This window comes from Phyllobates terribilis, unplaced genomic scaffold, assembly GCF_046119375.1.
Source record: "Phyllobates terribilis strain yellow unplaced genomic scaffold, ASM4611937v1 Scaffold_5__5_contigs__length_657084704, whole genome shotgun sequence".
In the NCBI taxonomy this organism is placed as follows: Eukaryota; Metazoa; Chordata; class Amphibia; order Anura; family Dendrobatidae; genus Phyllobates; species Phyllobates terribilis.
Genome location: NW_027362765.1, coordinates 128,664,423 through 128,736,511, shown reverse-complemented (window position 1 = coordinate 128,736,511; position 72,089 = coordinate 128,664,423). Strand labels below are relative to the sequence as shown.

At 45.3% G+C, this 72,089-nt stretch overlaps 1 protein-coding gene across 2 annotated transcripts; it reads right to left on the bottom strand.

Moving 5' to 3' along the window:
- Positions 1-55,671: 55,671 nt before the first annotated feature.
- CABLES2 (Cdk5 and Abl enzyme substrate 2) lies at positions 55,672-69,950 on the bottom strand. 2 transcript variants are annotated; one of them, XM_073682981.1, is made up of 10 exons: positions 69,480-69,950; positions 66,187-66,258; positions 65,196-65,288; positions 65,017-65,094; positions 64,549-64,657; positions 63,379-63,538; positions 61,512-61,612; positions 61,200-61,306; positions 60,872-61,076; positions 55,672-59,689 (listed from the first exon to the last, which is right to left on the bottom strand). In XM_073682981.1, exons 1-10 carry the CDS (start codon positions 69,887-69,889, stop codon positions 59,549-59,551), a joined length of 1,476 nt encoding a protein of 491 aa, XP_073539082.1. In that variant the 5' UTR covers positions 69,890-69,950; the 3' UTR covers positions 55,672-59,548. The 2 variants fall into 2 exon arrangements, with proteins under 2 accessions (XP_073539082.1, XP_073539086.1); XM_073682985.1 differs by lacking the exon at positions 66,187-66,258.
- Between the last annotated feature and the right edge of the window lie 2,139 nt (positions 69,951-72,089).

Below are 72,089 nucleotides of genomic sequence, written 5' to 3'. Positions count from 1 at the left end.
AAACAGCGCCATAGCTGACTACAGGCTGTATGCGGTATTGGTATACTTACCAACTTTTGAAGAACAAAAAGATGGGCACCTCAATCCTGGTATGCATGTCCCCCTGAGACCCAATCCTGGTATGTATGGCCCCCTCACACCCAATCCTGATATACATGGTCCCCCCCCCATCACTGCACACATGAAAAAAATAAACACTTCTACTCACCTTCCTTCCTCCCCTCCCTCTGCTCCAGCGCTGCGTCCTGTCTGCCAGCAGTTCATGTCAGCATCTGAGCAGCGCATGATATCACTGTCATGCGCCTTTAGATGCCGAGGTGAGCTGCAGGGATATTCACTCCTCTCCACGCTGGGACTATGGACAGGAGTGAATAGTCATTCTCTTTAACAGCGCACTCAGCAGCGGCCGCGCTCCTGCTGCAGCTCCGCGATCCTCTGAGCCCTCTACTAAAGAGAATGAATATCCACTCTCTCTAATAGCGGGCACACAGTATCGTGGAGCCGCAGCAGGAAGCTGGCGGCTGCGATTGACAGTGTGCGCTATTAAGGAGAATGAATATTCACTCCACTCCCATGGGCGTGGAGAGAAGTGAATATTAATTTTCCTTAATAGCACACACTGTCAATCACAGCCGCCGGCTACTACCTGTGCCAGCTGCTCCACAGCCGCAATCCGCCCCACCACCCTCCACAGCCGGGAGAACAGCTGAGCCATGACAGGATGCGGGACTGAGCCCTCAAAGAGGGACAGTCCCGCGGAAACCAGGACGGTTAGGAGCTATGAGGTCAGTGGTACCTGGTGGCTGGACAGGAGGTCGCGATCTCTAACAATCCAGCGTCCCCGGTGGCTTTTGATCACCCGGGGCAGCGTGACGTCATCTGTGCGTCCTGCTCATCTCTAGTTGGGACCTGTGGATTATTTTTTGTTCCTCATTCACAGTCAAAGCTGCCAGAACTTTCTCATCTTTATGTAGCGTCACTATATGACATCTGGCTTTTTTGTGTCTGTAAGGCCGCGTTCACATGTTGCAGAAATACTGTGTTTTTTGTTTTCTGCAGGATCCGCACCAAACTCCACAATAAGAATCAAAGATTTTCTGTGCTGTTAAAAAGCGTTTAAAACTCTGCTTCATATCTGCCCCCAAATCACATCAAATCAGACCAAAAGTTTGGACACACCTTCTCATTTAAAGATTTTTCTGTATTTTCATGACTACGAAAATTGTACATTCACACTGAAGGCATCAAAACTATGAATTAACACATGTGGAATTATATACTTAACAAAAAAGTGTGAGACAACTGAAAATATGTCTTATATTCTAGGTTCTTCAAAGTAGCCACCTTTTGCTTTGATGACTGCTTTGCACACTCTTGGCATTCTCTTGATGAGCTTCAAGAGGTAGTCACCGGAAATGGTTTTCACTTCACAGGTGTGCCCTGTCAGGTTTAATAAGTGGGATTTCTTGCCTTATAAATGGGGTTGGGATCTTCAGTTGTGTTGTGCAGAAGTCTGGTGGATACACAGCTGATAGTCCTACTGAATAGACTGTTAGAATTTGTATTATGGCAAGAAATAAGCAGCTGAGTAAAGAAAAATGAGTGGCCATCATTACTTTAAGAAATGAAGGTCAGTCAGTGCGAAAAATTGGGCAAACTTTGAAAGTGTCCCCAAGTGCAGTTGCAAAAACCATCAAGCGCTACAAAGAATCTGGCTCACATGAGGACCGCCCCAGGAAAGGAAGACCAAGAGTCACCTCTGCTTCTGAGAATAAGCTTATCCGAGTCACCAGTCTCAGAAATCGCAGGTTAACAGCAGCTCAGATTAGAGACCAGGTCAATGCCACACAGAGTTCTAGCAGCAGACACATCTGTGCTTTGGTCTGATGAGTCCAAATTTGAGATCTTTGGTTCCAACCACCGTGTCTTTGTGCGATGCAGAAAAGGTGAACGGATGGACTCTACATGCCTGGTTCCCACCGAGAAGCATGGAGGAGGAGGTGTGATGGTGTGGGGGTGCTTTGCTGGTGACACTGTTGGGGATTTATTCAAAATTGAAGGCATACTGAACCAGAATGGCTACCATAGCATCTTGCAGTGGCATGCTATTCCAACCGGTTTGCGTTCAGTTGGACCATCATTTATTTTTCAACAGGACAATGACCCCAAACACACCTCCAGGCTATGTAAGGGCTATTTGATCAAGAAGGAGAGTGTTGGGGTGCTATGCCAGATGACCTGGCCTCCACAGTCACCAGACTTGAACCCAATCGAGATGGTTTGGGGTGAGCTGGACCGCAGAGTGAAGGCAAAAGGGCCAACAAGTGCTAAGCATCTCTGGGAACTCCTTCAAGATTGTTGGAAGACCATTTCCTGTGACTACCTCTTGAAGCTCATCAAGAGAATGCCAAGAGTGTGCAAAGCAGTCATCAAAGCAAAAGGTGGCTACTTTGAAGAGCCTAGAATATAAGACATATTTTCAGTTGTTTCACACTTTTTTGTTAAGTATATAATTCCACATGTGTTAATTCATAGTTTTGATGCCTTCAGTGTGAATGTACAATTTCCATAGTCATGAAAATACATAAAAATCTTTAAATGAGAAGGTGTGTCCAAACTTTTGGTCTGTACTGTTTATCTATCTATATATATATATATATATATATATATATAGTACAGACCAAAACTGAGACGTAATGAGAGAACAGGGTACATGAGGAGTCCAAAGTGTATGTGATAGAGGGGTGCAAACTCTGTGGGCTATGGGGGTGCAGGGAGTGAGAGATAGAGGGGTGCAAGGTGTATGTGATAAGGTGAGAGAAAGGTGCAAGGGAGTGCTGGGTTTGTGAGATAGAGAGCTGCAAGGGGGTGCAGGGTGTGTGAGATAGAGGGTTGCAAGGGGGAGCAGGGTGTGTGAGATAGAGGTGTGCTAGGGGTGGTAGGGTGTGTGAGATAGAGGTGTGCTAGGGGTGGTAGGGTGTGTGAGATAGAGGTGTGCAAGGGGGAGCAGGGTGTGTGAGATAGAGGGGTGAAGGGGGTGAAGGGTGCGTGATATAGGGGGTGCAGGGTGCGTGAGAGAGGGGTGCAAGGGGGTGCAGGGTGTGTAAGAAAAGGGGGTGATGGTTGCGTGAGATAGAGGCGTGCAAGGGGGTGCAGGGTGCGTGGGATAGGAGGGTGCAGGGGGCATGAGAGAGGTGCATGATGTGTGGGAGGGGTGCTGCGAGATAGAGTGGTGCAGGGTGTGTGAGATAGAGGGGTGCAGGCTGTGTGTGATAGAGCACCACAAAGGAGGTGAAGACGAGGGAGAAGGTAAGTGCTCCAAAGTGTAGCTGAAGATGCGAGGAACTTTTACGGTGGACTGTGGCTGGGGGAATAGAGGAATTCACTCAGTATACAAAGTGAGGGCACAGTATGAGAGACAGTATACAAAAGTAAGGACAGTTTAAGGACACAGTATGGGGGGAGCAGTATACAAGGGATACCGTGAGGGCACATTTTGGAGGCTGTATGGTGTAAAAAGGGGACCTGAAGATGTGGACAGTGTGGAGGCCATAGTTCATATCACAGGTATATTGTGTAGTTTGGAGAGCGTATAAGCCGTACTTGTTAAGGGGAGATGGTTTGACAGATAGTATTCTTAAGGAAAGCCAGTGTAGTGGCCATAGTTAATGTGGGAGGAATGGTGGGTATAGTATATAAGAGGGACAGTGTAGAGGCCATGTATCATAAGGGGGACAGTGTGGGGGTCAGTTTTTGGGCAGGGAGCACAGTGGGGCAATTATTTATTCAGGTGCACATCATAAGGCTTATTTAGTGCACATCATGTGTGGATATTTTTTATTTCGGCGTAATTATGAGACTGTTATTTTTAAGGGCAATGTGTTGGAATGTGCTGCAGAAGACCAGAGAAGAGGGGAGTCTGCAGAGACAATCTGTAGATGTGCAAAGTCACCCTGGGGTCTGGACCAAATGAAGAAGAAAGGGATGAGAACATTTCCAATCAGGACTATCCACTGCCTATTGGATCAGGTACGTATTATTATGCGCACTGCGATCGTGACCACACACAAGTGGTGCAGGGCAACTACCGCCAGGTGTCAGCTGATTCTCAAAGCTGACACCAGGTGCCATGTGCCAGGAGTGGTCAAACACCGCTCCCGGCACAGTAACCCCCGCAATGCTGCTATAGAAAGTTGATCGCAGCGTTCCGGGAGCAAGGTGAGGTAAGCGTGGCTTACTTACCTCCTCTCCGGGGTCCCGCGTTGTCTGTGCCGGGTTCCGGTAGTTGTCATGGTGTCCCGATGTCGTCATGATGACATCCAGGTCACCAGGCAGCAGGAAGTCACTTTAATCATGCACAGTGCGCGATCAAAGTAACTTCTGAGTGTGCAGCGCTGACATGCAGCATAACATAGAGATGGTGCTGCATCTCTATGCTATGCAAGTGATCAGCCTGCAAAAAATGAAAGTCCCATAGTGGGACAAAGTGTAAAAGTAAAAAAAAAAGTATCAGAAAGTGAAAAAAAAAAAAAAAAAATTGTAAAAATATAAAAAAAATGAAAAAAATAATAAAAAAATAAATAAAAATATACTGTCCCCATAAATAAATATTATTCTGAAAAAAAAAAAACAAAACCCAATAAAAGTACACATATTTGGTATTGCCGTATCCGGAACGACCTGACCTATCAAACTGTCCCACTAGTTAACCCCTTTAATGAACACGGTAAAAAAATAAATAAAAAATGAAGCAAAAAACGATGCTTTATCATCATACCACCAAACAAAAAATGGAATAAAACTCAGTTAAAAAGACGAATATAAATAAAAATGGTACAGCTAAAAACATCATCTTGTCCCGCAAAAAACAAGCTGACATACAGCTCCCTCAGCCAAAAAATAAAAAAGTTATAGCTCTCAGAATAAAGCGATACAAAAATATTACCGTATTTTTCTGACTGTAAGACACAGCTTTTTCCTCCAAAATTTTGGAGGAAAGTGGGGGGTGCGTCTTATAGTCCGATGTACATAAATATTGTGGCTGTGGGTGGTGGGGGAAGCGGCAGCGGCTGAGTAGCGGGGCACAGGAGGCAGCAGCCTACACTGTGCCCGCTACTAAAGAAAATTAATATTCACTGCTCCCCACGCCCATGGGGAGCAGTGAATATTCATTTTCCTTAATAGCCAGCACACTGCCTGCAGCGCGGCTCCTGGTATGTATGGTACCCTTCATCCATGTATGTATGGCTCCCCTCATCCCTCATCCCGGTATTTATGGCACCCGTCATCTCTGTATGTATGGCCCCCCTCATCATGGTATGCTTTGCACCCCCTGATCCCCATCACGCTGCACAGAAAAAAAATAAACACTCATACTTACCTCCTCTCTCCTTCAGCGCTGTGTCTTGCTCTGTGTTGGAATAGTCACTGCTCTCCACGCCGGGACTGCGTGCGTGGGGAGCAGTGACCATTCATTCTCCCTAATAGCGCGTACACTGGGCAGGGAGCACAGTGGGGCAATTATGATTGTTTATTTTTTTTCTGTGCAGTGTGACGGGGATCAGGGGGTGCCAAGAATACCAGGATGAGGGATGAGGGGGCCATATATATTGGGATGAGGGGGCCATATATATTGGGATGAGTGGGGCCATGCATACAAGGATGAGGGGGGCTCTGTGGGGGCTTAGATCTGAACCCCCACAAAACAGCATTCAGTGATATGCACTGATGAGACCTTTGACTATAAAGATGCAGACGGAGTCACCATGTGTTCTGTCGTGCAGCATTGTCGGCTGTATACACCTACTTGAGGCAGGTGGCAAGATGATCAAGGAGGCGTCTGATTGACTCAAATTTATTTTGCAGCAGAACAACGAGCCCAAACATCCAGCCAATACCATTAAAGGGGTCGTCCAGACTTGGAACAAGAGTCTGGATTCTCTGTATGTAACTGCTGCAATGTGATGGCTTGTGGTGAGCACACTATAACGATTCCCTGATGCAAGATAGCGGTCATGTGACCTCATGCCTGCGATTTGAATACTTGCAGTCACATGCCGACTATGTATTCGGCTTCTCTCAATAAAACTGAATCGATTGCATTTGTTGCTTAGTGATAAACTTGTGACCTTCCTACCTTAGTCTAATATGTATGGGGACCTTAACATCTAAAGGGAATGGGCACTTGTAGGGATCATTCACACATCCGTGTTCAAACACGTACGTGTAAAATGGTTCCGGTGTCATCAGTGTACGGTCCGTGTGTCATCAGTGTATGGTCCATGTGTCATTAGTGTACGGTCCGTGTGTCATTAGTGTACGGTCCGTGTGTCATTAGTGTACGGTCCGTGTGTCATCAGTGTACGGTCTGTGTGTCATCAGTGTACGGTCCGTGTGTCATCAGTGTGAGGTCCGTGTGTCATCAGTGTACGGTCCGTGTGTCATTAGTGCACGGTCCGTGTGTCATTAGTGTACGGTCCGTGTGTCATTAGTGTACGGTCCATGTGTCATCAGTGTACGGTCCATGTGTCATCAGTGTACGGTCCGTGTGTCATTAGTGTACGGTCCGTGTGTCATTAGTGTACGGTCCGTGTGTCATCAGTGTATGGTCCGTGTGTCATCAGTGTACGGTCCGTGTGTCATTAGTGTACGGTCCGTGTGTCATTAGTGTACGGTCCGTGTGTCATCAGTGTACGGTCCGTGTGTCATTAGTGTACGGTCCGTGTGTCATTAGTGTACGGTCCGTGTGTCATTAGTGTACGGTCCATGTGTCATCAGTGTACGGTCCGTGTGTCATTAGTGTACGGTCCGTGTGTCATTAGTGTACGGTCCGTGTGTCATCAGTGTACGGTCCGTGTGTCATCAGTGTACGGTCTGTGTGTCATTAGTGTACGGTCCGTGTGTCATCAGTGTAAGGTCCGTGTGTCATCAGTGTACGGTCTGTGTGTCATCAGTGTACGGTCCGTGTATCATCAGTGTATGGTCCGTGTGTCATCAGTGTACGGTCCGTGTGTCATCAGTGTACGGTCCGTGTGTCATCAGTGTATGGTCCGTGTGTCATCAGTGTACGGTCCGTGTGTCATTAGTGTACGGTCCGTGTGTCATTAGTGTACGGTCCGTGTGTCATTAGTGTACGGTCCGTGTGTCATCAGTGTATGGTCCGTGTGTCATTATTGTACGGTCTGTGTGTCATCAGTGTAAGGTCCGTGTGTCATCAGTGTACGGTCCATGTGTCATCAGTGTACGGTCCATGTGTCATCAGTGTACTCTCCATGTGTCATCAGTGTACGGTCCGTGTGTCATTAGTGTACGGTCCGTGTGTCATTAGTGTACGGTCCGTGTGTCATTAGTGTACGGTCTGTGTGTCATCAGTGTAAGGTCCGTGTGTCATCAGTGTAAGGTCCGTGTGTCATCAGTGTACGGTCCATGTGTCATCAGTGTACTCTCCATGTGTCATCAGTGTACGGTCCATGTGTCATCAGTGTACTCTCCATGTGTCATCAGTGTACGGTCTGTGTGTCATCAGTGTACGGTCTGTGTGTCATCAGTGTACGGTCCGTGTGTCATCAGTGTACGGTCTGTGTGTCATCAGTGTACGGTCCGTGTGTCATCAGTGTACGGTCTGTGTGTCATCAGTGTACGGTCCGTGTGTCATCAGTGTATGGTCCGCGTGTCCATTTTCACCATCAGTCGTCAGTGGCTTTCACAGATGACTGAATAAATTACAGGGGCCACACGGTGGCTCAGTGGTTAGCACTGCAACCTAGCAGCGATGGGGTCCTGGGTTCAAATTCCACCAAGGACAATATCTGCAAGGAGTTTGTATGTTCTCCCCGTGTTTGGTGGGTTTTCTCTGGTTTCCTCCCACACTCCAAAGACATACTGATAGGGAATGTAGATTGTGAGCCCCAATGGGAACAGTGCCGATATTGTCTGTAAAGCCCTGTGGAATTAATGGTGCTATATAAGTAAGTAAAATAAATAAATAAATAAATTACAAAGCTTCTCCTATACTTTACAATATTAATCACAGACAGCAAACGGATATGTAAACTGTCTCATAGACTATAATGCATATCTGTTGTAGCCATGAAAAATACAGATAGAATCTGTACATATGACACTGACTGCTGCAATGAGGCCTTTGTCTGACTTGCCATTAGGGGGCGTGACCACTTAAAGAGCCTAGGGCAGCATGAATGCCAAATGCAGCCCTGGCTACATTTATCAATACTTTTCTCACTACTCTATGCAATGTTCAAGATGTCGTCAGATTAGTGTGGGTACAATTTAGTTACACAAGTTTTTATTAATCAATTAATTGCATTACTCAAATAGAAGCTAAGAGAAATAAATATAATCTTTTACATTATAAATATTTTTTAATGTGTGTACTATCCATTCATTGACATTCACCACTTGGCATCCAGAATTCTGCCAGATATTCCTCACAAACTAAACATAAACTTCCAGTTTTTTATCATTACCACTAGAAATGGGGCAGAATCCCCCAATAGATACAGCAAATCTTTGTAAGAGTTTCTCAAATATCAAAAGTGACATGAAAAGGAAAAGCCAATTCGAGTTTATAGAAACCAAAAATCAAGAACACAAGAAGGAGATGTTGAATGGAGTATGACAAGTATTCAATATATCCCATATATAAAAGTGATAATACATACAGAATATATTTAGCCTATAGAGCAGGGGTCTCAAACACGCGGGCCACATGCGTCCCTTCAGCTTGCTTCATGCGGCCTGCAGGCACCATAGACCCCGATCGCGGCCGGGACCAGGAGCTGCCGGCAGCTGCGCTTCAGTTCAGTGTATTGCCGCGCAGAGACCGACTCTCTGCACAGCAATACCAGTGGCTGCCGCCGGCCTATCAGAGGCCAGCAGCTGACCTCTGCATCCCAGCGCAGCAGCGTATGACGTCACTGACACGCGCAGAGGTCAGCTGCTAGCCTCTGATAGGCCGGCGGCTGGCACTGGTATTGCTGTGCAGAGAGAAGGTCTCTGCGCGGCAATACACTGAACAGAAGCGCAGCTGCCGTCAGCTCCTGGACCGGGCCGCGATCGGGGGCCACAGGTGCAGAAAGGACGCCGAGGGAACGGAGGACAGGTGAGAAGAATCTTTTTTTTTTCTCTTGTATGTGTAGAATGGCACAAAAGACAGTCCTCCAAGACGGGGACCAGGCTGGGGACAGTCCTCCAAGACGGGGACCAGGCTGGGGACAGTCCTAAAAGATGGGGACCAGGCTGGGGACAGTCCTAAAAGATGGGGACCAGGCTGGGGACAGTACTAAAACATGGGGACCAGGCTGGGGACAGTCCTAAAAGATGGGGACCAGGCTGGGGACAGTCCTAAAACATGGGGACCAGGCTGGGGACAGTCCTAAAACATGGGGACCAGGCTGGGGACATTACTACAAGAGGGGGACCAGAATGGGGACATTACTACAAGAGGGGGACCAGGATGGGGCATTACTACAAGATGAGGACATATCTACAATATGGGGACCGGTATGTGACATTACGACAATATGGGGCCCAGGATGGGAGATATTACAACAAGATGGGGACCAGTATGGAATATTACGACAAGATGGGGACAAAGATGGGGGACATTACAAGATGCAGACCAGGGTGGGGCACATTACTACAAGATTTTGGCAGAAAAACTTCAAAATAAAGCATGAAAAAATATTTTACCACTAAAAATGCTGCTTTATATCTAAACTAAAGTAAACAAAAAAAGTGCATGTTTTATTATCGCCACATCCATAACGACCCAAGCTATAAAAAATAAAACAGCAAAAATGTTCAAAAGGTGTATAGAAAAAAAAAATGGTATCACTAAAAATGTCACTTTGTCCTGCAAAGAATGCGGCCCCCCAAATAATTTTTTTTTCCGTGTGCGGCCCTTTTACCCAGCCTAGTTTGAGACCCCTGCTCTAGAGCATATATTAGCCATTTGAGTGAGTGTCAGAATATTTCCTATATCAGTCTATGTAAATATAGTATAAATTTTATAATACTCCATTCAGGACAATAGTAAAAGGTTATACACCATCATGACATCTCTCATAAGAAAACGGTGTAGAAAAAAAACACATGATCTCTAACGCTATAATAAAAATAATTGTTATTGAAAATAATGAAAAAATACACGAATAATCAGCCAATGGTTGCCATCAGCGGCCAGCTAAGGTAAAGTATCATTAATAAAGCCCAGTTTTAGGGAATGTAAATTAATCGAGAAGAAGGTTTCCATATATAATAAATAATATGGGGATCTTGGCATCATACTCCAGCATGGATAATATAATCTATTATGCACTTACTATGTATTTATATATGTCATATGTTTTAGTGCGTCTTTCATAAATGCCCCGTTTGTCTTCATATAAGTTACTATTGATTACTGATTGCATGAGGTAATGTGTCACTCTACCTTACTATTTTTATGATTACCCATCTTGAATTTTAATATATGATTAATTTTATTATAGCTTTAGAGATCACGTGTTTTTTTCTACACCGTTTTCGTATATGAGAGATATATTTAGCCTATATAGAATATGGATGATTGCTATTGGTCAGTTATTAGTCACATGACCAGTGCCACCTGTGTGGCCAGGCAATTTGATTGGTCGTTGGCAATTGAAAGTGACAGTTGGAGTTGACTTGCGACGGTGGAGGAGATGTCTGCCAACCCTAAACTGAATGCGAATATGGAGATGAATGAAGATAGTGGACGACGGAGTAAGAGAAAGAGGAGGACAGATGTCATCTTGATCTCATCAGATGAAGAAAAGAAGACATCTAAGAAGAGGAGCCAAGGGAAGAAGAAGAGAAAGATAACATCCAGATCAGCAGGGAAGATGTCTTCCAATCTCAAGATGGATCAAATGGATGAAGAAAAGAGAAAATGTGCCATGAAGAAAAGACACATCCTGAAGTCTTCAGGTGAAAAAGAGCCATTGCCTAAGAGAGCTAAAGGTGTCCAGAAGACCGAAGACCTGCAGGATGACCACAGTGCCTCAGGTACAGTATGTATTCATATACATATATGGATTACACAAATGGATTACGATTTTTTCCTAAGCCATGTGGTTTTCTTCCCCTTTTTATAACTGTGTCACAAGATTTACATTCTTTAGTCAACATAGCCATGTTTCTTTGCTGATTAGGTTGAGCTTTAATTTTGATAATATCATTTTGGGGTATATATGCAGCCTGACTCATCATGTCGTTTTTGCCATTATTCGATCATGAAATTGAATGAAATGTCGTGAACATTTTGCACAACTCATAGGGTCTAATGGGGGGACTAAGATGGGAGACATGGGGCCATTGATAGGGGCCCAGATTAGCATTCTCACCAATCCTCACCATTTTAGGAGTAAAACTTTGCATATCAGTTACTGCAGCTGATGAGACACAGTCAGTACCTGCACAATCAATAGGGTGAATACATCTGTCACAACAGAAACTTTGCATGTTGATCAGTATGGACTAATGATATTTTATAAAACCTGTGTAAAAAATACTGTACATCATTTGTTCAATCCTGTAAAATAATGTTTCATATAAAATCAATTAAAATGTCACCTTGAAGAAGATCTGTCACCAGTTCAACAGTCTCCAGTTTTTGCTCTTATTTTATTCTCATTAATCCCCTGAGTATTCAAGTTTTAGTTTGTTATGTTTAAATCTGCCATTCCAGAGAAATGGGACTTTTTATTTAGTGCTAATTGTCATGTGTTTTTTTTTTTATTACAAAGGGGCGTGGCTCACAGGATTCTCTGTGGGCGTGTCTTTAGGCTGCTTTGCATTATTCCCCCTGTGGACCACCCTTTTGATAAAGAACATAAACATTAGAACGGAATAAAAAAGCTAATTTCTCTGGAACCGTACGGCAGAATTAAAAAAAAAAATAATCCCAGAATACTCAGGGAAGCAGTAGGAATAAGATAAGAGCAAAAAATTGTCACTTTTGACCTGGTGCTCGGTTCCCTTTAAAGGGTTTTTCCCACAATGGCAATATTTTTTTACAAAGCACAGTATCTGCATAACGATTGTTAATATATAGTACTAGCCCAAAATAAAGTTTCTTTCTTGTACCTTTGTGTCTTTTATTGTGTCTTTCTGACCCTCAGTGTATCCAGTTTCACAGAGCTGAATGTGTGATCCTATTCATATCTGCTAAAACGACATTTCCAGCAGCACCCTGCCTCTCCTCAGTGCTGCAGGCCTCTACCTCAGCTCTTATGGGTATTTCCTGATAGAGACAGCTAGATCTCAACATGGACAATTTTTATTTACATAGATAAGATAACCATTGATAGATTTCAATGTAGTGACTGTAACCCACTATTTCACTGATATTCATTAATATTAACATGTTGGTGCGCGGGTATCTTCAGAACATGATAGCAGAGCTGAGCATAGAACAGCTGAACTGTGCTACAACACGGCTGTCAGGGCAATGAGAATATTGTGTCTGGGGGATGTCTTATTAGTCTGGGTTCAGGTGCATCTGTTTTTATGAATTACACAGGTTCATTAGGTGCAAAAGCTGCTCATGACAGTGGGATCTCCAGCATAACATAGCTGAACTGTGTTACAACCCGGCAGTATAATTTTTCTTAGACAGATTCATTTGGTGCATTTGAGCATGCTCGACCGACAGCTTTAGAGCTACTGAAGGACAGATCCAATGACAACTGAGGGAGCCTGAGGTCATCATTAGAGGGTAATAGCTGCAAATCATTGCAAATTTAAATACAGATAAAATCTGTAAGGAAACAGCACATAGGGTGATACTTTAATAAAAAGATGCAATAGATCTAGGTAATATGCTCTCCTGAGCGAGTTGTGTAGGCACAACTCCTGTAAAAGCTCAATAATGGTTATTGCTGCCCCGTGGCTGGAGGATAAACTCCACCAGGATGCTTGACAAGAAGAGACAATTTCGGTTTTAGGCTGCGCTACCGAAATAAGAATCCCTGGTCCAATGATATGAATAAGCAGTTTTTATTCCACAACGTGTTTCGACGCTGGACTGGCGACTTTATCAAGTATAAAAAACACATTTTTTTTACACTTGATAAAGACACCGCTTATTCATATCATTGGATCAAGGATCTTTACAATGGTAGTGCAGCCTAAGGCTATGTGCCCACGATGCAGAAATGCTCCGGATTTTTTCCTGAGCGTTTCTGCATCTCCCTGGCAGAAAAAACGCATGCGGATTGTACATGCGGATTTTACATGCGGATTGTACATGCGTTTTTCCTGCCAGGGACAAGCGGATGTGAAGCGTTCTTCACTTGCATTTCCGCATGCGGGTTGACAAGCGCTTTCCAAGCGATTTTAGCATCACTTGGAAAAGTGCTTGACAACTTGGTCACACTATATAAATCCATGCAACCGGAATGGATTTATATAGTATGACCGAAAGAATGGTAAAAAATAAATATTATACTTACCTTCTGATGGCCCCCGGAGTCCTTGTCTTGGCTTGCCGGCAGCTCGCGGTAGACTAAAGGACCTGCCGAAGTCAGCGGTCGTGTGACCCGACACATGACAAAATGACGTCAACGCAGGTCCTTTAGTCTACCGCAAGCTGCCGGCAAGCCAAGACAAGGACTCGGGGGGCCATCAGAAGGTAAGTATAATATTTATTTTTCATTTTATTTTTTTTCACAGGTTCTATGGTACCCGGGTCCGGAGGAGAGTCTACTCTTCTCCAAACCCGGGTACCATCCGCACATTGAAACGCATGGAATGCGCATCTGCATATGCGTTCCAATGCAAGTCAATGGCAGCGAAAACGCCGCGTTTACGCAAAATAATTGGTAGTGCTGCAGATTTTTCTGCAATGATAATCCACAGCGGAAATTTCCACAGCATGTGCACATCACATGCGGATTATCATTGGGGAACATGGCAGACCTTCTACCAAGAGTTTTTTAAGCGTTTCTGCAGTGGAATTGCCGCTCCGGTAATGCTTAAAAAACGCATAGTGGGCACACAGCCTAAAACTGTGAAATGTCTCTTCTTGTTAAATGTAAACATAGGTTGTATTGGCACACATGATTAATTCTGTATTTACAAAAAACTGACACCGCTTTATGATTTTGGAAATAACCCTGGTGCCTACAGTGAAACATGGTGGAGGCAGTGACCTTATGTGGGGCTGCGTGAGTGCTGCTGATGTCGAGGAGCTACTTTTCATTGATGTTATCATGAATTCAGAGATGTAGTGCTCCATATTGAAAGAGAGGATACTGACATCACTCCGTGCCCTTGGTAAACATGCATTTTTCCAACATGACGATGATCCAAAATACACATATAAGGACACTGTTGCATGAAGAGAAACTGGGTGAAAGCGATTCAGTGGCCAAATATCTCTCCTTATCTGAACCCAACTGAAACCCCTATGGGGAATTCTGGAGAGACAAGATGAGCATCACTCACCACCCAACATCCAGGCTCTAAAAGAGGTTGTTCTTGAAGAATAGAATAAGATAGTTGTTGCAAGTTCCAACTTGTTCATTCCATGCGTAGAAGACTTGGTCCTTAAAAATCATGGAGGTCATACAAAATAGTAGATGTAGTAATTCTGAAAAAAATTTGAGTAAATTTGAGCAAAACTGACAATTTTGTAATGAACCTTTTTTCATGTTATGGCTTAAAGGGGTTGTCCACTACTTTATATCCCCCCGGAGCCCCTAAGACTTCTTGTAAATACCTTCTGTTGCTGATAATGCCTGTAAGCGGCGCTATCACTGGCCGCTCACAGGCATCACGTGACCCCTGGCTGCAGCCAGCTCTGACATCCGCTGATGTCACGACAAGTGCTGGCAGCAGCTGGGGGTCTCTCTCTTCCGCGTTCCACGGTGGATGCCAGGTTGTGGGTGGGGTTACCCCGCACGTCACACCCGGCATCCACTCCTTGCTCTGCCTCTCCCCATTCATTGGAAAAGCGCGCGGTGGATGCTGGGTGTGACGCGTGGGGTAACCCCGCCCACAACCGAGCAGCCACCGCGGGGACCTGAGCGCTGAGTCACGCCTCACTTGTCGTGATGTCAGCGCAGTGTCACGTGATGCCTGTGAGCGCCCACCGATACTGCCTGTGAGCGGCGCTATCAGCAACAGAAGGTATTTACAATAAGTCTTAGGGGCCCCGGGGGGATACATTGGGGTGAGGGAATAAAGTAGTGGACAACTTCTTTAAACAAATGTTCTATGAAACTCAGTAGTGTCAAAATTTTGGAAACTGTTATGTTCAGTGAGATATTGATTACAATCATACCTTTCAAAGGAGATGTACTAATTTATGCTGAGCACTGTAACTGGGAGCAAAGCACTCGTGTACAGATATGTTTAATTTAGTCATAAGAAGAGTAAGGACTCATACTCACTTGCGAGTAAAACGGACGAGTGCAATCTGATAAAACACCAGATTGTACTCGGACCAATGTTAATCAATGAGTGACATCTCATCTGCGATTTTTTTCTCTGCTGAAATCGGGCTGAGAAAAAAATCGCAGCATGCTGAGTATTGCCGCATATCTCGGACGAAACTCACTAATGCAACTCAATGGTTGCATGAAAAAATCACACGGCACTCGGACCATGCGAGTGCCGTCCGATTTTCACACACCCGTCTCTTTAAAAAAGCCGGCAATACATCAGGCGCATACAGTTACAATACATTGGTACCCGACAATTTAGAACAGAAAGAATAGATCTACACACATAGAATAAATAGATAGAAAGATGTTAGTCACATATATAATTAGTACAGTGATTGTGCTGGTTACTGTACTTGTCATTTATTGTTAAATTAAAGAATTTATTAAAAAAAAAAATTGGCGTTGGGTCCCCCGTAATTTTACACTCTAGCAGAGGTTAAGCAGACAGCTGGGGAAGATGTTTGAAGCCTGGGAAGGGGGTAATACCCATGTAGCTTTGCAGGCTACTAATATCAGCCCCCAGCTGAATACTTAGCCTTTACTGGATATTAAAATGGGGGACCCCCAAAACATGACGTGGTGTCTCCCTATTTTAACAGCTAGCAAAGGCTAGGCAGACAGCTGGGGATTGATATTAATAGCCTAGGAAGGGGCCATGAATATTGGCCCCCTCTGAGGCTAGAAACAGGAGCCCTCAGCTGCCCAAGAAATAGCGCATCCATAGGATGCACCAATTCTGGCACTTAGCCTCGCTCTGCCCATTGCCCTGTGGTGGTGGCAAGTGGGGTTATAGGGCTGGGGTTGATGTCAACTTATAATGCCAGCTGACATCAAGCCCAGGTTAGTAATGGAAAGGCGTTTATAAAACGCCCCCATTACTAACCCCATAATGGAAGTGATATGTGAAAAAAAGACACCCACACAGTGAATAAAATATTTTATTTGAAGTAAACACAGACACCCTTTATTTCTTCTAAATTAAACTCTACTTACCATCACACCCATTCCATCTAAATCCCATGTCTCCTGTAATAAAAGTAAAATAATTAACCAACCTCATCCTTACCTTTCCGACATGAAGAACAGAATCCAAGTGTCCCGCGACGGCTCCAGCATTGCTACATCTAGATGGCAGGCTGGATAATAGCAGGACGCGACCATCCAGCCTGCCATCCTGCAGAAACACTGATGCATGCTTGCGCTCCTCAGTGTATCGCTGTGATGGCGTCAAGATGAGCTGAGTTCATGTCAAATGAACTCAGTTCATCTCATTGATGTCACCACGAGCGTGGGAAAGTTCTCATGCTCGCCGTGCCGGAAAATGACGTCAGCGCATGCGTGGTGAGAACTTTCCCACGCTCGCGCTGACGTCAATGAGGTGAACTGAGTTCATTTGACATGAACTCAGCTCATCTTTATGCCGTCACAGCGAGACACTAAAGTGCGCAAGCATGCGTGCGCTCCTCAGTGTCTCTGCAGGATGGCAGGCTGGATGGTCGCGTCAAGCTACTATGCAGGCTGCCATCTAGATGTAGCAGTGCTGGAGCCGTCGCGGGGCACTTGGATTCTGTTCTTCATGTCGGAAAGGTAAGGATAAGGTTGGTTAATTATTTTACTTTTATTACAGCAGACATGGGATTCAGATGGAATGGGCGTGATGGTACGTAGGTGTTTAATTTAGAAGATTAAAGGGTGTCTGTGTTTACTTCAAATAAAATATTTTATTCACGGTGTGGGTGTCTTTTTTTCACATATCACTTCCACTATGGGGTTAGTAATGGGGGTGTCTTATAGACGCCTCTCCATTATTAACCTGGGCATGATGTCAGCTGGCATTATAAGCTGACATCAACCCCAGCCCTATAACTCAACTTACTACCACCACATCACGTTTTTTTTTTACACATATGGGTATGAACCCTTAGGGTCAGGGCTAGGGAGTAAAAAACTAGTGATTTCTATGGATTTGATATTGCATCGATTCTGTGATATGAATGTAATTTTACGTGAATTCAGGAGGATAAGGTAAAATACAACCATTTCACAAAAAATACCATAGTACAGAGTGCAAACTTCCAAAAAGAGATTCTGAAAATCCTCAATCCTGCAGATCAGCTTTGTTAGCATCTATCTAGTCAGTGTGAACAGCGTTCAGTAAATGTTAAGCATCTTCTCATTTTTCCCGATAGGACACATTGCTCGGCCAACCTGCTCTAGGAACACAATCTCAGCCAACATCAGAGAGAGATTGGTTTTCCATCACATGCTCGGGCAGGGAGGTTTTGGGAAGGTAGTGCTGACAGAGGATGCTTCTAACCATCAGAAGTATGCTGTTAAGATCGTCAGCAAGAGATCCCTGCTCGCCTCTGGCAATGAGGAATATGTGATGGTGGAGCGCCGAGTTTTACAGCTGGCAACTGAGAGCCCCTTCCTTGTCCACGCAGACTTCGCATTCCAGACCAAGGTACAGCGATGGCTGCTTTCTGAAATGTCCCTATATTAAGAAGTATAGCTGAGGAGCTACTGGGAAATTTGCCCCAGGTACTGGCAGATTAAAAATGTGCCTACAAGCCAATTTGTAGTTGTCTGGCTATTTTGATACAGGGCTAGGGCAGGGGAGCGAATCCTCAGGTGAAGGAAAGCCTAGCTATGACCATACATAACACAAACTCAACCCCTGTGTATACAGTAACTGCCTTATATACAGCAAGACCTCATGTACAGTGTGGTACAATGGCTCCAGTTTATATGGATCCATAATAAGGAATCCATAGAAGTTTATGGGTCCTTTAATGCAGTGTACCTCCATACTCCTCATAATTTATACATCGGCGTGGAAAGCTTCTAGGGAAGAATAGATACATATATACAGGTGCATCTCACTAAATTAGAATATCCTCAAAAAGTTAATTTATTTCCGTTCTTCAATACAAAAAGTGAAACTCACATATTATATAGAGCCATTACAAACAGAGTGATCTATTTCAAGTGTTTATTTCTGTTAATGTTGATGATTATGTCTTAGGCTGGGTGCCCACGTAGCGTTTTTCAAGCGTTTATGCTGCGGAGTTTTCACAGCGTAAACGCTTGTGAAACGCTAGGTAATCCACACCCCATGGTCCCCAAGGGGATTCCGCATGTTCTATGCACATGCTGCGGATTTTTCCGCAGCGTTTATGCTGCGTACAAAAATCCGCAGCATGTCATTTAATTTTGCGGAAGCGCAGCGGAATGGCCGCCATTGACTTGCATTGAGACGCATAGAATGCGCGTCTGTACATTTGACAAGCGGATTCTATATGCGTTTCAATGTGCGGATGGTACCCAAGTCTGGAGGAGAGGAGACTCTCATCCAGACCTGGGTACCATAGAACCTGTAAAAAAAAGAATAAAATAATAAATAAAGTTTATACTCACCTTTCCGAAGGCTTCTCTGCATGCCGGCATCGCTGAAGGACCTTCGGTGACGTCACAGTCATGTGACCGCAGGCCCTTCACCGATCTGTCTCGCGATATGCCGGCAGCCGGGAACCAGACAGGAACGAGCGCTGCAGCCACGCCGGGGCATCGGGGGTGAGTATAGCTTTATTTTATTTTATTTTTACGGTTCACACTGTATAAATCCATGCTGTTTGCTGTTTGCATGGATTTATACAGTGTGACCTAGTTGTCAAGCACTTTCCAAGTGATGCTATCGCCTGGAAAGCGCTTGTCAATCTGCATGCGGAAACGCACGTGAATCCGCATGTGGATCCGCATGTATTCTGCAGGAAAAACGCATGCACAATCTGCATGTGTTTTTTCTGCCAGGGAGATGCAGAAATGCTGCAGAAATTTTCTGCTTCATTTCTGCATCGTGGGCACATAGCCTTTCAGCCAATGAAAACACAAAAGTCATTATCTCAGTAAATTAAAATAATTAACAAAAAATACCTGCAAAGGCTTCCTAAGCATTTAAAAAGGTCCCTTAGTCTGTTTCAGTAGGCTCCACAATCATGGGGAAGACTGCTGACTTGACAGATGTCCAGAAGGCAGTCATTGACACACTCCACAAGGTCCCAGATTTCCAATTTTCATTTGGAAATCAAGGTCCCAGAGTCTGGAGGAAGAGTGGACTGGCACACAATCCAAGCTGCTTGAGGTCTAGTGTGAAGTTTCCACAATCAGTGATGGTTTGGGGAGCCATGTCATCTGCTGGTGTAGCTCTACTGTGTTTTATCAAGACCAAATTCAGCGCAGCCGTCTACCAGGAAATTTTAGAGCACTTCATGCTTCCCTCTGCCGACAAGCTTTTTGGAGATGTAAATGTCATTCTCCAGCAGGACTTGGCACCTGTCCACACTGCCAAAAGTACCAATACCTGGTTTAAAAACAACAGTATCACTGTGCTTGATTGGCCAGCAAACTCGCCTGACCGTAACCCCATAGAGAATCTATAGGGTATTGTCAAGAGGAAGATGAGAGACACCAGACCCAACAATGCAGACGAGCTGAAGGCTGCTATCAAAGCAACCTGGGCTTCCATAACACCTCAGCAGTGCCACAGGCTGATCGCCTCCATGCCACGCCGCGTTGATGCAGTAATTGATGCAAAAGGAGCCCCGACCAAGTATTGAGTGTATTTACTGAGCCTACATTTTAGTAGGCCAACATTTTTAAAAACATTTTTGAAGCTGTTGTTATAAAGTATTCTAATTTACTGAGATAATGACTTTTGTGTTTTCATTGGCTGTAAGCCATAATCATCAACATTAACAGAAATAAACACTTGAAATAGATCACTCTGTTTGTAATGACTCTATATAATATATGAGTTTCACTTTTTGTATTGAAGAAATTAACTTTTTGATGATATTCTAATTTAGTGAGATGCACCTGTATATGCCACCTGTCATAGTATTTTATGGCAAGTCTATATGCAGATGTTGTCAGCATTTGGTAACTCTGTCTTCTTTCCCTTTGTTTCTTCTATGTAACAGATGCTTGTTCTTATCGGGCTGGAATACATGAGCGGCGGGGACTTCTTTGATTTCTTAGATGTGAAGGGGCGGCTTGACATCCCCAGTGCAAGGTAAAATGTTATCTAAAACCCTGATCTGCATTATTAGTAAATGACACTGGACAGGTTACAGGGTTAGTTGAACATACATTCTGACATACAGTAATTTAGTTACATTTGTATTAGAAATAACCGTTATCATCTCTGTAAATTATACATGGTGTCCATTATCACTGAAGGGCTCTCCCACTAATGTCACGTATCACATTATCACCTATCCATAAGACTGTCAATTACTCTTCTGTCCAAAGCTGGTCCATCAATGAGCAGTTCCTCCACATTATCATGTCCGCGGTGAGGAGGAGATGTATGGAATGGTTATCAAACATGCATGCTGTGTCTCCATACAACCCTGTGGGAGATGATTGAACAGCGCATGGCTATTTCCATATGTCCCACCATAATTATCATGAGTGGCAGTGCACATGACCAATTGTAGACATGCTGGTGAGGAAAAATGGGAATGGAGCATGCTGATGGATGGGGACCTCACAGTCTGACAATTATCTCCTGTAAATCTATGGTTATGTGTGATATACAGCATTTCACCTATAAGTCTATAGACTGATAGTATAAGTTCTACTACTAATGTAATAGCCTCCTGTCACCTCCACCACATGTTACATTTAGTCATTTTCTCTTGTGCCAGATTCTATGCCGCTGAGCTCGTGTGTGGCATCCAGTTTCTCCATACTAAGGGCATCGTACACAGGTAATTACTCGTCATGTAACATCTCTAACTATCACAATGGAGCAGAATATTTACATATCTTATTACATAATGAACAGCAACTTATTATCTTATGTTCTTTCTTATATTTTAGAGACCTCAAGCCCGAGAACATCTTGGTGGCTGAAACGGGCCATATTAAAATCACGGATTTCGGTCTCGCTCTTGAGAACATCTTTGGAGACCGCACAGCCACCAAACGTGCTGGGACCAAAGAATATATGGCTCCTGAGGTGAGCAGAAGACTTCTCTACTACTGCATATCTGGTGCATTAATGATTCTGCTCCAGGCTGAAGTTCCCTGTAGTTTTTCTGGGTGCACAGAGCATTACTATAATGACATAAAACATGTAGAAGGTTTTGACCTTTTTAGTAACTGTTCTCTCCTTTATGGCAGATGCTGGCTGGGGAGAAGTATGGCGCCGGAGTGGACTGGTATGCGTTTGGTGTCATCTTAAACGAAATGATTACCGGTAAGTGCAGTACCATCGTGCACTATTTGATGAAACGCACTCCGGCACGAAGAACATCATTAAGAAGGTCAGTGAGTTATTGGTATAAGATGTAATGCCACACTACCCAAGTACAGGAAAAACATTTGCTAGCTCCAGGCATTATCCGCAGCACTGGTTGTATCCTAAGTCTTACAAATATTACTTTTTTTTTTAGCTTCTCCAGAAAGATCCTGCCAGGCGCTTAGGAGTCAAGAAAAACATCAGAGGTCATCATTTTTTACAGCACGTTGACTGGGTCTCTGTGGAAGCCCTTCGGATGCCCCCACCACACATCCCTGTAGTAAGTAAATGGAGTCAACTTCTGCCCAGTTCTGAATCAACTTTTTTTTTAAAGCATATAATATAATAAATAATGATCATCATTACATAATTATTTTCTGCAGTTTTCTTCTAGCCATCTAAATCTCATTGTAAACCAAAAACATTCAGGCTGGACGAAATTGAGGCCGAAGAGGCCAGAAATTCATCTATACCCCCAAACAAACAGGCCGCTTTTAGAGGGTTTTCATTCGTCACCTAGAAAACCCCTAAACACCAGCTCAATTGTCATCAGATCAAGATGCCCTCCTGAGTTCTGGAAGAAGATCTCCAGAAGAACATGAAGACCATCTGGATTCATGAGGAACACCCATTATGAAGAGTGAAGAATGGATCCTTGTGATTGGCACTGGCTGAAGAAATTCTCGGCACAAAGATTTCTCCTGTATTCATCCATGACCTTGAGAAATATCCCGGCTGGGAAGAAGACTAACAATGCACCTGCGAAGATGGAGAAGCCAGACGACAAACTGGCGGTAAGTAGAAGTGCAAGAACACCTGCACTTCCTCACTGTCATAGGCATTTGTAACCGGTAACTGGTTTTCCTGTAGCCCACAATAGCAGCAGATCATGGTGCTGTCATGGGCTAAGAGAAAATAACTCGGTGAGTGCTGGCCGGCTATTTAGGGGATGGAGGAGGCCGGAATTTTTTTTTTTTAATGCCTATGACAATTTTTACATATACCGGTATTTGATATTCCTCATGTTCATGACACTACTGTCACGAGCTATGGGGAATAAGGTGTGAGTTGGCCGGCTATTAAGGGGTGGAAGGAGGCCGGATTTTTTTTTTTTTTTAATGCCAATTATTGTATTTTACCTGTAATGGGTTCTCAAGGTCATGACAGTTCTGCTATGACCTATGAGAAATAAGATGTGACTTGGCCATCGATTTAGCCATAGATGTGCTTTTATTGAAAAGCTACACAAAAGCATGGTCTTGCTCCGTGACAACAAGGTAAAACAACTTTTGGCATATCTACCATTCTAATATCTTACCATTCATTCTTTTTTTGAGTAGGTGGCTCATTTTAATCAGCATGCTGCTAGCACTATATGTGCAGGAACCCCCTTGCCCCCTCACTTCTTAGTGTGCATTGCATCAGCATCTGTCATTGTCTACCTTGAATTTGCCCTTCTTTTATACCTTAAGCAGTTTGACAGATAGGAGACCAGAAGAATGGAAAAAAAGACCTACCCCACTTCTTGTAATCTGTCTTGGCATCTCTGCTGCTAGATATGAATTGGACTTGACAACGGGCAGTAGGCAACAAGTTAGACAGAAGGGAAGCACCTAGTTCCCCGCACTTTGCAGTAATTTTTCAGGTGCGGAATATAAATTTTAAAGCGGTTATTAGTTACTTTGCATTTTTTTGGCTATTAATCTAAGGACTACCAGCGGGAACTCCTGGAGACAATTCTGAGACACTAGCGGTAAGTAGAAGTGCAAGAACACCTGCTCTTCCTCATTGTCATAGGCATTTGTAACCGGTGACTGGTTTTCCTGTAGCCCACAATAGCAGCAGATCATGGTGCTGTCTTGGGTTAAGAGAAAATAACTGGGTGAGTGCTGGCCGGATATTTAGGGGATGGAGGAGGCCGGATTCTTTTTTTTTTATGCCTATGACAATTTTTACATATACCGGTATTTGATATTCCTCATGTTCATGACACTACTGTCACGAGCTATGGGGAATAAGGTGTGAGTTAGCCGGCTATTAAGGGGTGGAAGGAGGCCGGATTTTTTTTTTTATGTCAATTATTGTATTTTACCTGTAATGGGTTCTCAAGGTCATGACAGTACTGCTATGACCAATGAGAAATAAGATGTGACTTGGCCATCGATTTAGCCATAGATGTGCTTTTATTGAAAACCTACACAAAAGCATGGTCTTGCTCTGTGACAACAAGTTAAAACTACTTTTGGCATATCTACCAGTCTAATATCTTACCATTCATTCTTTTTTTGGGTAGGTGGCTCATTTTAATCAGCATGCTGCTAACACTATATGTGCAGTGTTACGGGTCCGGGTGGTGGAACCTCTGGGCCGCGGTGCAAGGAGGGACCCAGAGGGGCGTAACTAAGTATCAACCCGAACCGACCCTGGTCGGACGGCGGCTAACAACTCCGTAACCAGGTAGGATCCGGGCCGAGGGACCAGGTGCTACTCTGGGGACGACCTTGTATGAGAGCAGGTGGCTCCCACGGGTCAGATGGCTGGGACTGACCGGTATGACGGATGGACACAGCAAGCAGGCAGAAGTCTCTGGTTAGCTGACAGGTGGTCACGGTACGTGACAGCAGAGCGAGTAGTAGTCTCTAGGTTTACCAGGCAAGTGGTCACAGCAAGTGACGGCAGAGCCTCCAGGTAGGCTAGCAGGTAACAGACGGGTGCTCCCAGGTGAGCGGACTGACAAACGCAGCAGGTAACAGGCGGGTGCTCCCAGGTGAGCGGGCTGACAGACAAGGCAGGTAACAGGCAGGTAACAGGTGAGCGCTCTAGGTGAGCGGGCTGGCAGGCTCGGCAGGTAAAGGGCAGATAACAGGCTGGCAGGCAGGACGAGGAGTCAGGCTAGCAGCGGAACCTGAGGGCTGAAGCAGAGATAAGTAACTGTGCAACAACTTTTGCTCTGGCACCTCCATTTTGGAAGAGGTGCCTTAAATATGGGAGGTCCTCCGGCTATTGGCCGGGGACTCCTTAGGACGGCGCGCGCGGCCCCTTTAAGAGAGAGGGAGCGGGCGCGTGTCCTAAGCACAGTGCCCGGGAAAGAACGCGCCCCGGCCACTGCAGGAAGAGGGGCGCAGGAGGACGCTGCGCGGGGAGCGGGGAGGTGAGAGGGACGGCGTCTCTGCCTGGCAGGAGGCAGAGACGTCGATGCTACAGTACCACCCCCTTTACGCCCCCTCTTTTTTAGGCTGGCAAGAAATTTTTCAAGGAGAAGCGGGGCATGGATGTTCTCCCTGGGTTCTCAAGTTCTCTCCTCTGGACCAAACCCCTTCCAATCCAACAGAAAAAAGGTTCTCCCTCTTACCCTCTTGGTGGCCAGAATATTCTCTACCTCAAAAACGTCCTCAGCAGCAACCGGAGCAGGAGGAGTACCTGAATTATTGGAGAAAGAGTTAAAGACAGCAGGTTTGAGGAGAGATACATGGAAGGAGTTGGGAATGCGTAGGGTGGGTGGAAGCTTCAACTTGTAGGCCACTGGATTGATCTGTTTAAGGACCTCAAATGGAACGATGAACCGAGGACCCAGCTTGTAGGAGGGTATTTTGAGCTGCACATGTTTGGAGGAGAGCCAAACCTTGTCTCCCGGACGGAATTGAGGCGGATCCAGACGTCTTTTGTCAGCAAATCTCTTCATCCGCTCGGAAGACAGAAGAAGTGCGGACCTAGTATTCTCCCAAATAGTGGAAAAATCACTGACCAGGGACTCCGCAGCAGGGTTGTCCACAGAAGCGGAGACGGGAAACGGAATCCGGGGGTGTTGGCCATAGACAATAAAGAACGGGGACTTGGAAGTGGATTCGCTCTCATGATTGTTATAAGAGAATTCGGCCCATGGTAGGAGGTCCACCCAATCAGTATGGTGGGCATTGACAAAGTGCCGGAGATAGCTGGTAAGGATCTGGTTGATCCGCTCTACTTGACCATTGGACTGAAGGTGGTAAGCGGAGGAGAAATCCAGGGTGACATCCAGCAGCTTACAGGTAGCTCTCCAAAAGCGTGAGGTGAACTGAACCCCTCGATCCGACACGATGTGGAGGAGTAGTCCATGGAGACGAAAGATATGGTGAAAGAAGTCCTTACCTAGCTCAGATGCAGACGGGAGACCAGGCAGAGGAATGAAGTGGGCCATTTTAGAAAAGCGGTCCGCAACCACCCAAATAACTGTACAACCGGCAGAAACAGGGAGATCGGTAATAAAGTCCATAGCAATGTGTTGCCGTGGGGCAGCAGGTACGGGAAGAGGCAGGAAATGTCTGGGAACTTTGTTGCGGGCACAAGATGAACAGGCTGAGACGAAGTCTACCACATCCTTACGCAGGGTAGGCCACCAGTAATGTCAGGTAATGAGCTGGAAGGTCTTCTTTTGGCCAGCATGGCCAGCTAGTTTAGAAGAATGGCCCCAGCGAAGAACCTTCTCACGGTCTGGAACCGCTACAAACGTCTTACCGGGTGGAAGACGAGTTACATCCAAGGGGGCCACATTCATCACCTTGGAGGGATCGATGATGTGCATAGACTCCTCCTCTAGATCGGAGGACAGGAAGGATCGAGACAGGGCATCGGCTTTGACATTCTTGTCCGCCGGGCGGAAATGTAGGATGAAGTCGAAGCGGGCAAAGAACAAAGACCACCGGGCCTGACGCGGATTGAGTCTTTGGGCATTCTGGAGATATGCCAGATTTTTGTGATCTGTATAGATGATCACCGGGTATAGAGCCCCTTCAAGCAGGTAGCGCCACTCCTCCAGCGCCAATTTGACGGCTAACAATTCTCGGTCTCCTATGGAGTAGTTGCGCTCAGATGAGGAGAAGATTTTGGAGAAGAAGCCGCAGGTTACCATTCTCCCGGAAGAAGATTTTTGGGCGAGCACCGCTCCGGCTCCGGAGGAGGAAGCATCAACCTCCAGGTAGAATTGTTTATTACAGTCCGGACGGTGCAGTACTGGGGCAGAGGAGAAGCCTTGCTTTAAGGAAAGGAAGGCCTCCTCGGCTTCGGGCGACCATACCTTGGGATTTGCCCCCTTACGGGTGAGCGCAGATATGGGAGCCGTCTGGGACGAGAAGTGTGGAATGAAGAGACGATAGTAATTGGCGAAGCCCAGGAATCGCTGAATCGCCTTGAACCCCTCCGGACGGGGCCACTTTAGGACAGCAGAGAGTTTCTCGGGATCCATTCGCAAGCCTGTCTGGGAGATAACATAGCCCAGGAATGGAAGAGAGGTCTGTTCGAAGAGGCACTTCTCGTATTTAGCATAGAGGTGGTTCTGCCTGAGCCTAAGCAGGACCTGATGAACATCCCTCCGGTGTGTGGGAAGATCCGGAGAGAAGACCAAGATGTCGTCCAGGTATATCACCACGCAGGAGTAAAGAAGATCATGAAAGATGTCGTTGACCAGTTCTTGGAAGACGGAGGGAGCATTGCAGAGACCGAAGGGCATCACACGGTATTCATAGTGACCGTCCCGGGTATTGAATGCCGTCTTCCACTCGTCTCCTTGCCGGATATGGACCATGTTATATGCTCCACGTAGATCCAGCTTGGAAAAGATCCTGGCACCTCTGAGGCAGTCAAACAACTCGGAGATGAGTGGCAAGGGGTATTTATTCTTAACGGTGATCTGATTGAGTCCTCTATAGTCAATACAGGGGCGTAGCGAGCCATCCTTTTTTTTGACAAAGAAGAATCCGGCTCCAGCCGGGGAGGTAGACTTCCGGATGAATCCCCTAGCCAGATTCTCTTCAATGTACTCAGACATGGCCCGGGTTTTGGCCGCAGACAACGGGTAAATACGGCCACGGGGTGGAGTGGCGCCAGGTACCAGGTCGATCGGGCAATCATATGGCCTATGAGGTGGCAATGTCTCTGCTTCCTTTTTACCGAAGACGTCAGCATAGGACCAGTAAGGAGCCGGAAGACCGGGTAAATTAGCAGGAATAGGTGGTGGACGAACCCGAACCAGGCAGGTCTTATGGCAGTCCGGCCCCCACTGGAGTATTTCACCGGATTGCCAGTTCAACACGGGTTCATGTGTCTGGAGCCAAGTTAGGCCTAGCAATAGGGAGTGAGAGAGTCCGGGTAGCACATGGAAGAAGATTTTCTCAGAGTGCAGCATTCCCACCTGCAGGGTTATGGGTTCCGTGACGAGCAGGATGGTCACCGGAAGGAGTCTTCCATCCACGGAGGCGACTGACAATGGTTCAGCCAGAGACTTGGTGGGAATACGGTATTTCTCAACCAGGGACTGGGAAATGAGGTTTCCAGCAGCTCCAGAATCCAGGTGGGCGAGTTCAAAGTGACGGTTCTCTCCCCATGAGATAGAGACAGACAAAGTCAGGGATGGAGAGGGCTTACTTTTGTCTAGGGCGACCTCTCCGAGCGGTCCTAGACACTGCAGTTTCCCGGCCTCTTCGGGCAGGAACGGATCAGGTGCTCCTTACTGCCACAATAGAAACAGCTCCCCTCGGCTCGGCGTGACTCTTGGCGAGATTTGACCATCTTGGTCTGGTCGATCTGCATGGGCTCGGGTGAGTGCACCCGGGGAGTGACAGATGAAGAGGCAGGTCTCTGGAAAGTAGGAGCAAGGCGGGGAAACCTTCTCTCACGGGTGGTCTCCTTGGTGCGCTCTTGAAACCGGATGTCAATCCGGGTAGCCAGCGACACCAGGTCATCCAGGATGGTAGGAATGTCCGGACAGGCGAGCTCGTTTTTAATCTGACCGGAAAGGCCCTCCCAAAAGACGGACACCAGGGCCTCGTTATCCCAGGCAAGCTCAGAAGCGAGGGTGCGGAACCATATGGCATATTGGCCCACGGTGAGACTCCCTTGGCGGAGACGTAGCAGAGAGGAGGCTGATGAGGTCTTACGTCCCGGTTCATCGAAGACTTTCCGGAAAGCAGTGAGGAAAGACGACAGGTCGGACACCAGGGGATCCCCTCTCTCCCACAGGGGATTTAGCCAAGCCAGTGCCTCCCCATTGAGATGGGACATGATGAATGCCACTTTGACCCGGTCGGAGATAAACTGATGTGCCAAGAGTTCAAAGTGCAGGGTGCACTGGTTTATGAAACCTCGAGCCAAGGCGGGGTCTCCACCAAAACGAGGCGGTGCAGAAAGCCAGGGACCGGGGCCGGATACCATGGTATTGATGGGCAGCAGTGCTGCCGGGGTGCGAGTCGTGTAACTAGAGGCGGGTACTGGTGGAGCAGTCAGTGTGTCCAGGCGGGAGTTGACATTCCGCAGGTGGTTCAGGATGGATTCCTGTTGGGATCTCTAACGGGAGACTTCGTGGTATAGGTCAGAGAGCGAGGGAGCTTGGGTGCCACCGGGTTTCATGGCCCGAGCAAACTGTTACGGGTCCGGGTGGTGGAACCTCTGTGCTGCGGTGCAAGGAGGGACCCAGAGGGGCGTAACTAAGTATCAACCTGAACCGACCCTGGTCAGACGGCGGGTAACGACTCCATGACCATGGAGGATCCGGGCAGAGGGACCAGGTGCCACTCTGGGGACGACCTTGTAAGAGAGCAGGTGGCTGCCACGGGTCAGATGGCTGGAACTGACCGGTATGACGGATGGACACAGCAAGCAGGCAGAAGTCTCTGGTTAGCTGACAGGTGGTCACGGTACGTGACAGCGGAGCGAGTAGTAGTCTCTAGGTTTACCAGGCAGGTGGTCACAGCAAGTGACGGCAGAGCCTCCAGGTAGGCTAGCAGGTAACAGACGGGTGCTCCCAGGTGAGCGGACTGACAGACGCAGCAGGTAACAGGCGGGTGCTCCCAGGTGAGCGGGCTGACAGACAAGGCAGGTAACAGGTGAGCACTCCAGGTGAGCGGGCTGGCAGGCTCGGCAGGTAACGGGCAGATAACAGGCTGGCAGGCAGGACGAGGAGTCAGGCTAGCAGCGGAACCTGAGGGCTGAAGCAGAGTTAAGTAACTGTGCAACAACTTTTGCTCGGGCACCTCCATTTTGGAAGAGGTGCCTTAAATATGGGAGGTCCTCCGGCTATTGGCCGGGGACTCCTTAGGACGGCGCGCGCGGCCCCTTTAAGAGAGAGGGAGCGCGCGCGTGTCCTAAGCACAGTGCCCGGGAGAGAACGCGCCCCGGCCGCTGCAGGAAGAGAGGCACAGGAGGACGCCGCGCGGGGAGCGGGGAGGTGAGAGGGACGGCGTCTCTGCCTGGCAGGAGGCAGAGACGTCGATGCTACAGTACCACCCCCTTTACGCCCCCTCTTTTTTAGGCTGGCAAGAAATTTTTCAAGGAGAAGAGGGGCATGGATGTTCTCCCTGGGTTCCCAAGTTCTCTCCTCTGGACCAAACCCCTTCCAATCCACCAGAAAAAAGGTTCTCCCTCTTACCCTCTTGGTGGCCAGAATATTCTCTACCTCAAAAAAGGCCGCTGCAGGAAGAGGAGCGCAGGAGGACGCCGCGCGGGGAGTGGGGAGGTGAGAGGGACGGCGTCTCTGCCTGGCAGGAGGCAGAGACGCCGATGCTACATGCAGGAACCCCCTTGCCCCCTCACTTTTTAGTGTGCATTGCATCTGCACCTGCCATTGTCTACCTTCTATTTGTCCTTCTTTTATACCTTAAGCAGTTTGACAGATAGGAGACCAGAAGAATAGAAAAAAGACCTACCCCACTTCTTGTAATCTGTCTTGGCATCTATGCTGCTAGATATGGATTGGACTTGACAACAGGCAGTAGGCAACAAGTTAGACAGAAGGGAAGCACCTAGTTCCCCGCACTTTGCAGTAATTTTTCAGGTGCGGAATATAAATTTTAAAGCGGTTATCAGCTACTTTGCACTTTTTGTCTATTGATCTAAGGACTACCATCAGGAACTCCAGCAGACAATTCTGAGACACTAGCGGTAAGTAGAAGTGCAAGAACACCTGCACTTCCTCACTGTCATAGGCATTTGTAACCGGTGACTGGTTTTCCTGTAGCCCACAATAGCAGCAGAACATGGTGCTGTCTTGGGTTAAGAGAAAATAACTGGGTGAGTGCTGGCCGGATATTTAGGGGATGGAGGAGGCCGGATTTTTTTTTTTTATGCCTATGACAATTTTTACATATACCGGTATTTGATATTCCTCATGTTCATGACACTACTGTCACGAGCTATGGGGAATAAGGTGTGAGTTGGCCGGCTATTAAGGGGTGGAAGGAGGCCTGATTTTTTTTTTTTTTTTTAATGCCAGTTATTTTATTTTACCTGTAACGGGTTCTCAAAGTCATGACAATATTGCTATGACCAATGAGAAATAAGATGTGAGCTGGCCATTGATTTAGCCATACATGTGCTTTTAGTGAAAACCTACACAAAAGAATGGTCTTGCTCCCTGACAAATTAAAACTACTTTTGGCATATCTACCAGTCTAATATCTTGCCATTCGCTCTTTTGTGGGTAGGCGGTTCATTTTCATCAGCATTCTGCTAGCACTATATGTGCAGGAACCTCCTTGCCCTCTCACCTCTTAGTCTGCATTGCATCTGCCATTGTCGACCTTCAATTTGCCCCTCTTTTATACCTTAAGCAATTTGACAGATAGGAGACAAGAAGAAGAGAAAAAAGACCCACCCCACTTCTTGTAATCCATCTTGGCATCTCTGCTGTTAGGTATGGATTAGACTTGACAACAGGCAGTAGGCAACAAGTTAGACAGAAGGGAGACCCCTAGTTCCCCGCACTTTGCAGTGATCTTTCAGGTGTGGGACATAAATTTTAAAGCGGTTATCAGGTACTTTGCGTTTTTTTGGCTATGGATTTAAGAACTACCAGCAGGAACTCCCGCAGACAAATCTGAGACACTGGCAGTAAGTAGAAGTGCAAAAACACCTGCACTTCCTCACTGTCATAGGCATTTGGTAACCGGTGACTGTTTTTTTCCTACAGTCCACAATAGCAGCCCGACATGGTGCCATCTTGGGCTAAATGAAAATAACTCGGTGAGTGCTGGCCGGCTATTTAGGGGATGGAGGAGGCCGGAATTTTTTTTTTCATGCCTATGAAAATTTTTACATTTACCAGTATTTCATATTCCTCATGTTAATGACACTACTGTCACGAGCTATGGGGAATAAGGTGTGATTTGGCCGGCTATTAAGGGGTGGAAGGAGACCGATTTTTTTTTTTTTAATGGCAGTTATTTTATTTTACCTGTAAACTGGTTCTCAAGGTCATGACAGTACTGCTATGACCAATGAGAAATAAGATGTGAGTTGGCCATTGATTTAGCCATACATGTGCTTTTATTGAAAACCTACACAAAAGCATGGTCTTGCTCCGTGACAAGTAAAAACTACTTTTGGCATGTCTACCAGTCTAATATCTTGCCATTCGCTCTTTTTTAGGTAGGCGGTTCATTTTCATCAGCATTATGCTAGCACTATATGTGCAGGATCTTCCTTTACCCCTCATTTCTTAGTGTGCATTGCATCTGCACCTACCATTGTCCACCTTCAACTTGCCCCTCTTTTATATCTTAAGCAGTTTGACAGATAGGAGACAGAAGCAGAAAAATAAGACCCACCCACTTCTTGTAATCTGTCTTGGCATCTCTGCTGCTAGATATGGATTAGACTTGACAACAGGCAGTAGAGAACAAGTGTGACAGAAGGGAGACACCTAGTTCCCTGCACTTTGCAGTGATTTTTCAAGTGTAGGACGTATGTTTTAAAGGGGTTATCAGGTACTTTGCGTTTTTTTGGCTATGGGTCTAAGAACTACCAGCAGGAACTCCTGCAGATGATTCTGAGACACTGGCAGTAAGCAGAAGTGCAAAAACACCTGCGCTTCCTCACGATCATAGGCATTTGTAACCGGTGACTGCTTTTCCTGTAGCCCACAATAGCAGTAGATCATGGTGCTGTCTTGGGTTAAGAGAAAATAGTGGGTGAGTGCTGGCCGGCTGTTTAGGAGATGGAGGAGGCAGGAATTTTTTTTTAAATGCCTATTATTAATGCCTATAAATTTTTACATTTAGCGGTATTTCATATTCCTCATGTTCATGAAACTTGTGACGACACAGCTTTTAATCTTAATTGTACAGATGTGTAAATTCAGTATGCCAGGAGCCATACACCTTTATCTTTATGTTAACTTTTGAATTTGTGCTCTTCTTTGGTTGATCAACACAGACTATTGTTTGAATAAGCCTGTATGTTGATCACTTGAGTTGATATTTGTTAATTGATGAATGGCTGTTACATCAGCTCCTACAACGTATAGTCTGTTAGTTTTGCAAGACAGCGACTCAGAGTCTTGTAACAATAATGTTTGCTAATATGCTAATTACATATTTTACTAAGTCAGCTAGTTTGTTGATCTGCAGAGGAGTGGAATACAAACTATGCAAATTGATTAAATGCTCAAGCAAGGAGCCCCAGCCACCTTCCCCCATGACTTGTGAATGATAACCTGAGTCACAGATGTAAATATAAAAAGGGATTTCTATCGTGCTGCAAGTAGAATCAGAGAGACTCTTCAGGACAGCAACCAAGACACATAGCTCCATCATGAGGATACAGATGTGACTCTACAGGATATTAGCTTAGGGGACCCCAGCCCCAGCTGAAGGGATACAGATCTGCTCCATTGACTATCACAGAACCCATGGATACATTTGCAGAAACCAGGTTGGGACCCTCCAGTCACCTGGTTCCATGGAGATGTTTGGGGTAGCCAGGTAGGGACCCTCCGGTCACCAGGAACCCATGGATACGCTCGGAGAAAGCCAGGTTGGGACCATCCACTCACCTTGTTCCATAGATATGTTTGGAGAAGCCAGGGTGTCCCTCGGGTCTCCTGGTCACGTACCTCAATGGACTGTCAGCTTCCTAAACCTGCCACTACCTCCTCTCTGTGGGTGTCCACCCAAAGTGGGGTGCCACTGGTTGAGGTAGTTGGCCCGGGAAGTCCCAAAGTTGTAGCTGCTTTATTCCTGGCGGCCAGCTGGAGGGTGAGACTGTGTAATTTTGCACCATCTTGGCTATTTGTTGGGACTGTTCGATATGTTTATTGTCTGTTTGGTGTTTCAATAAAGCATTGTCACACTGTTTTACCCTCACCCTGTGCTGTCTGAGTAGCATTATGCCCACGGAAGACCCCGTGTCTTCACAACATTACTGTCACAAGCTATGGGGAATAAGGTGTGAGTTGGTCGTCCATTAAGGGGTGGAGGAGACCAGTTTTTTGTTTTTTTTAATGCCATCTATTGTATTTTACCTGTAACGGATTCTCAAGTTCATGACAGTACTGCTATGACCAATGAGAAATAAGATGTGAGCTGGTCATCAATTTAGGCATACAGTACAGACCAAAAGTTTGGACACACCTTCTCATTTAAAGATTTTTCTGTATTTTCATGACTATGAAAATTGTACATTCACACTGAAGGCATCAAAACTATGAATTAACACATGTGGAATTATATACTTAACAAAAAAGTGTGAAACAACTAGGTTCTTCAAAGTAGCCACCTTTTGCTTTGATGACTGCTTTGCACACTCTTGGTATTCTCTTGATGAGCTTCAAGAGGTAGTCACCGGAAATGTTTTTCACTTCACAGGTGTGCCCTGTCAGGTTTAATAAGTGGGATTTCTTGCCTTATAAATGGGGTTGGGACCATCATTTGTGTTGTGCAGAAGTCTGGTGGATACACAGCTGATAGTCCTACTGAATAGACTGCTAGAATTTGTATTACGGCAAGAAAAAAGCAGCTAAGTAAAGAATAACGAGTGGCCATCATTACTTTAAGAAATGAAGGTCAGTCAGTGCGAAAAATTGGGAAAACTTTGAAAGTGTCCCCAAGTGCAGTTGCAAAAACCATCAAGCGCTACAAAGAAACTGGCTCACATGAGGACCGCCCCAGGAAAGGAAGACCAAGAGTCACCTCTGCTTCTGAGGATAAGTTTATCCGAGTCACCAGCCTCAGAAATCGCAGGTTAACAGCAGCTCAGATTAGAGACCAGGTCAATGCCTCACAGAGTTCTAGCAGCAGACACATCTAAACAACAACTGTTAAGAGGAGACTTTGTGCAGCAGGCCTTCATGGTAAAATAGCTGCTAGGAAACCACTGCTAAGGACAGGCAACAAGCAGAAGAAACTTGTTTGGGCTAAAGAACACAAGGAATGGACATTAGACAAGTGGAAATCTGTGCTTTGGTCTGATGAGTCCAAATTTGAGATCTTTGGTTCCAACCACCGTGTCTTTGTGAAACGCAGAAAAGGTGAACGGATGGACTCTACATGCCTGGTTCCCACCGTGAAGCATGGAGGAGGTGTGATGGTGTGGGGGTGCTTTGCTGGTGACACTGTTGGGGATTTAATCAAAATTGAAGGCATAATGAACCAGCATGGCTACCACAGCATCTTGCAGCGGCATGCTATTCCATCCGATTTTCGTTTAGTTAGACCATCATCTATTTTTCAACAGGACAATGAACCCAAACACACCTCCAGGCTGTGTAAGGGCTATTTGACCAAGATGGAGAGTGATGGGGTGCTACGCCAGATGACCTGGCTTCCACAGTCACCAGACCTGAACCCAATCGAGATGGTTTGGGGTGAGCTGGACCGCAGAGTGAAGGCAAAAGGGCCAACAAGTGCTAAGCATCTCTGGGAACTCCTTCAAGATTGTTGGAAGACCATTTCCGGTGACTACCTCTTGAAGCTCATCAAGAGAATGCCAAGAGCGTGCAAAGCAGTCATCAAAGCAAAAGGTGGCTACTTTGAAGAACCTAGAATATAAGACATATTTTCAGTTGTTTCACACTTTTTTGTTAACTATATAATTCCACATGTGTTAATTCATAGTTTTGATGCCTTCAGTGTGAATGTACAATTTTCATAGTCATGAAAATACAGAAAAATCTTTAAATGAGAAGGTGTGTCCAAACTTTTGGTCTGTACTGTACATGTTTTTTTATTGAAAACCTACACAAAAGCATGGTCTTGCCAGTGCAAGACGTCAGAAGAACAATCCATACACTAGTAGAATTAGGTTTTAAAACTGCTGATTTTTTTCACCATGGATTCTGTTATAAATCTGCAACTGTGTTACATACACATTTTGTCTAGAATTTTCCTGCAGCAAAAACCACAGTGTGGGTAGGAAAACGCTAAGGTTTTGATACATCTTTTTCCTTGCATTTTTTCTCATTCATTTGAATGAGTGAAAAACTGCAAAAAAAAAGTTGTAAGTAAAGACATACTGCAGATTTGTAAAAAAACAAAAAAAAAACAAACACTTTGATGTTTCAAATCTCCAAAGAAAAACTAAGTAGCATGTGCACGAGATTTCAGAAATCTCATTCACTTTGCTGGTACTGTAAAATGTAGGGTTTTTTTCTGGAGCAGCTTGTGAACATGCCTTTATATTGCAAATGAGTAAAAACATCAGTAAATTTGCAGCATGGATAAATTATGTACTGATGTTTGAAAATCCATTTTCATGAACTGCTATTTGTTGCAGACTTTTAATGCTGATGTCTCAATAGAAATCTGTGATAAATCTGACACATCTGAAGATAAGCTGAAAAGTCACTAGAAATATTAGATGGAAATTACACATCAATGAAGTTTACATCTACTCGTGTCCTCTCATCAGCGGTACATGTTGGGTGCATACTTTAATGTATACCCCTGACAGGGGCTGTCACCTCTATGCCTATGATGGATGCCATGATACTTAAAAAATTTCAAGAAAGGTAAAAGGGTTAATAAAGGGCCTTGAAGGGGTCGTCCAGGCAAATAAAACTTTGGCCTGGGGATTGGACATGTAAAACATGACAAACTCATTCATATTCACCTACCGGCACTTATCTGAATCCAGCGCAGGCAGTTCAGTAGTAGGCACAGAAACAAGAAGAGGTGATGTTTCCTTTCCACCAGCAGCGGTCAGGTAACTTGAGAACTGCATCATCGGATACTTCAGAATGACAGCCTGCTGAAAGTTACCTAACCGCTGCTGCACCACAGACCGCAATGGTCCGGCGGCTGGTGGAACAAGTTTATTATGTTTTACATATCCAAAGTTTTGCTTTGCCCAGACAACCTCTATAATAAAATTTTTACCCTGGACAGTCATGTCTGAAAGGAGTTGTCCATTAGGCTGAGTTCACACGATGCGTATTTCATGCGTTTCCGCGGCGTTTTTGCAGTTGCGTAAACACCGCGGAAACGCATGAAAAACGCATGGTAGAAGGGAAGCAATGTTCCCCAATGGAAATCCGCATGTGCTGTGCCCATGATGCGGATTTTTCCGCAGCATGTCAATTAATTTTGCGGAAACGCGGCGATTTCGCCACCATTGACTTGCATTAGAACGCGCCAATTCCGCAAGACAGCATTTGTACTTGCGTTATTGGCGCGTTCTAATATGCGGATGGTACCCGGGTGTGGAGGAGAGGAGAGTCTCATCCACACCCAGGTACCATTAAAAAAGCTGTAAAAAAAGAATAAAATAAAAAATAAATGTATTCTTACCTTCTGTCGGCCCGCGCAGCGCTCCCGCTTGGTTCCCGGCACTTGCAGTGAGTTGTAGGACCTGCGGTGACGTCAGAGTCATGTGACGGGTCACGTGACGCTGACGTCGGCAGGTCTTTCAATTCAAAGTTGCCGGCAGCCGGGAACTTTGTAAAGCAGGACAGCGCGGGCCATCAGAGGTAAGTATATACACTCTCTCGGGTCACACTATATAAATCCATGCTGTTTGCATGGATTTATATAGTGTGACCTAGTTGTCAAGCACTTTCCAGGTGATGCTAAAATCGCCTGGAAAGCGCTTGTCAATCTGCATGCGGAAACGCATGTCAATCTGCATGTGGATCCGCATGTATTCTGCAGGAAAAACGCATGCACAATCTGCATGCGTTTTTTCTGCCAGGGAGATGCAGAAATGATGCAGAAATTTTCTGCTTCATTTCTGCATCGTGTGCACATACCCTTACTCGGACAACCCCTTCTCAATCCGCATGCTTCCTCCTTTTAAAATAACACCACTTATACACACCTCCGATACTGGCGCCTTTCCAGCGATGTCGGCACTGTCTGTCCCAGTGATCGAGTAACAGTGTGACATCAAGTGAACTTTGGCCAACCATTGGCTCCTTCACTCTCCCGCCTTCTGACAAATCACTTACATCCGGAGAAAGTGAGCGCTGTTGCTCTCTCTTTAATTGGACGTATGTGATATGTCTGAGGGTGAGGAGAGTAAAGAGGCCGCTAATTGGCCGCAGGGTTCGAGTGACGTCACACTGTTACGCGATCACCGGAAGAGACAGTGCCAGCTCTGGAGGGGAGTATAAGTGTTGTTATTTTAAAAGGGGGAAACATATGGATTGAGAAGGGGATGTCCAAGTAGTGGAAATAAAATAACAAACAGAGACATACCCACCTACTGTTTCCCCCCGTGGATCCAGAGAAGGCCGCTCTGATGGTCTGCACCAGCACCAGAAGACATAAGGTCACCTTATTTCTTCACTGTATCACCAAGGTCTGTGATTTGCTACATTTGACCTTGAGAGATATCACAAATGGAAAGAAGAACGATGATGGACCGACACGATGGAGGAACAAGTGGATCTAATGGTAACAGGTTAAGCATGTAAATGCAAAAGTGTGAAAACACCTGCACTCCGCCACAGTCATAGGCATTTAGAACCGGTAATTGCCTTTCTTGTAGCCCAAAATAGCAGCAGATTATGGTGCTGTCTTTGGCTAAGAAGAAAAAAATAGGTAAGTGTTGGCCGGCTATTTCTGGGTTGAGGAGGCCGGATATATTTTTGTAACGCCTATCACAATTTTTACAAGTACCGGTCATTTTAATTACGCATGTTCATGACACTACTGTGGAATAAGGTGTGAGTTGGCCAGATATTAAGGGGTGGAGGAAGCTGCATTTTTTAAATGCCTATTATAATTTTATATATAACTGGATCTTAGGGTCATGATAGTACTGTTATGGCAATGAGAAATAACATGCATTATACTTATTTATATAGTGCCATTAATCCCCCAGAAATTCTCATCACTGTCCCCATTGGCGCTCTCAATCTAAATTCCCTGTCAGTATGTCTATGGAGTGTGGGAGGAAACTACTCGTTTGTCAGTTGATTTGGTCATTCATGCCAACATAAAAATCATAGTTATTGGCAGCACATTTGTCACGCAAACTAAAGACAACAAGGAAGACAAACAAAGGGGATAACTTAGCTTGAGCAGACACCAGAGGGGAAACACCAACTGTCCTCCAAGGGCACCAGAGAAGAAGCTAGCTGACTGCTAGCGCTCCAAGCCAAAGCCAAGGAACATAGAAATATCACCGGTGGTTCCCTGCAGAAAACTGAGGGCTTTTAACTCCCTTGCAAGGGTGTGTCAATTGATAGCAGGAGGGAGGTCGCCCCTGGGTCTCAAAGTAAGAAAGATTACGAAGGCGTCTGCAATGCAAAACGTAGTGACCTTCTGCAGCCAGAACCAGAGTGACTGTCTATAACACCGGACACACCCGTGACAACATTGCCCTGTGTAAACAGGATACAAATCTCCTACTGGAAATGGACCTTTGGCCACATTCAGTATTTGGTCAGTATTTTACGATCCGTATTTGTTAATCAAAACCAGGAGTGGATCAGAGGAAAAGTATAATAGAAACACGTCACTTTTTCTGTATTTATCACTCACTCTTGGTTTTGGCTTACAAATACTGATGTAAAATACTGACCAAATACTGAACGTGTATATAGTCAATCAATGCTTGTTACCGGCATAAATCTTACCATACACATGCATCTATAGTTATTATCGGCAATGACACTCAGATCTACCTTTCTGGCCCAGACTTCACATCTCTGCTGTCCAGAATCCCGGAGTGTCTATCTGCCATATCCTCCTTCTTCTCCGCTCCCTTCCTAAAGCTCAATGAGGACAAATCTGAACTCATTATCTTTCCTTCATCTCACGGATTTTCCCCACCTGATTTATCTATCACAATAAATTACATCATGACCGGAAATCCGCTGCCTCGGAGTAACCCTTGACTTTGCCCTGTCCTTTAACCCCTTTACAACCCAAGGTGGTTTGCACGTTAATGACCAGGCCAATTTTTACAATTCTGACCACTGTCACTTTATGAGGTAATTACTCTGGAACGCTTCAACAGATCCCCCTGATTCTGAGATTGTTTTTTCGTGACATATTGTACTTCATGATAGTGGTAAAATTTCTTAGATATGACTTGCGTTTATTTGTGAAAAAAACGGAAATTTGGTGAAAATTTTGAAAATTTAGCAATTTTCAAAATTTGAATTTTTATGCCCTTAAATCAGAGAGATATGTCACACAAAATAGTTAATAAATAACATTTCCCACATGTCTACTTTACATCAGCAATTTTTTTTTTATTATTGGGGAGCTATAAGGGTTAAAAGTTGACCAGCGATTTCTCATTTTTCCAACAAAATTTACAAAACCATTTTTTTAGGGACCACATCACATTTGAAGTGACTTTGAGGGGTCTTTAAGACAGAAAATACCCAAAAGAGACACCATTCTAAAAACTGCACCCCTCAAGGTGCTCAAAACCACATTCAAGTAGTTTATTAACCCTTCAGGTGCTTCACAGGAATTTTTGGAATGTGGAAGAAAAAAATGAACATTTAACTTTTTTCATAAAAATGTTACTTTAGATCCAATTTTTTTTTATTTTCGCAGGGGTAACAGGAAAAAATGGACCCAAAAATTTGTTGTGCAATTTCCCCTGGGCACGCAGATACCCCATATGTGGGGAAAAACCACTGTTTGGGCGCGCGGCAGGGTTCGGAAGGGATGGAGCGCAATTTGACTTTTTGATTGTAAAATTTGCTTGAATAATTAGCGGACGCCATGTTGCGTTTGGAGAGCCCCTGATGTGCCCCCCACAAGTGACACCATTTTGGAAACTAGGTCCCTCAGGGAACTTATCTAAATGTGTGGTGAGCACCTTGAACCCCCAGGTGCTTCACAGAAGTTTATAACATTGAGCCATAAAAATAAAATTTTCACATTTTTCCCATAAAAATGTTTTTCAGCCCCCAATTTTGCATTTTCATAAAAGTAACAGGAGAAATTGCACCACGCAGTGTGTTGTGCAATTTCTCCTGAGTAAGCAGATACCCCATATGTGGGGGAAAACCACTGCTTAGGCATACGGCAGGGTTCGGAAGGGAAGGAGCACCATTTGACTTTTTGAATGTAAAATTTGCTTGAATAATTAGCGGATGTGCCCCTGATGTGCCTAAACAGTGGAAACCCCCCACAAGTGACACCATCTTGGAAACTAGACCCCTCAGGGAACTTATCTAGATGTGTGGTGAGCACTCTGAACCCCCAAGTGCTTTACAGAAGTTTATAACATGGAGCAGTGAAAATAAAAAAATCAAACTTTTTCCACAAAAAATGTTTTAGCCCCAATTTTTTTGTATTTTCACAAGGGTAAGAGGAGAAAATGTACCCCAAAAACGTTTGTGCAATTTCTCCTGAGTACGCCAATACACCATATGTGGGGAAAATACAGTGTTTGGGCACACGGAAGAGTTCAGAAGGGAAGGAGCACTGTGTGACTTTTTGAACACAAAGTTGGCTGGAATCAAGAGCAGACGCCATGTCGCGTTTGGAGAGCCCCTGATGTGCCTAAATAGTGGAAACACCCCACAAGTGACCCCATTTTGGAAACTACACCCCTCAAGGATTTTATTAAGGGGTATAGTGAACATTTTGAACCCAGAGGTACGACACAGAATTTGATAACATTAGGTCATCATATTGAATAAGTTGTCAGTCTTGAGCGCAAGTGCTCGCTACTTGAGTTTGCATCGGGTACTCAGGTATGCACCATGTATCACGGGTGCTCGAGTGACATGCTCGAGTCCCTGCCCCGCATGTTTCACGGTTATTAGACACCCCAAAAAAAACATGCGGGGATCGCTCGTGCATGGCAGGCAATCCCCGTGAGGTATTTTTGGCCGCGAAGCATATGGGGCGGAAACTCGAGCATGTTACTCGAGCACCCGCCATACTCTGTGCATACCCGAGCACCCGATGCAAACTCAAGTAGCGAGCACTTGGCTCAACACTGGTCGCCATATCGTCACTTTTTTTTTTTTTTTTTTTTTACTTTTGAAAAAAATCCAAACCCTAACCCTAGAGTTTATTTTTTACGTTGTTCCTCATGCGGTATAAGTGGTTAGACGACTTTATTCTTTGGGTCAGTGCGATTACAGCAATACCAGATTCATATCGGGTTTTATGACTGACAGCTGTCACACACTAAAAGACGCATTTTTTTGTAAAATCTAGTTTTTGCATCGCCATATTTTGAGAGCTATAATTTTTCCATATTTCGGCCGACAGTCATGTGACGGCTTGTTTTTTGCGGGATGAGTTGACGTTTTTATTGGTGCCATTTTCAGGCACGTGACATTTTTTGATCGCTTTCTATTCCGATTTTTGGTGAGGCAGAATAAACAAACAACAACAATTCAGGAATTGTTTTTTTTACGTTTTTTATGTTGTTCCGCGTGTGGTAAAATTGGTACGGTAGCTTTATTCTTCGGGTCAGTACGTTTACAGCGGTACAACGTTTTTCTATGTTTTGGCGCTTTTACACAATAAAAATTATTTTATAGAAAAAATTATTTTTTTGCATCGCTTTATTCTGAGGGCTATAACTTTTTTATTTTTCGGCTGATGGAGCTGTATGGCGGCTTGTTTTTTGCGGGACAAGATGCCGTTTTCAGCGGTACCATTTTTATTTATATTAGTCTTTTTGATCGTGTGTTATTCCATTTTTTGTTTGGCAGTAGGATGAGAAAGCATTGTTTTTTGCTTCGTTTTTTTATTTTTTTACCATGTTCACTAAAGGGGTTAACTAGTGGGACAGTTTTATAGGTCAGGTCGTTCCGGACGCGGCGATACCAAATATGTGTACTTTTATAGCTTTTTTTATAATAATATTTATTGATGGGTACATTAGATTTTTATTTTTGGTGGATTTTTAATATTTTTACAATCTTTTTTTTCCCACTTTGACAGATTTTTTTTTTACTTTTATTCTTTGTCCCACTATGTGACTTTCACTTTTTTTATTCTGATCACCTGTATAGCATAGGGATGGAGCACCATCCCTATGCTATGCAGGCTGTCAGCGCTGCAGATGCAGAAGATACTTTGGTCATGCACTGCGCATGACCAAAATATTTTACTGCTGTCTGGTGACCCGGATGTCGTCATGGCGACATCCGGGAAGCTGCGGCAGACAGCGCTGGAGGCCGGGAGAGGAGGTGAGTATTGCGATCACCTCCCCTTGCCCCCGCAATGCTGAGATCGACTTCGATCGCAGCATTGTGGGGGTTAATGTGCCGGGAGCGGTACGCTCCCAGCACATGGCACCGGGTGTCAGCTGTGACAATCAGCTGACACCCGGCGGCGATCGCGGTAGCACAGCCTGTGTGGGGGCGCGATCGCAAAGATGTACTAATACGTATCAGGCTCTTAAAGCCCAGGGCGCAGATACGTATTAGTACATCTTGGGCTTTAAAGGGGTTAAAGATATGCCAATGTGTTTTAATGATCAATAGAAAGAAGCTTCTAATTACCTCCTGGTGCTGTTACTCCTGTGAGCGGCGCTATCACTGGCCGCTCACAGGCATCACGTGACCCCCGGCAGCAGCCGGCTCGGACATCCGCTGATGTCTTGACAAGTCCAGGCTGCAGCCAAGGGTCCCTCTTCTGCGTTCCACCGGTGGCTGCTGGGTTGTGGGCGGGGTTACCCCACACATCACACCCGCCATCCACTGCGCGCTCTCCCTCTCCTCATTCATTGGGAATGCGTGCGGTGGATGCTGGTTCTGAAGCGGGGAATAACCCCCACCCACAACCCAACAGCCACAGTGGGGACCCCAAGGCTGAGTCACACTTCACTTGACGTGACGTCAGCAGGGGTCACGTGCTGCCTGTGAGCGGCCGATAGCGCAGCTCACAGGCAGAAACAGCAGGGTGAGGTAATTATAAAGAAGCTTCTATTTATCATTAAAACACATTGGCATATTTTTAAAAATGCTGGACTACCCTTTTAATTTCAATGAAAGTAACAAAACCAGACTGAAAATAGTCAGAAACTCTAGTGCTGCACCCTTACTCTATGCCTAGTAATGTTTCCGTATTTTACATTTTGGTTTGCTGTGACATCTGGTTGATCCTACCTACCGGGTAGAATAGAAGTAGCATCTGCAAGAAGTAAAATATAATATTCCGTATTGAAGCCTCAGTGACTGTGTATAATCCTGTAAAAGGGAGTTTAGTAGTAAGACCAACCCTCTTAAGCCATCTATATGGGCATGTCGGTCATAGGAAGCTAAATAAAATGATACCTTGATATCTGCAAGCAGATTCCAGAGAAATCCATGTTTTCCTTATATGTAAATGAGCTGTTAAGAGCTATGGACTGGACATAGATCTCCCTGAGAATCTGCCTCCAGGGCTGATTTTAAATGAAAGGGGCATTACTAGTGTTAGGCTGTGTGCCCACGTAGCATTTTTCAAGCGTATATGCTGCGGAATTTCCGCAGCGTAAACGCTTGAAAAACGCATGTATATCCGCACCCCATGGTCCCCAATGGGATTCCGCAAGTTCTATGCACATGTTGCGGATTTTTCCGCAGCGTTTATGCCGCGTTCAAAAATCCGCAGCATGTCATTTAATTTTGCGTTTCCGCAAGCGGAATTGCCTTTGTCCAATGCATAAAAAACGCAAGGCAATTCCGCATGTGGAAAACGCGTGATAAATGCGCGATAAACGCGTGCGGAATTCCGCATGCGTTTTTCCGGGAGAGGACTTGCAGAAATGAAGCAGAAATTTCACAGCATATACGCTTGAAAAATGCTACGTGGGCACACAGCCTAAGGCTATGTGCCCACGTTGCATTTATGAAGCAGAAAATTTCTGCTGCATAAATGCAAGTCCTCTCCCGGAAAAACGCATGCGGAATTCCGCACGCGTTTATCGCGCATTTTTCGCGCGTTTATCACGCGTTTTCCACATGCGGAATTGCCTTGCGTTTTTTATGCATTGGACTAAGGCAATTCCGCTTGCGGAAACGCAAAATTAAATGACATGCTGCGGATTTTTGAACGCGGCATAAACGCTGCGGAAAAATCCGCAACATGTGCATAGAACTTGCGGAATCCCATTGGGGACCATGGGGTGCGGATATACATGCGTTTTTCAAGCGTTTACGCTGCGGAAATTCCGCAGCATATACGCTTGAAAAATGCTACGTGGGCACACAGCCTTAGGCTATGTGCCCATGTAGCAGATTTGATGCAGAGCGTTTTTGCCTCTCTCTGGCAGAAAAAAACGCATGCAGATTTACATGCGTTTTTTTCTGCCAGAGAGAAGCGTTTTTGCATGCGTTTTTGCATGTGTTTTTACATGCGTTTTCGCATGCGTTTTTTCAAGCACTTTTCCAAGCGATTTTGAGCATCACTTGGAAAAGTGCTTGTCAAGTTGATCACACAATATAAATCCATGCAACCGGCATGGATTTAGGCTATGTGCCCACGTTGCATTTATGCAGCAGAAAATTTCTGCTGCATAAATGCAAGTCCTCTCCCGGAAAAACGCATGCGGAATTCCGCACGCGTTTATCGCGCATTTTTCGCGCGTTTATCACGCGTTTTCCACATGCGGAATTGCCTTGCGTTTTTTATGCATTGGACAAAGGCAATTCCGCTTGCGGAAACGCAAAATTAAATGACATGCTGCGGATTTTTGAACGCGGCATAAACGCTGCGGAAAAATCCGCAGCATGTGCATAGAACTTGCGGAATCCCATTGGGGACCATGGGGTGCAGATATACATGCGTTTTTCAAGCGTTTACGCTGCGGAAATTCCGCAGCATATACGCTTGAAAAATGCTACGTGGGCACACAGCCTTATAATGTGTGAACAACTTAGATGCTTTAAATGCAGCATCTATAGTAAAAAATAAAAAAAAAAGAATTAAAACGTTAAAAAAAACAACTGTATATTCACCTCTCCAGCGGCCCCCGGTTTTCTCTCCGGTCTCCTCCAGTCTGCTCCCGGTCGCGTCTTCTCTCTTCAGCGTCCCGCAGTGTACGGTCAGGACCTGAGGTGACGTCATTTAGTAACCTGATGGTCATGCGAACATCACCTGACTGCCAACGTCAGCGGTCGCGTGACTATCAGGTGACTAAATGACGTCACCGCAGGTCCTGACAGTACACCGCGGGACGCCAAAGAAAGAGGACGTGGCCGGGAGCAGACCGGAGGAGACCGGGGGCTGCCGGAGAGGTGAATATACAGGTTTTGTTTATTTTTTAACTTTATTTCTTTTTTTCACCGCGTGGTAGCCGGGATGAAGAGGAGTTGTAGTCTCCTCTTCATCCCAGGTACCACACGCACCGCAATTACGCTGCAGCGTAATCGCGGTAGAAATGGTCATGCTGCGTTTTGAAAAGCAATGCAAATTAGCGCATCATGTGCACAGGACATCCGAATTCACATTGCTTTGCATGGTAGACTGTTTTACAAGCGTTTTCGCGGCCGTAAAAACGCCGCAAAAATGCTACGTGGGCACATTGAACTACATTTCTAAGGCTATGTGCCCACGTAGCGTTTTCGCGGCCGTAAAAACGCCGCAAAAACGCTATGTGGGCACATAGCCTTAGAAATGTAGTTCAAACTGTCAGTCATTAATAGTGTTGATAGAGCAGGGAAATACTTGAGCGCTCGCTAGTCAAATCGAGCACATCAGACGTTTGGACGTGCTAGACTCGATTAGTGAGCATAATGGAATTGAATGGCAAACTCGAGCATTTTTCCGGAGGACAGAAAAATTCTCTCTCATAATTCACTTAAGCGGATCCGAACACTCGAGCACCATGATCCTCGGCACTGCTCACTACTCGATTGAGTATCAAACACGCTCACCTGTTACTAGTCATTACATGTCTCACACTGGTAACGCCCCCTTTCATGAAAATAATCTCTGGAGGCGGATTCTCAGGGAGATACATGTCCGGCCCTCAGAAGCAGACCGTGCTGGACAGGTGAGGGGTGAAAGGGATGGTCCACCTTTTATGGCAATTTTTTTTTTTCTTTAATACTTAAAATAATTTTGAGCAAAAAGCATTTTTGCAATAGGTGTTCTTTAAGAATTTTGCACTATTTGCCTTCTATAGCCCCCTGGGTTGTACTGACTATTGCTGGCTGCAGAGTGAGTTAACTGAGAATCAGGGCGCTCATTCTGATGGTCAGATGGGAAAGTTTGTAACTATTTGTCTGAGCTAACTTCTTAGGCTATGTGCCCACAATGCAGAAATGCTCCGGATTTTTCCTGAGCGTTTCTGCATCTCCCTGGCAGAAAAAACACATGCGGATTGTACATGTGGATTGTACATGTGTTTTCCTGCCAGGGACATGCGGAAGTGAAGCGTTCTTCACTTGCATTTCCGCATGCGGGTTGTCAAGCGCTTTCCAAGCGATTTTAGCATCACTTGGAAAGTGCTTGACAACTTGATCACACTATACACTGTGTTCCAAATTATTATGCAAGTAATATTTTCTCAGATTTTCCCAAATTACCTATATGAATTGCAGTCATTGTAATTTTCCAGTCAAATAACTATTAGAGTACAACTGAAAGGTTTTTGTACAAACTGCCTATGATAACAGTATATTTTTAAAAAAATAAAACACTCAAACTGCACTCACAATGCATGTTCCAAATTATTATGCACAGAAGAGTTTTCAACCTTTTCATTATAATAAAGAACAAAAAATGGTCATTTTTGAAATTATAAGCATTAGCAGGTTATTACAAACTGAAATCAAACAGTTTTCAACTCAAAACTTTATTCTAGATGATGTTACATTTGCACATAGGACCGCTTGTTCGAAAGGAGCTTCTGAACTCTCTCGTCCATTGAATTTGTCAGGTTTTGGATGGTTTCTGCTTTAATTGTTTTGCATGAGGACAGAATACCCTCCCAGAGCTGTTGCTTAGATGTGAACTGCCTCCCACCATCATAGACACTCCTTTTGATGATGCTCCAGAGGTTCTCAATGGGGTTGAGGTCAGGGGAGCATGGGGGCCACACCATAAGTTTGTCCCCTTTTATGCACATAGCAGCCAGAGATGCAGATGTGTTATGTGCAGCATGAGACGGGGCATTATCATGCATGAAAATGATCTTGCTGCGGAATGCACGGTTCTTCTTCTTGAACCATGGAAGGAAGTGCTGTTTGAGAAACTCAACATACATTATGGAGTTCATCTTTACCCCTTCAGGGATCCTAAAAGGGCCGACAATCTCTCTCCCCATGGTTCCTGCCCAAAACATTACTCCACCTCCTCCTTGTTAGCGCCGTAGCCGTGTTTGCGTGGGGTGTCCATCAACCAGCCATCCTCCACTCCATCCATCTGGACCATCGAGATCATTTCATGCATGATAATGCCCAGTCTCATATACTGTTATCATAGGCAGTTTGTACAAAAACCTTTCAATTGTACTCTAATAGTTATTTGACTGGAAAACTACAATGACTGCAATTCATATAGGTAATTTGGGAAAATCTGAGAAAATATTATTTGCATAATAATTTGGAACACAGTGTATAAATCCATGCAACCGGCATGGATTTATATAGTGTGACCGTAAAAGAATGGTAAAAAATAAATATCATACTTACCTTCTGATGGCCCCCGGTGTCCTTATCCGATCTGTCCAGTGTGCCCGGGGTCTAAAAGGACCTGCCATGACATCATTTAGTCATGTGACGGGTCACGCGACCGCCGACATGACTAAATGACGTCATGTCAGGTCTTTTTAGACCATCGCGAGCCGCCCAACACACCGGACGAGACCGGCGGCCATCGGAAGGTGAGTATGTTTTTTTTATTTTTTTACAGGTTCTATGGTACCCGGGTCTGGATGAGAGTCTCCTCTTCTCCAGACCCAGGTACCATCCGCTCATTGAACCGCATGATATCCGCATGTGCACATGTAGTGATGCGGATATTATGCGATTCAATGCAAGTCAATGGCGGTGAAAACGCCGCAATTCCGCAAAATAATTGGTAGTGCTGCGGATTTTCCTGCAATGATAAACCGCAGCGGAAATCTCCGTAGCATGTGCACAGCACATGCGGATTATCATTGGGGAACATGGCAGATCTTCTACCGAGCGTTTTATAAGCGTTTCTGCAGCGGAATTGCCGCTGCAGAAACGCTTAAAAAAACGCATAATGGGCACACAGCCTTACAGATGACTTATAAGATTACAGACCACAAATCATGAATGTGAAGACAAAAAAAAAATATTGTAGATGCCACACCATGCAAAATGTTTAGTCTAAAATTCATGCATATAAGAAAGAAAATAAAAAAAAAACCTTCTTAAATAGAGTTGTCCACTGTTACTCAATTCCACATTGTGAGATGAGCGTCGCTCACAAGATCGTATCCACTTGCTGACCCTGCAAGTGTCTCAGCAGGTATATGCAGAATCATAGAATCATAGAATGGTAGAGTTGGAAGGGACCTCCTGGGTCATCTGGTCCAACCCCCTGCTCAAAGCAGGATTCACTAAATCATCTCAGACAGATGTCTGTCCAGCCTCTGTTTGAAGACGTCCATTGAAGGGGAACTCACCACCTCTCGTGGCAGCCTGTTCCACTCATTGATCACCCTAACTGTCAAAAAGTTTTTTCTAATATCTAATCTGTGTCTCCTCCCATTTAGTTTCATCCCATTGCTTCTAGTCTTTCCTTGTGCAAATGAGAATAAAGATGATCCTTCTACAATGTGACAGCCCTTGACATATTTGTAGACAGCTATTAAGTCTCCTCTCAGTCTTCTTTTTTGCAAGCTAAACATTCCCAAATCCTGCAACCGTTCCTCATAGGACATGGTTTGCAGACCAGTCACCATTCTGGTCGCTCTTCTCTGAACTTGCTCCAGTTTGTCTATGTCTTTTTTAAAATGTGGTGCCCAAAACTGTACACAGTATTCCAGATGAGGTCTGACCAAAGAGGAGTAAAGACCGATAATGACTTCACGTGATCTAGACTGTATGCTTCTGTTAATACATCCCAGAATTGTATTTGCCTTTTTTGCTGCTGCATCACACTGTTGACTCATGTTCAGTCTATGATCTATTAGTATACCTAAGTCTTTTTCACATGTACTGTTGCTTAGCTCTATTCCTCCCATTCTGTATATGCTTTTTTCATTTTTATTGCCCAGATGTAGTACTTTGCATTTTCCCTGTTAAAAACCATTCTGTTGGTTGCTGCCCACTGCTCCAGTTTATTTAGGTCTTTTTGAATCCTCTCTCTCTCTTCTCTAGTATTAGCTATCCCTCCTAGCTTTGTGTCATCAGCAAATTTAATCAGTTTACCCTCAATTCCTTCATCTAAATCATTGATAAAGATGTTGAACAATACAGGTCCCAGGACGGAGCCCTGTGGTACCCCACTTGAGACATTCATCCAGCTGGATGTGAAGCCATTTACAACCACCCTTTGAGTCCGATCACTAAGCCAGTTATGAATCCACCTAACAGTTGCCTGGTCCATTGCATACTTGGTCATTTTTTCAATAAGGATGATGTGAGATACTTTGTCAAATGCTTTGCTGAAGTCAAGATATACTATATCTACAGCATTTCCCTGATCCACCCAGTCAGTGATTCTGTCATAGAAGGAAATTAAGTTAGTCTGACATGACTTGTTAGTTACAAACCCATGCTGACTCTGGTTAATCACTTCATTCTTATCCATGTACTTACATACATGTTGTTTAATAATTTGTTCAAAGATCTTTCCTGGTATAGAAGTCAGACTCACCGGCCTATAGTTCCCTGGGTCCACCTTCTTCCCCTTTTTGAAGATAGGAACAACATTTGCTCTTCTCCAGTCTTCTGGGACTTCTCCTGTTCTCCAAGAATTTTCAAAGATTATGGAGAGTGGTTCTAAAATTTCTTCTACAATCTCCTTCAGTACTCTGGGGTGTAATTCATCTGGACCTGGAGACTTGAACTCATTTATGTTAGCTAAATATTCCCTCACAATCTTTCTGTTTACTGATAACTTGGATTCCTCTATTCCTTTAAAAGGACAGTGAAGATCAGTTGATGTTACATTTTCTTTCTGAGAGAAAACAGATGCAAAATAGGAATTAAAAAGTTCGGCCTTCTCAACATCCTCTCTTACCATTTCTCCATTTTCATCCTGTAAAAATCCTATAGCATCTTTGACTTTTCTTTTACTTTTGACATACCCCCAAAATCCTTTTTTATTGCTTTTGACATCTCTTGCAAGCCTTAATTCATTGTCAGCTTTAGCTAACCTGATACGTGCCCTGCAGGATCTGCAGACTGCATTATAATCTTCTTTAGATATGCCTCCCTCTTTCCATTTAATAAACATTTCTTTCTTTCTTTTTAGCATGTGTTTAAGTTCTGTGTTCATCCATCCTGGTTTCCTTAAATGCTTCCCATTCTTCCTACTTTTCGGGATTGTTAACGATTGTGCTTTGAGAATCTCATTTTTAAAAATTTCCCATCCTTCCTGGACATTTTTGTCCTTAAGGACATCCAGCCATTGGATCCCTCCTATTCTCTTTCACCTGCACGGCTCGCTGAACTGAGCGCTGCTGGACTAAAAGGCCCTATACACATTACATTATATTGTTGGCTGAACCCGATGTTAGATTTGGCGTGTTCAACCAAAATTAACGTGTATGGGAGAGATGACAATCGCACATGTCCCATTTTGGACTGCCGATTGCATTGTACGCCTGGAAATTAGCCTGCGGGTGACAGGTCAGCAGGCGGCTTTCTCAGAGAACATGGAGCGCTCAGCTGGACAAGCGCTGCCGTGTATGGGAAAGTCATTAGAGACTAGTGTCAGCCAAAAGCATCATTTGGCCTACAGCCATTTAAAGGGGATGTACACTACTTTATAAAAAGTCTTAGGGCCCCCCCCCGGGGTGGGGATACATTGAGGAGGTAATATAAATACCTTATGTTGCAGATAATGCCTGTGAGCGACCCTATCACTGGCCGCTCACAGGCATCACTTGACCCCAGGCTGCAACCGGCTCTGACATCCGCTGATGTCACAAGTGCTGGCAGCAGCTAGGGTGGGGGTGGGGGGTCTCTGTCTTTTGCGTTCCATGGTGCATGCCAGGCTATGGGCGGGGTTACCCCCCCCCCACTCCACTCCCCACACACACACACACACACACACACACACACCAACACCCGGCATCCACCGCGCGCTCTGCCTCTCCCCATTCATTGGGAAAGCGCACGAGGACCTCAGCGCTGCGTCACGCCTCACTTGTTGTGACATCAGCACGGCGTCACGTGATGCCTGTGAGCGGCCACAGATAGCGCCGCACACAGGCAGTATCTGCAACGGAAGGTATTTACAATAAGTCTTAGGGGCCCCGGGGGGGGATATAAAGTAGTGTACAACTTTTTTAATCTGTATGGGAGGCTTTAGATTACCAATATCAGATTGGTGGAAGTCCAACATCTGACACCCCTACTGATTAGGGGTTATTCGGCATGTGTTTGCTGCAGAGAACAGAGCAGCACCGCTCAGTCCCTGGGGTTAGTGGCTGTTCTCAGGTGCTGAAGCTGGGCGGATCTGCAATTACCACTAAAAAGTGTACAACTTAAATGGTGTACATCCGGTCATAGCTGATCGGAGGGGGTCCTGGGAGTCAGACCTCTACCTACCTAAGGTTGATTACTTATAAACTGATTGCCTAGCCTTGGAATAAGTCCTAGACAACCCTTTTAAGGCATTTTAAACATACCTAGGTTGATTGTCAAACTAGTGGCATGACAGAAAAATTTTAATTCACTTTACAGTATGATTGCAAGTAATCACCCAACAAGGAGAAGCAGTCGTGACTGTCAGCACAGACTATTCAAACCAAGTACAGGCGCTCGGTGCAGCTTGGAGGGGCCAATCATGAAGGCTATGTGCGCACGTTCAGGATTTGATTGCAGAAATTTCTGCATCTCTTGGCAGGAAAACCGCTGCAGAAAAAACATGCGTTTTGCCGCGATTTTAATGCGCCTTTGTAATCAATGAATGCTTTTTGGAGCTAAATAAAAATTTATTTGACCATTGGATTACAGTCACACTGGGGGCGAGTATATTGGTTAATTTAAATAAAGAATGTATCTGTTTTATTTCAAATAGTGTTTACTCTGTGTTTATTAAACTCTTTACTTTAATTAAGTGCAGTAATGGAAGGGTCTGATTGACACCTCGTCATCACCACACAGAAGGGCTAGGTGTCAGCTAATCCCATAAACTTCATTAGCATTTACATTCATGTAATTTCTGGGGCAGCTGTAAGCTGCTATTTTTCACCTAGGAAACATTACATTAGTCAAACATTTTCCCTGGCTTTAATAAAAGCTCACAGCTGTTTTATTAGCCACTACGTCCCCCCCGATCAGCACTCAGCAGCGCTTTGGACACAGCGTATTTTTGTTGCGTCCAAAACGAGGTGTTCTAATGCCGCACTTTTTTTGTCAATACTTGCGGATCCACCGCATATGACACTTCAAATCAGTCAAAATCTGCAGCGGAGACTGACGTGTACGCTACAGAAATTGACATGCTGCGGGTGAGTTTGGGTACGTGGCCACGATCTGGAGCCGCTGCAGGTTTGAAACTGTGCATTTATGCAGCTTCAAACCCGCAGCATCCAGATGTTACAGCAAATAGGAAGGGATTTCTAGAAATCCCATGTCCACTATGCCATCCGGGTCATTTCTACAGCAGCCACATCAATCACTGATGGGACTGCTGTAGAAGTCAGCAATGCACACTGACAGGAGTGTAATCACTCGTCAGTGTACATGGCTCCGCTGCAGGAGTGAGGTCACTTGGGTTCATCAGCTGAAGATCAGCTCCAGTGATCTCAGCTTCTGTGGTACGTGGGAACATTCTCATCCGGCACCGCAGCTATGTACACTGCCGGAAGCTCCCATCAGTGTACGGCCGGCCGCCGAGGGATCAGGACGCCGGACAGGGGAGAAGTGTTTTTTTGTTTTTACACTCACCACACACACGCCGGCTCGGCTGAGACAGCTGCTCCCCTCAGCCGCGCCGCTCTCACTGTTATCAGCCGGCGCGGTGGTCGGATGATGGGAGAAGTAGCCTTCACCCAGCCGACCCGGGTACCAATCTATGTGCATTTTTTGTAGCGTATTTGACCCATTGACTAGTCAAATACGCAGCAAACAACAGCAGCAAGTCCACAAATATTTATACCTGCGGGTTTGCTGCGGTTCAATTAAAGTCAATGGGCGGGAAACGCTGCAGAAAAGCAGCATACAATGGATATGCTGTGTATTTAAACGAAAGCGGAAAATTCCGCATCATGTGCACAGCACATCAGGATCGTCATTGCATTAGCTGGCAGAAGGATTACATAGCGTTTTTCCATGTGGAAATGCATCAAAAAACGGTCAGTGTGCACTTAACCTTATATACATCTTCCCTCTATCTCCACCAACCTCATCTTTGATTGACAGCTCTGAGTTCATAAAGCCAGAGAAGGAGGGCAGAGAGGGAAAACAAGCAGATGGGAAGGTGCACTTAAATTTTGACCCCACCCTGATGGACCGAGTGCCTATACTTGGTTTGAACAGTCATTCTTTGCTAACAGTCCCTTTAAGAGCAGAAGGGAGAGTTCTGGCTAGAGAGCACAGGACACTGTTATCCGAGCATCTTCGGTGTGCTCGTCAAATAGGTTCGTGTCGCCGCTGCATGTCTCGCGGCTGTCTAACAGCTGCGACACATGTAGGGATTGCCTGACAAACAGGCAATGCCTGCATGTGTTGTGGTTGCCTTACAGCCGCGGCATGCAAACATATTTGGCGAGCACCTGAAGACACTCAGCACATGAGCATGCTCAGATAACCGCTTATCCGAGCATATTCATTCAACACTAGCTACTACCCTAAACGAGGCATTATACGGCAGTCCTGCTGACATCTATGGGTGCGGTGTGACGCGTCACTACTTCTTGGCACCACAGGTCTGGAAAAACGATCAGTTGACCATACAGAAAAACCCCAAATCACTTTATTCACATCAATGCTGTAATGTCACAAATGCATAGTCTTTAGGAATACACTGGGATGAAATCACAAACAAGGTGTTTTATATCCATTTACTGCAAAATATGAACAGTTACATGGGCATTACAAAGTCAGAAATTATCTCATTAGCATTAAAAAAGAACCCGTCGCCTGCCCATGGCAGAGGAGGCTGAATCTTCCGCCACCATTACCCCTGATGAGCTGTATACTGCCATATGCAGGCCACGGGTCGCTTTCCTCACATTTTCATCCAGATATATATATAAAAAAAAAAAATCAGACGCAACAAGAGAAAAAAAAAAATTGTACTTTTAATATCAAAAAATATCATCTGATCTGGTTTCACACAGAAATATCTACACTCACACTTCCTACATGACAACGATAAAAAGTGTACAGTAATAAGCATCTCCGTCCTCCACCGCTAGAAATTACCTCGTTAGCGCATGGCCGACCGATCAGGGAGAGGAGACGCTCAACGCTTTATTGCAAGAGGCCAGGGAACAGTCGCTGATATAGATTTCCTCGCCTATCAATGGTCCAGATGCAGAAATTAGGACTTTTCACTGTAACACAGACTGGTCCAGGTAGGGACATTAATTCAGTTCATAGCTTATGTCAAGTTCACAAATGGTTAAAGCTCAGCTTTGAGATTTAAAAAAAAAAAAAAAAAAAAATTCCACATTGGACGGAAAACGTAACATGAAGAATATAAATTAGAGAAAATAACTTACTGCTTTAGGATACAGACATGAATATTATTCCATAGGTAAAAAGTTCTGGCTAGATATGGTCTGGTTGGGTGCAGTACACTAGTTCTACCACATGATGGCAATAGTCACTAACCAGACAAAGGGGAGCAAGTTCTAAAAACTAACCTCTGAAAGAGGGGCTGAATCACAGCGGCAGCTATCAACACCACAACTAGTACGCTTTTATACAACTCCCTCATTATTATAAAGCTGAGGACCAGGATAGAAAGACTAAAAGGTGAAGACAAAGTGTAATATTGCTATACTAGTGCAACATAAAATAGGCTACGCTGGCATTTATGGAGAAGGGTAGAGAGTGGCAGTACTATTACTCACAGGACTTCTCATATTGGCACTTTTACATGTGGATAATATTGCATAAATAAAAGAAAAAAGCCACCCAGCCACAAGATGGTGCTGTAATTACAGCTGTAATGGGCCAGAACCACCACTTGGTGGCAGCACCAAGCATTCAAATTCATTGGTATAGGTAGATACCTACATCTGTCACAGATTTTGGGGCATTGGAGGGGGATGTAACCTAGCAATGAAGAACATGTGCAAAAATTCCATAGTTCATGGCAAACACAATCACAGTGATGATAAATAGGGGCAGTTCACCTGCGCAAAGTCTGAGCAACAGACCAAGGAAGTTCTAGCACAAGAACCATTACGGTGCCATCATAAGTTTTGTGCCATACATTGTGGGCAAGTTTCAGTGACTTATTGAGCATCGGGGGGATGGGCAGCCAGCAATAATCATCCACAATACTCTGTACATACAGCACACACGTGCTGAAATTATTCTCTAATATAGAGGTTTCCTTTCTATTGCAGCAATGCCAGCTTTATTATTAGGAAGCGTCACAGTGGTCGTAGTGAAATAGGTTAATGCTGGGACTTGTGGTTCCACAACACTTCATAGCTATAGATACGCGATATGTCTATATCAAGGTCTAGGATTTTAATGGAAGTGTCGCCGCCCTGCAGGCTGGGTTTGGTAATACAGTAAAATGTGCACATAGATCTAATGTTTCAGGTTATTCTGTAGGTGAACACACATACATAATATTAATCTCGCCAGTCACCATCAATAGGAAATGCAGGAGGGGATATTCTGCACTCAGCTATAACCTGCATTGGTGATTGGGATCCGGTCCTTCAGGACTGTGGAAGGAACCATTGTATAGTTATAGGTAGTAGCATACCAGCGGTCACTGCTGCTGACAAGTGTCCACTTCAGAAAAATGAGAAGACCCCGCTATAGTGCACCCACCATGTACAACACGGCAGCAGCTGGTGTGGCTAGAGCCATCCTTACTATATGGCACGCAGTTGGGCTCCATTCTTACTGTTCTCAAGATCTCTGCTTGCCGTCAGGGAATAGGAACATCCTGATTAGAGAACCTATGACATCTCCTTTGTCAAGGACCCTGTGATAAGCACCCTCTAGAACCATACGTCTACCACTGCGGTGATACACAACAGCAGCACGGTACAATGTACCAGTCCTACATGTGTCAGCAGGACAGATTTACATGCTCTTCAGTTGTCAGGGCATGCTGGGAGCTGTAGTTCACGTTATTATTCAAGCTCCCCCTATTCTTGATTCTACACCTTTTTCTCATTTTGATTGTGTCTAATCAAAGATTCATGACTTCTTGTGCAATTTTGGATTTCCCATTACCGGAGCAGAAAAGACCTAAAGCAAGAATGTGCAGCACAGAGGCAGTCTCTTATACAGCAGAAAGAACTAAGTGCTCATGTGCATGCACGCATAGGATACCCATAGGTCTGCATTATGAACCTATAAGCATGCCAGCTGACACGGTATGGGGGCTCTGTGGGGTAAGAATACTTCTGTAGTGTGGCAGGGGTGCAATCCTGCATGGCACAAAGCCCCCTGCTTCTACCCCAAATATACTGTGGACATACGGACTAGATCGCTGCCAACCAAATGACTGTTCAGCCAACAGCTGTCTCCCCATACACAGGAACGCTCGGCCGAGCTTTACTGTGTTCTCTGACTGCCTCCCCACCAAATAAAATGATCAACCACTGAATTTCTAACAGCCAGATCCTTCTTTCCCACCTGCCGAGGAAGAGTTAGAGGGTCCATACACATTAGAAGGATGGTGGGGCCGAAATCAGCAGATTTATCTGTGCATAGGAGCTCATATAGATTGGGAATTGCTGTGAATTTTTCATGCGGATCTGTACACCGAAGTAGCAAGTGGTCCTATATATGTCTAGAGGCAAAGAATGGTGGGGGACCATGCAACAATTGCCAGAGCAGCAGCAGGGATCGCCTTGATCCGTGTATTGCCCTTTTAATTTTACTAATCAGCTTCCCACAAAGGGGAAATCTGGCCCAGGATCTGCACAACTTGGCAAGCAGAGATTTTCCGTGGTAAATCTGTCACTTCTGAGGCCAACACAAAAGTGACCATTGCTGTACGTCTAGTGCCACGTGCAGAGCGGTAGTCACGCAGAAGTGGCCTTTTAAAGCCCTAAGCTCACAGCCAGCAATGTGTAGGTGATACGTCAGGGCGGCTGCCTCCGATGTACATGAGTAATGCACCAGAACGGTCTGTGACCCTAATGGAATAAATAATACACATCCTGATACCAGATCAGGGCAGTTCAGGCACGTCGCTTTAAAAATAAAATATGCATATTATTCTAGAAGGTGTTTTTTCTCCTTTTTGGAATGAGACTACTTGGAAGCTGTAGATTATAAAAAACTAGAGTGCGCCGCCTCTGTAGAGAGAGACCCCGGAGCAGCGCCTATTGCCTACCATGTCTAAGCTGAAGATTTGTTTCTCGGCTCATGTTTGCTAAAAAGAACATATTCAGCATCTTCAAGATGTCAGAGGTGCGAGCATTTTGCCCTTAAAACCAGGATTCTCGAGTCAGCCCTTTATGTCAGAAGCTTCAGTGTTCTACCTGTTAACGGGAAAGTTGGGTGACAGCCAACATGGCGTCCTTTACAGCTCCGGTGCCTGGCCGCCAGACCCCTGAATGGCAAGCCAACCAATAAACACACCCAATGATACCACTATATAGAACGAGACAGATTTGTCATTCTGTAATCAGACATGGCAGCCATATAGGAAATGGCGATATGACACAAGTGGGTGACTGAGTGATTCCAGGCTTTAGGGTGTAATACTCCCCCACATGATTGTATTTGAGGAGTACTGATATGTTCCTGACAATGTGTAAATTCGCATTAACATCCTCAATGCCAGAGTGATTTGTGAGACATTACTAAGGCACTGAAGGGTTAATTGTGCTTCCCAGGCCCCCCCCCCCCCCGAATCCCTCAATAAAAGATAAAAAGAAAGCCCCACCGCCCTTTACTGACGCAATCTCCTCCGTCTTTCGGGGTGTCACATAACACCTCTTGTATAGGACACATCCTATTCATTTTACTCACCCAAATACATTTCAAAAATCTTAATACACAGAATTAAGTAGGTTAAAAAATAACCTTTGGACTAGTAAAAGGGAAGAGCGGTTCTACAATGTGCAACTGTGCAAATATCGGACATGTATATCAGACCCGAACCCTCTGCCCTTGCAGCCGACTACCAGCTACGGCTGTGCTTTTCCCATGGTGCAATATATCCACGGCAGGAACATACGGCTCCACAGCAAGTGGGTGAAGAGATGGACACGGAGCTCCACAGATTGGTTTATGAGGTCCCGGATGAATGATTGAACCCTGGAAGGGAGCGCAGCGTCTGTGCCTGGATCCCATCTACTGCTGCTTGGTCAAGCGCCGGTAATGAGGTAATACTTGCGCCTCGGGGAGGTAGAGTGCTAGCTCCATGGCCACCAGCACAGTCAGCTCAAATGCAGTCAGGTCCCGTCTGTTAGATCGAAAGCGTTCTTCTAATTTCTGAAACGTTGGGAGAAGGACAATGTGAGGTACGGTGTCCCCCATAGGGAGGTGCATACATTCAAGGGCTACATGTGGCTACCATCCCCTACTGCTGCAGGTAGTAGTAAGACGATGGAGCACAAAAGCCTAAATATAGATCATTTCATTGCTTTTCTTGAGTGGCCTGTGCTATCTAGCTTCCTATTATTGCTGGTGCAAATAGATAACTTTTTCTTAAAGGACTTGTCCTGATGGCACACACTTACCCCATGCCAACTTGCACAAGTGCAATATCAATGCTGTGACACATAGGGCCCATATCTGAGCATAGGGTTACATAAGTAGGACAATATCTTTAGCCCCTTAAGAACCAACACAATTTTCATTGTTGTGCTTTTGCCTTTCCTCTTCCTATTCGAAGAGCCATAATTTTTTTTCTTTAAATTGCCTGCTGACTGACATGAGGCTTTGTTTTTTAATGCAGGAGAAGATTTAGTTTTGAATGATATTCAGGTCAGTACAACTATAGAAATGCCAAACTGGTATAGCTTTTTATTCTTTTAATATCTTAAAAATAACCTCAACTTTCTTCAAAGAAATAAATACCTTTGCATCGTATTGCCGTTTTTCAACAGACCCATGACTTTCTTGGGCATGTTTTTTTTGTGTGGTGAGCTGTAGATTTTATTGGTACCATTTTGGGGTACATCCAATTGCATCATTTTTTGGCTAATGGGACGGGGGTGATTCAAACTGCTTTTTTCTTTTTTAGACCATGAAGCTGTGGGTGTTTGAGCTATATATTGCAATAGTTCAGTATCAAAGTAAATAGTATGAATAATGATCTCCTGTGAAGCCAAACCCATGTAGCTGTACTTCACAGGAGCACCAAAATGGCTGCCGTAACCACCAATCAGCACGCCAAGTTGTAGGGACGAGGGTTGGGCTGGCTATTGGCCCCCAAAAGGACGCCCCACCGAGATTGTAGTAGCACAGAGACTGACAGCAGAACTGAAGTTGTTAATCAGCAGCAATTGGCACTAGCTTCATACGCCCACCCCTCTCCATAACATAATAGTATGCCATGGAGCCAGAAGTTACGTGATCTTACAGATGCCAGAATAAAGAGCCAGCACATTGGTATACAGCAGCTTGCCCCATATACACGTGCCATGAGTCCAGTGTGGACTTTACACTTACATCTAGAAGATGCTTCAATTCAGGCTTCTTAAAGTCGCTACCGATTTTGGCAGCTAAGAGCACGCAGGCTCCGGCACACAGCTTCCGGTTCTGCTTGTTCACTCGCCCTTGCAGGACCAGCTTCTCGAAGTAAACATAGGACATGGCCACCGTGACTGGCTCCATGTTACACTCGTGCGCCACATTCCTCATTTCACGTTTCAAGCTGGTGACAGAACATGGAAGAGTCAGGAAACGTAACAAGAGATAAGAGGACAGCAGCCAAAAGGGACACTGGACCACAGAGAAAACCAGTCCCAAGGAGCTCACAATCCATCTGCCGCCTCACCTTCTGATCTTGCTCAGAGTCAGCTTTACATGAGGAAACTTCTCCTTGAACATCTCGTTCATGTCTTTTTTCAAGTCACCTGGTTTCACGTATTCAATAACTGTGGTCTAGAAAAGAGGTCACGCGTTTATTACAAATAGATAGAGGATAGTTAGCCCTCTCTGCTGTGTGTACAGATGGGTGCGCGTGTGGCATTTAGTAAAGGCAGGTTTTCAGGAAAGACATAGTAAAAGACGCGATGTGAACCACACTGCTATACATAACAGACAGATCCTGAAGTGCGGGCGTGAAAACGGCAAGACATCAAATTACCATATAGGAAGCAAAGATGAGAACCCGCTTGTGTTTTCCACAGTGCCACTGAGGATCATCCAGGATATCGGGATTGTATTCGATATTGTCTGACTCTATGCCTAAAATGGTGGAGATGGAGACAAAAAAAACACAACATTGAGAGTGTGGGAAAACACAACAGCACACAAAATTAAGAAAAAAAAAAAACACCACCACCACTCCCACTAATATGGTGCCCAACAACCAAACAGAAGGAAACCTGTTACCCTAATATTCTGCCCTATGTACTGGTATCATATTATAGCTTTAGCTTTGTAGTTCTAGTAGCAAAAGAGGCACAAAAAATATATTATATTAGTTATATATACTATGGCTACACACGTATAAACCATGCGGTACTTGGTTCACTATTTTGCTCGGAATTGCGTAATGCCACCCACCAGGGACATGGTGAACTTATGTGGATGGGACCCACAATTCTAGATACTCGCCCCTCCATGTTCTTAGTGGACAGGACAGAATCCATCTACATTTTGCTCCAATTAATAAAAGTCTGGTAAAGGAACTACAGGTATTCATGGCATCACTACCCTTCAGACTGTCAGGGTCGCTTGCACACTGCAGGCGCGGCACAACGAGGTTTCTATATCTTCTGGTTCTGATCCTTGCTTGGCCAGGAATGTTTCACACACTGTACTAGACTGAGCCCGATTGGGTCCTTCACATACATTTGTTATTTTCTGCTAATAAAAGCTATATTTTAGCATACCCACAATCAACTGCATTGCTAGAGCAGTAAAACTGGGTATTCTCTGCCTCAAAACAATTGGATATCTTAAAATCAGGGATGTCAAACTCAAACCCACAGAGGGCCAAAATGAAAAACTTGGACAAAAGTTGTGGGTCAACCAGTACACAGTACAATGGGCCCCACACAGTCCTCCATACAGTACAATGGGCCCCACAAAGGGGTGGCGGTCCAGGTCAGAGCAACTGAGCTCACCGATTGGCTGACACACTGTCGACATGACTTCAGCGAGGTAGACATCAAGAGCAGCGGCAGAGACTCACAAGTAGACCCAAGGACGGAGAGTAAAGTGAGAATTGTTGTTTTGTTTATTTTTGCTTGTTTTTTTAATACCAAACTGTGCCTGAAACAACCCCTTTAATTATCTATCCTGAGGATAGGGCATCAAAAACAAGGGCCAGCACACCTGTAGTATTAAACTTAAAGGGGTATTCCCATCTCCAAGATCCTATCCCAATATGTAGTAGGTGTAATAATAATATAAGCAAATACCTCCAATTAGAAATGTAGTATAGCATTTTTGATTCGCTATCTCTCTTTCCTCATGAGCACGCATTGCAGGACCTTAGGTATTCATGGTTACGTCCACTGATAAAGTGACCGCTAGGTACCTGCTAGTGGTTGTAACCATGGATACCTAAGGTCTTGCAATGCCTGCACATAAGGAAAGAGACATAGCGAATCAGAAAAACTATACATTTCTAATTGGAGGTATTTGCTACTATTATTACACCTACTACATATTGGTATAGGATCTTGGAGATGGGAATACCCCTTTAACAATAGGCAGGTGGACGTATATACGACGTGGCCATTGTCAAACGATTATATTCTTACAATAAACCTTACACCATGCATAGGAACGCTGCAAACCGCAAGCTAATTAAAAACAATCAAAAGACTAAACGTGTGAACACAAAGTTGTTTTCAATGGAAATGAATAGAAGAGTCTTTCACGCGTTTTTTGAACGATTTTTCAGGTGTTTTTTTGGGAATGTGTCTGTTCCAAAAGAGTCATGGTGCATGTATGCTAACAAGTACCGCAGGCAGCATGCAGGTAAACCCAAAGACATTTACCAAGGTCACCTCCTGAGGACACTGGAATAAACCGTGTGTTGCCGGAGAAGTTTCGTTTGGAAGGGTCATGGGTAACCGGCCTGATCTGTGATGGCTGGCCATCTTCTTTTTGGCTGACGAGGGCGTTCGTAGGATATAAAAACTTTGCATAAGAAACAACCTGGAGAAAGAACATAAAAGATCAGAAGTATGGAAATAACGGAACAGTATAGGAACTCTTCTTACACACAGGACACGAGCCGTACAGCACAATGGATACACGGCTATATCCAAGTGACATAACGTGGATTAGTCATAAATGTACAGTACATACCACCCAGCAGGTAATCGTGTCCATATACAGTGATCGGGTCATGAAAATATTTACGACCAACACGTAGCATGTGACCCATACACTTTATTATATTGCCAGCAGCACATACTAGATTGGCTACGTTGGGCTTTATCAGTGGACACCCATCATAGTCCTTCAAGTATAAGCAGTGGCAGGTATGTCACACAGACACTCATCCCTATAAGATGTGCAGTTCTGCATCCCTATAAGATGTGCAGTTCTAGCTAATGGTTGCCCCTTTGGATTTGACCAGTTGCTTTATAATGGGTGGATTGTGAGGGTTCGTGTTGTGGTTATCACAACTTGTCAGTGGCTGCTTGTCCCATCAGTAACATCTGTCTCCAGAGAGGAGCAATTCAATTGGCGCTACCCTGGCATCAGCTATCCACTTCTGCGCCTGGCATCATCAGAGCCTCTGGTGCATATTAGTCGTTGTGACATCATGACTAGGGCTCATGTGAAATCAAGGGGTCAAAGTAAGAACCAGAGGCGCCCAAGATGCAGGTGCAGAAGTGAAGACCGGCTTGCACAGAGGACTGGAATAGACGTCAGATCAGGGCGGTGAGAATCAAATTGCTCCTCTCTAGCTCACTAGGAGATTATGAAGCAGCTCAGGAACATCACTGGCTAATAGGCAAGGGGGGTCCCAACCCTTCTATTAACCACATATGACAAAAGACAAAAACGTGTAATGGAATTTTTCTGTATCCTACAGTGCTCCAGGTATTTAACTACAACTCCCAGATTGATCTGAAGGGCTGCAACTGTCAAGGCATGATGGGATTGGTAGCTTTGCTATAGTTAAGAGTGTCGCAGATTGCCAATTTATTTCTTACCTCCCCCTCGGCCCCCAGCTCCACTCCTTCCATTCCAAAGGTTGGGTCTGTGATGGAGATGCCTCCCCCGGATGGGTGTCGCTGCTTTGTCCCTTCAACTCGCAGCTCACTGTGCAACAAAGCATAAAGCATCAACATCAGAGACCTGCAGAGCTCCTGCCATGTTCCCCAAACTACGTCATTAGCTTATCCCCCAGCTGCCCAGGAGCCGGGATCCTGCAGGCGGTCTGACCCTGCAACTGGACAACTCCTGCCAATCAGATTATAGGGACAATGCAGTTTTCACTGCCACAAGAGGCTTTTCATTCAGAGCAGGACTAATATGGTTGCACGACTCCATGGTCCCTTTTCCCTCCGATCTTCCTTGCTACCTAAATGGCCTCTGACAATCACACCACAGTATCCCAGCACTGGCTTTTATATACAATTCCTGGATATAAATGAATGCTAAAAAAATTAAGTGGTCACCTCATCCGCAGACTCTCCCCATATGGAAGAATGGAGAACGCAGCGCACAGGGACCTCTTGGCACAGATCAGGACTATCCTAGGAAAACAAGAGAGGGTGCAGGTTACAGATAAGATGGGAGTCTTTTATATATACACACACGCCAGGACCGCAGCCATCAGTGCCCACGTTGCACCTACCTGCTGCTGCGGGTGTCATACTGCCTCATGCTCTTGATGAAGTGTGTCTTCTTTAGGACGGACTGTCGGGGTGACTCTGGGACATTTTTGGACCTGCAATGCAATGAGGACACAAAATGAGCCGAATGGAGCGGTTGGTGGGATGGTGACAATAGGGAGCGCTAGTAGGCAAGCACAGCGGTAACTGATGCATAATAAGTTCAGCAAACAGCAGCTTATCACCAGTGTCATCATCAGCTGCTGTCAATGCAAGCTCTTCAGAGCAGCTCATGACAACACTGCCTGGAACTCAAGCACTGTCTGCAGTACCATCCTGGAAGGAAGAGTGTTAAAGGGAAGGTGCCATCAAAAAAAAGATTTTTTCTCGCCAATTGAAAAAAAATTTTTTTTTTAAAAATTAAAGAACATTAAATACTTTACAACTAGTGTTGAGCGAGTATGTTCTATTAACCCTTTCGCCGAGTATGCTCGGGCCGAGCTCCGAGTATTTACAGCTGCTCGGTGATATGGTTGAATCGCTCCCGTGTGCATGATTTGCAACTGTTTGACAGTTTTATTACATGTGAGGAATGTGTAAGAAATAGACATTCCTCCCATGTAATAAAGCTGTCAAACAGTCGCAAATCATGCACAAGGAGAAATTTAACCTCATCACCGAGCAGCTGTAAATACTCGGCCCGAGCATACTCTAACAGAACATACTTGCTCAACACTATTTACAACATATTATCATTTGTTTTTAATGAAGTAAAATATGAAAAATAAATTTAAAAAAAGATTTGGTATTTCCACATTTGAACACTAGGGGGAGCAGCTGCTGAAATTTGCCATGAAACCTAGCGTACAACTAGCTGACATTACGAAAAAGCTCTGAAAAAGTTATATTAGTAAGGAAGCCCGGCCAACATTAGTGCGATGTTAGTTTGCTCGGCTATTATGGAGTAACATTTATTAGTTGTGTTAGGTGGTGGGAGACCATCAGCGGCAATACCTCTGCATTGGTGTGAACTCTGCAATATCCTCTAGGATCTCTAGGGAGCAGCGCTGAGACAGGTGACGTCGCCTGCAAGATGGAGGCAATTATCAGAACAAAGGGCAACACCTGGCTGAACCATACAGACCCTCACAATACCACTGCTTGCTGAGTGATTGTACTCCCTGGTGTCGTAGCCTTGCAAGGCTTTATTGAATACTAAAAAAAATGAAATAAAAAAAATAAATAAATAAAAATGCTTAAAGGCATTGTTCAGGATCAGAAACTGGGGTCTGCCTTTTACAGAAATAGTGCCACTCTATTACTGGCAGCATCTGGTATTGATTTACAAGTGATCATGAATCTCCTGACAGAGCAGCGACTGGAGATGCATCTGCCATATAAATACAGATTAATTATACATTTACGCAGACGTGTTCAGACGACCCTTATTAGCTGCTCCCAGAAGGCCATTACCGCCCGCTCTCATTACGGTCAGTTTGATGAGCTGCAGTTTAATTGGGAAATAATTCTGACCATTCATCACTTTCAGGGAATGGAGGATACCGGGCAGAGGAGCAGCGGTGTGCGGCGTAGCTGAAATATATACCTTGGCTCCAAATGCCCCTTCAAATTTTATGTGGCCCTTGGGAGTTGGAGGATCACAAAAATTGGCTCTTACCAAAAAAAAAAAAAAAAAATTATATTTTTCTATATATTTATCGCACACGCACGTAAATCGTCCACTTCATAGTCATTATCAGCCTGCCCACATGGGTACGAAGGGAGAAGCTGAACACCAAGACCCCATAAACACCCCTGACATGTAACCCCTAGAGTGCACAATGAGCAAGCAACAAGGCTTAATAAATATCCCTGGAGGTCTCAGCATATGAGGAGGAGGGGGGGGTGTTACATCCATCATCTCAGTATAGCAGCATAGGCCGCTACAAAAATGACAGAGCTGCTGTGTACTGGTGGCAATAACTTCCAGTCACCACTGGCACAGTTATCAGATGATTGGCGGTGGTGCCAGGTGTTGCACATTCACTGATCAGATAATGATGGCCTTTACCGAGGACGCCAATTAAAAAAAAAAAAAAGGAAAAAAATTGTGGACAACCTTAAGGCAGCAACATGATTCCCAGCAGGCAGAACTACCTGTACCATTTACAGTTAGTACGGTTTCCCTATTACCATCTGTGCCTAGACCATTTAAAAGGAAAGAAAAACAGCACTATCTGTATCTAGACTACAAGGAGAGACGGCTTATAGAAGAGAAGTAATGTTTTTTTAACGCTTGATAACTCTTAAGTCTAAAAAGTGCAGAAATAGTGAGGTCAAAACTGCAGAGGCAGCATGTGGTTTCCCCACTGCATGGTGCCTCGTTGCCCCGAGCTAGCGGTTGTGGCGATCAGCCGATGACTGCATGAACAGCGGTGATACACTGACCTATCGAGTCTGCCTGATTTCCCTGTACAGTGGCCGTATGCCAGGACAGGTCACATTAACAGGGCCTTCCTGGGAGGGCTCACACATTTTCCAGACAGAAAAAAAACACAACACTGATCATGTGGCTTCACCCACTGGTGGGATAGTGACACATGAGGGCACATGCAACATAGGGACACTGGCCCCAACTCATTAGGGTGTATTCACCTTAAAAAGTCACAAACAACTTTGGAGTTGTGCAAAAACCTTTGACACTTTGCGTTCTCACGCCAGTCCCGGCCAGCTCCCAAAAATAGGCAGAACAGGGCGTGATGTAACTTTTGGCAGAAATGTACTTTGGTCCCTGACTGGAGAACATTGGTAAGATGCACCTAATTCATTAAGGGACATGCGGCTCTCGATGTATTGGGTGCATCTTACTCTTGCACGCCCATCATTAGGCTAATATGTACAACATCTGTCTTAGGTCAGGCCCTTCGTGCTTACAGATAGTGTATAGCGCCCCCTGGCTTGGTATTAATATAATTGACTTTAACATATCATAAAAGGGGTTAACCGGACTTACGCTACATGTCTGCAATCACTCTGTGACCGCAGACTTGTGAATCCTCAGATTGCAAAACTGCATGCTATGAGGACTCTCCGGTGTTGGCGCCAGGACTGTGACCACAAGGATGTGAATTGAGTGAGGCTGGACATGTCTAGTCTGAATGTGGCCATAAGTATGCAAATCACATTTGTGGTCACACGCCTGGCTCTGGCATTGAAAAATCATCACAGCGTACATTATGCGCGATGTGAGGATTCACAAGTCTGCAGTCACACAGAGTGACTGCAGACATGTTGCCCAATGCAGGACAACCCCTTTAAGTAATCAGATCAAGTCCTCACTAAATAGTAGGGGCCAGCACCTGCACCCAGTGAACTCAGGCAAGTGCTGGGCTCACAGCCCACATCTCTGCTTCCAAAATAAGCCATAACCGTAAGGCTGCACCCACATCTGTGTGAAGTGTTGGCGTACTGCTCACCATTTTTTTTATGGAAAACAGATCCATTCACTACGTTCCAATCCTGATCCTTAATATCGGACCAGAATAGGACGTGCACCGAGTCTCATTCTTGTAAATGTCATTTTATGGATGTCTGAATAGATGCATTCTACTCTATGGGTCCATGAGCTGTCCAATAAATATCAGGCAGCACGCGAAAAGGTGACACGATGTGTGAATGCAGCCCAAGAGCGATGTGCTCTGCATGTATGGAGCGGGCTCTGTAGCCAATTCCCTCCATATTGCGTAGGTGCCAGATGTGTGGTACAGACGGCACTACCTGCGGTGAATGGTGCCGGGTTCGATCGCTACAGTGAAAACACTCGTTCATGGATGGATGGGCCTCCCACTGCCAGGACATCAGAATTCTTACCCTTGTTCCCACATGGCGCAGCAGGTTGGACGCCCGAACGTTCTCCATTAATTTGCTATGGGGCGGTCAGGAAAGCCAAGCGCGGAGCTCAGCCGTCCCATAGGGAATGAATAGTGCTGTGGCCAAGCTTGTGCATTGCTACCCCGTCAATATCCCACGGATAGGTGATAACTTCACTGGACAGCCCCTTTAACCGTTTAGACGCTGCTGACAGTGGCATTTAGGAGGTTGGAAGTAGGGAGAGTGTCCCTGCCGAAGCCCACCCCCAACATGATAGTGACATGATATGCTTCTGGAACAAGGGCCTTCCTATTAGACCCCCGCATATAACAATGTCACGTGACCTCACAGAGGGCGTTCCCCTTTTACCAGAGGGGATCCCCGGAGGCGCGTCACGTGAGGGGATTCCCCCGGCCCGGGGGCGTGTCCGGACTCACCTCTGCTTCTCCGCGCTGGGGCCGCCGCTGCCCTGGAAGAGCCCCAGGGAGGAGGGCACGGTCCGGGCGGCCGCGGAGCCGCTCTTCCCCTCCAGCACAGGAGAGTCGCGGGGCAGCACGATCCGGGGGCCGTTGGTCGGGAGGAGCCGGGGTGACGGGGTGAGCGGTGTCTGTGCGGCGGGTGACGGCTCCAGCACTTCCCGGGACGGGGCCGGCTCCCATATCGGCTGCGGCGCGGGACACAAGGGCCGTCCGTCCAGGGAGATGTTATTGAGGAAGAAGAGGGCGGCCTGTCTGCGCCGGGAGTCACTGCCCCGCTTCCTTCTCTGTGGTACGTGGCCATGTGTCAACTCTCCAGAACGGCCTCCGGAGCCTGTCACACCGGGAGAGCCGCAGGTCGCCGCGGCCATTCTCTAAGTAAGGCCCCGGCCCGGGGAACGGCCAGTCTGCCGCCGTCCCGCCCATTCTGGAACGCCATAGGCTGGAGCTAGGGTAATAACATCAGGCTGGCGTTCTGATTGGAAGAGAAGCCTGTCAATCATGTTCGTATAGAACTAGGCGGGGAGGTCACATGTCACCTGAGGACAAACGTCTATGGGTGTGAAGACGTCAGAGTTCCGGCCTCATTAGCATTGTAATTTATTCAATGAGTGGGCGTGGCTTGCACATGTAAGTTTTGTTTAGTGAGAAGGTGAACAGACAAAAGTGAAACTACACTGCTTAAAAAAATAAAGGGAACACTCAAATAACACATCCTAGATCTGAATGAATGAAATATTCTCATTGAATACTTTGTTCTGTACAAAGTTGAATGTGCTGATAACAAAATCACACAAAAATCATCAATGGAAATCAAATTTATTAACCAATGGAGGCCTGGATTTGGAGTCACCCCCAAAATTAAAGTGGAAAAACACACTACAGGCTGATCCAACTTTGATGTAATGTCCTTAAAACAAGTCAAAATGAGGCTCAGTATTGTGTGTGGCCTCCACGTGCCTGTATGACCTCCCTACAACGCCTGGGCATGCTCCTGATGAGGTTGCGGATGGTCTCCTGTGGGATCTCCTCCCAGACCTGGACTAAAGCATCCGCCAGCTCCTGGACAATCTGTGGTGCAACGTGACGTTGGTAGATGGAGCGAGACATGATGTCCCAGATGTGCTCAATCGGATTCAGGTCTGGGGAACGGGCGGGCCAGTCCATAGCTTCAATGCCTTCATCTTGCAGGAACTGCTGACACACTCCAGCCACATGAGGTCTGGCATTGTCCTGCATTAGGAGGAACCCAGGGCCCACCGCACCAGCATATGGTCTCACAAGGGGTCTGAGGATCTCTTCTCAGTACCTAATGGCAGTCAGGCTACCTCTGGCGAGCACATGGAGGGCTGTGCGGCCCTCCAAAGAAATGCCACCCCACACCATTACTGACCCACTGCCAAACTGGTCATACTGAAGGATGTTGCAGGCAGCAGATCGCTCTCCATGGCGTCTCCAGACTCTGTCACGTCTGTCACATGTGCTCAGTGTGAACCTGCTTTCATCTGTGAAGAGCACAGGGCCCCAGTGGCGACTTTGCCAATCCTGGTGTTCTGTGGCAAATGCCAAGCGTCCTGCACGGTGTTGGGCTGTGAGCACAACCCCCATCTGTGGACGTCGGGCCCTTATGCCACACTCATGGAGTCGGTTTCTAACCGTTTGTGCAGACACATGCACATTTGTGGCCTGCTGGAGGTCATTTTGCAGGGCCCTGGCAGTGCTCCTCCTGTTCCTCCTTGCACAAAGGCGGAGGTACCGGTCCTGCTGCTGGGTTGTTGCCCTCCTATGGCCCCCTCCACTTCTCCTGGTGTACTGGCCTGTCTCCTGGTAGCGCCTCCAGCCTCTGGACACTACGCTGACAGACACAGCAAACCTTCTTGCCACAGCTCGCATTGATGTGCCATCCTGGATGAGCTGCACTACCTGAGCAACTTCTGTGGGTTGTAGAGTCCGTCTCATGCTACCACTAGTGTGAAAGCACAACCAACATTCAAAAGTGACCAAAACATCAGCCAGAAAGCATTGGTACTGAAATGTGGTCTGTGGTCCCCACCTGCAGAACCACTCCTTTTATTGAATGTGTCTTGATAATTGCCAATAATTTCCATCTATTGTCTATTCCATTTGCACAACAGCATGTGGAATTGATTGTCAATCAGTGTTGCTTCCTAAGGGGACAGTTTGATTTCACAGAAGTTTGATCTATTTGGAGTTATATTCTGTTGTTTAAGTGTTCCCTTTATTTTTTTGAGCAGTGTACAACCCCTGGCAAAAATTATGGAATCACCGGGCTCGGAGGATGTTCATTCAGTTGTTTAATGTTGTTGAAAAAAAGCAGATCACAGACATGGCACAAAGCTAAAGTCATTTCAAATGGCAACTTTAGGGCTTTAAGAAACACTAAAATAAATCAAGATTAAAAATGTGGTACTCAGTAAGAGTAAGTTTTTTCAGACCAAGCAGAGAGAAAAAATTATGGAATCACTCAATTCTGAGGAAAAAATTATGGAATCATGAAAAACAAACACACAAAAGAACACTCCTATACTCCAATACATCACTAGTATTTTG

What these genes read in the sequence shown, in the direction of transcription:
- CABLES2 (XM_073682981.1), bottom strand. Translation starts at nt 69,889, where the DNA reads ATGGCCGCGGCGACCTGCGGCTCTCCCGGTGTGACAGGCTCCGGAGGC. An exon ending in TATGACACCCGCAGCAGCAG is followed by an intron (nt 65,095 to 65,195) that starts GTAGGTGCAACG and finishes TTGTTTTCCTAG; the next exon opens with GATAGTCCTGATCTGTGCCA. An exon ending in AATTGAAGCATCTTCTAGAT is followed by an intron (nt 59,690 to 60,871) that starts GTAAGTGTAAAG and finishes CCAACGTTTCAG; the next exon opens with AAATTAGAAGAACGCTTTCG.